The 71178-nt window shown below is 43.1% G+C and overlaps 5 protein-coding genes across 5 annotated transcripts in view; 2 read left to right on the top strand and 3 right to left on the bottom strand.

Annotated features, from left to right (window-relative positions):
* The window catches only part of LOC117966464 (gastrokine-2-like), a 6335-nt gene extending 4953 nt beyond the window's left edge, over positions 1–1382 (bottom strand). Inside the window, exon 1 of the mRNA XM_034912490.2 lies at positions 1342–1382. Coding sequence (XP_034768381.2) covers positions 1342–1350 — 9 coding nt within the window. The 5' untranslated portion in view covers positions 1351–1382. The remainder of the gene's footprint in view (positions 1–1341) is intronic.
* A 14782-nt stretch (positions 1383–16164) lies between these two features.
* On the top strand, positions 16165–21502 carry LOC117966093 (gastrokine-1-like). The gene is made up of 5 exons (XM_059013803.1): positions 16165–16266; positions 17079–17216; positions 17474–17584; positions 20269–20407; positions 21312–21502. Exons 2-5 carry the CDS (start codon positions 17127–17129, stop codon positions 21401–21403), a joined length of 432 nt encoding a protein of 143 aa, XP_058869786.1. The 5' UTR covers positions 16165–16266; positions 17079–17126; the 3' UTR covers positions 21404–21502.
* A 13176-nt stretch (positions 21503–34678) lies between these two features.
* LOC117397725 (prenylcysteine oxidase 1) lies at positions 34679–56346 on the top strand. The gene is made up of 7 exons (XM_059013799.1): positions 34679–35484; positions 47640–47846; positions 49976–50150; positions 50296–50507; positions 54595–54747; positions 55246–55461; positions 55875–56346. Exons 1-7 carry the CDS (start codon positions 35373–35375, stop codon positions 56321–56323), a joined length of 1524 nt encoding a protein of 507 aa, XP_058869782.1. The 5' UTR covers positions 34679–35372; the 3' UTR covers positions 56324–56346.
* A 1955-nt stretch (positions 56347–58301) lies between these two features.
* LOC117397808 (small nuclear ribonucleoprotein G) lies at positions 58302–61087 on the bottom strand. Its single transcript, XM_033996684.3, has 4 exons — positions 60906–61087; positions 60195–60217; positions 59715–59839; positions 58302–58955 (listed from the first exon to the last, which is right to left on the bottom strand). Exons 1-4 carry the CDS (start codon positions 60935–60937, stop codon positions 58905–58907), a joined length of 231 nt encoding a protein of 76 aa, XP_033852575.1. The 5' UTR covers positions 60938–61087; the 3' UTR covers positions 58302–58904.
* A 1437-nt stretch (positions 61088–62524) lies between these two features.
* Positions 62525–66479, bottom strand: LOC131721010 (protein FAM136A-like). The gene is made up of 3 exons (XM_059013804.1): positions 65898–66479; positions 64191–64331; positions 62525–63172 (listed from the first exon to the last, which is right to left on the bottom strand). Exons 1-3 carry the CDS (start codon positions 65982–65984, stop codon positions 62984–62986), a joined length of 417 nt encoding a protein of 138 aa, XP_058869787.1. The 5' UTR covers positions 65985–66479; the 3' UTR covers positions 62525–62983.
* Positions 66480–71178: the final 4699 nt, after the last annotated feature.

Here is a 71178-nt window from a genome sequence, read left to right as displayed (position 1 = left end):
CATGAAGCTGAAGAACTGGGGATCAATTAAACACACAACAAGGTCATGAAGCTGAAGAACTGGGGAGCAATTAAACACACGACAAGGTCATGAAGCTGAAGAACTAAGGATTAATTGAACACACTACAAGGTCATGAAGCTGAAGAACTGGGGATTAATTAAACACACGACAATGTCATGAAGCTGAAGAACTGGGGAGCAATTAAACATACGACAAGGTCATGAAGCTGAAGAACTGGGGATCAATTAAACACACGACAAGGTCATGAAGCTGAAGAACTGGGGAGCAATTAAACACACGACAAGGTCATGAAGCTGAAGAACTAAGGATTAATTGAACACACAACAAGGTCATGAAGCTGAAGAACTGGGGATCAATTAAACACACGACAAGGTCATGAAGCAGAAGAACTGGGGAGCAATTAAACACATGACAAGGTCATGAAGCTGAAGAACTGGGGATCAATTAAACACACGACAAGGTCATGAAGCTGAAGAACTGTGGATTAATTAAACACATGACAAAATCATGAAGCTGAAGAACTGGGGATTAATTAAACACACAACAAGGTCATGAAGCTGAGGAACTGGGGATTAATCAAACACATGACACACAGACACAGCTGAGCTTCAATTAAACACACGACACACAGACACAGCTGAGCTTCAATTAAACACACGACACACAGACACAGCTGAGCTTCAATTAAACACATGACACACAGACACAGCTGAGCTTCAATTAAACACACGACACACAGACACAGCTGAGCTTCAATTAAACACACGACACACAGACAGTGAGTTGCTGTACAGGACCACAGTCTGTGTTGTTCAACAGCTCTTACAAATCCATTGTAAAGCTGCCATTGCTTCAACACTGTGGGTCTGCTAATGGATTTGAATGGGTACCGTCTTCAATAGTGAATGAGGAACAGTAATAAGGGCAGTCATACAGTATACAGTACAGGTCTGGAAATAAAGACTCCCTTTGCATAGCTTCTTCACCCATTAGCCACACTGTTCAGGTAACAAGATCAGGTGAGTCTTATTAAACTCATAGTAAAACCAGGACTGGATCAAACTGCTCTGCAGTGGGAGTCTTATTTCCATCCCTGCAGTGCATAATATATAGCAGACTATTCTATTGATAACATCACAGATGTCTTTGAATCAAACAGTTTGTATCAGATAAACATTAGTTGTACTATTCTAATTATTCTTACTAAACACACTTATAATACAATGGCAGAAAGCCCATTCGTAATATATCAGGTAGATATCAGCATGCATCCCTATATGATATTCTTTATGTATTTTCAATAAGTTGTCGGCTCTTACCTTAGCCATGGTTCCAGTGGAGTCGAGTGTAGACTGGTACCCCCTGCCTGCCCGCTATATAGCAGCCTGACACCCACAGTGTGCTGAACACAAGCCAAACGCAAACAGGCACAACAAAGACGAGGAATTCTGTATTGATACAAGTTCACATATTGACTGAGGTGGGAACATCTGATAACTGAGCCAGTTCCCAAACAGCTAATCAAAACGAAGATAAGAGGCTGAAGGGAATTCCAGCATTCTGAGCACCCTCTCACCCCCTGAGAGAAAGGGTGCTCCCTCCAATCCAGGGCAGACTTGAGGCATGGAGACTGAACTGCTCCCTCCCTCCCTCACCCCTTAAGAGAAAGGGCACTCCCTCCAATCCAGAGCAGGCTTGAGGCATGGAGACTGAACTGCTCCCTCTCTCTCACCCCCATGAGAGAATTGGTGCTCCCTCCAATCCAGGACAGGCTTGAGGTATGAATTTCACTAAATCACCGCTTGTCTCATCCTTGCACACATTTTGCCTGATCTAATGGAATATCAAGGCAGTTTGATGTTTTTTTTTAATATTCCTAGGATGACTTCTAAAAACCCTAATGTTGCTAGCATGTTTGGTTTTTAGATGTTCCTATAAGTGAATGTGTTGTATGTAGGGGGTGTCTGTTATTGTATGTTGTATATTATTCTATATCACCAGTCCTGTCCCCATTGGAACCTGTTAGCAGCACCTCCACTTCTAATGGAACTGAGAGTGTAGATCTCACCTCACAATGTCAACCACAAAGCATTCTAAACGTTTCAACCACAACAATATGTTACAATATATCAGTCTGTATTATAACTACTTATAATATGTTTCCAAGTGTTCGATGGCTGCCTCTAATAATAATAATCATAATAATAATAATAATAATAATAATAATAATATCTTTATTTTTATATAGCGCCTTTCATAGTGGACCACCATCACAAAGCACTTTACAGAGGAAGGCTGAGTCACTTACAATAGGACATTGATTTAACATCTCATCCGCAGGACGGAGCACAAGGAGGTGAAGCGACTGGCTCAGGGTCACACACAGTGAGTCAGTCAGTGGCAGGGGTGGGATTTGAACCGGTGACCTTCTGGTTACAAGCTGAGACTGTACTTTCTCTTTCACTCTTAGGGTGACAGACCTGACTTGATTAGAGGCAGCCACTGAACACCTAGAAACATACAGGGGATGCCATGTGGAGCAGTGTGCTGTTCTCTGGCTGCTCAGACTGTGTGTGTAGAAAGAGACACGCACACCCGACAGACACACTTTAGAAATCACAAGCATAGATACTAGAACCTAAAAGAAAGTCTTCTGTTGTTTTTACTTTCAGACTGTGCCATGCGTTCAATCCACGGGATGACATCTGCTCACATGACAATGACATGTTCCGGAATTCAGACAAGTCCTTAGCAGTGATTGGTTGATTTTGCATATGTGGTTTTTCTACACTACTTCCATGTATTTCCTGCCTTCTGGTCTGAACTTTAAAGTACAATACAATACAATACAATACACATTTATTTTTATACAGTGCCCTTTACACCATGGCATCCCAGAGTTCAAAACAAAACAAGAGTGCTCATGTGTACAATACACCCCAGATACAACCGATTGTGTAAAAGCACATTCAAAAAGTACGATTTCAATGTCGACTTCAATCCAGTGTTTAAACCTGCGTAACGATGTCACCCGGAATAGAGTTCCACAGACGAGGAGCACAACAGCAGAAAGTTCAGACTCCAGCTGATTTAAGACAATTTTGTGGAACAATTAAAAGTTTCGCATTTTCAGATCTCAAGAACGAATAGGAATAGACAGAGTTAGTAGTTATTGGGGATAGGGTGGCCCTAATCCATATAGTACAATATACAGTAAGTGATAGTGTGTGTGTATAGTGATAGTGTGTCTATAGTTATAGTGTGTGTGTATAGTGATAGTGTGTGTATATAGTTATAGTGTGTGTCTATAGTGATAGTGTGTGTATATAGTTATAGTGTGTGTCTATAGTGATAGTGTGTGTATATAGTTATAGTGTGTGTCTATAGTGATAGTGTGTGTGTGTGTATAGTTATTTGTATGTATTTATTCATTCATTTTTTAACCAGGAATAAACCCACTAAGACTGATGAAAGGGTTTTTTTTTTTTTTTTTTTTTTTTTTTAAATGTAGTCGTCGCCAGTTCTTTTATTTTTTTTTAACCCAGTTTTCGCCCCAATTTAGCATGCCCAATTATTATCTGTATCCCCGTCTCACCGCTCGCAACCCCCCCCCCCGCCGACTCGGGAAAAGGAGGCTGGAACACGCGTCCTCCGACTCATTAAAATCAGTGTAATCTCATTATTCTTCATTTAGCAGCTGATACATTTGGGTTATTTATCTAATGCTTGATCATATCCCGGATGCTCTTGTCCAGACTATTCCATGCCATAGGGGACGTTGTAGCTAAATGCTGGTCGGCTAACCCAGGACCTTCTCCAAAGCACTTGATAAATAAGTGCAAGACTAGATCGTAAGCTATGTTTACCTGTAGCAACAAACCTAGGTAATGGGCAAAAAACCTATTACAGTTTTACACACAAAAAGTACCCAGTGCAATCGCCTTCTACAATGATGTGATATCCAATTTAAAGAAGCCAGTAACTGTCAGTGATGGGTTGAAAGTGGCATTCTAATACAATCTGGTTGTTTTGTTCATTAGTCCATCCAATTTTTTTTTTTAATTGCTCACAGAGGCATGTAAAAATAAAGTACCACCATAATCAAACAAAGGAAACATACAGCTCTTTATAGCACGATTTCTATTTGAAGTGTATAGCGATAGTGTACGCTGTGTGTTGTGATGTCTCTACACAGTGAATATGGAGCAATCCCACACTCTGTATGGATACTAGTGGTTGATAACATGGGAAAGGCTGACTGCCTATAAAGCAAATATAGGCGGAGAGGGGAGTGATGTGAAACTGATTCCTTATCTGATCCAAGGCTGCTCACACTTATCTGATCCAAGGCTGCTCACGCCATACACTCAGTCTCACCTTGAGAAGCCAGGGTGCAGGCTTGTAGAAGCAGACTTCACACTTGTGGAGCCACAGCATCTGAAACCAATGCACCTGAATGATGGAATCCACTGGCAAAATCAACAAGTTAGCATATTCAAATCACGAATGAATCACTTTTTAGTTTATATGATACTATTGGTTCTATTAATTATAAACTTATTTTTAAGAGCATTGATATTTTATTGTATTGTAACTTTGGTATTTTAATACTGACTGTAATTGTATTTTTTATTCCTATTTCTGACCTGTATTACTAAGTTTATATTTATTTATTGATTGATTGGATAACACTTTGTATTTAATTTAATTTTAATCTGGTATTTTTACTTTCTGTTTAATGGTTGTGTTTAATTCTGTAAAGCACTTTGAGATGTTCGTATGAAAGGTGGTAGAAATATATATATATTTGTAATTATTATCTGCTTTGTGTTTTTTTATATATATGTCACAGGCAAGATCAACCAGAAGTGAGAGCCAGCGCCACCTAGTGCACAGCTGTGTATTGCCAGCAAAACAAAAGGAAACAGGAGTCAAAGGGGCTGACCACTAGATGGCACTGGTGCATACTTCTTTAGTTTTGCCTTTTTAACCTGACTTACAATTATATTTGTTTTCATCTACCAGTAATTTCTTATTTTTGTAATTTCCTGTTTTTTTCAATTGTTTTATGGTTATGGTACACTTACCTCATACATTCAAAAATAGAAAATTCTGCCAATTTTTTTGTTGTTAAGCTTTAATAGATCATTTTTAGAAAAATAAAGTGAGGAAAATAAGAAATTATGAATGTATTCAGAAATATAGGTTAAAATATTACTGCGTATTACTGCAGTTGCCCTTTAGAGCAGGATTTCCCTAGTCCTGGGGACCCCCCTGGGTCTGCTGGCTTTCATCCCAACTGAACTCTCAGTTACTCAACTAGACCCTTCATTGAACTGATCATTTGCTTAATTAGACCGTTTTACTTGTTTTCAGCTCTTTAACAGAACAGATATGAGAAATCCCTAATGTATTGCCAACTTTTGTGAAACTGAACTATTCATAACCTACTGACTACTGCAACTCCCTCCTGGCTGGCCTCCCTGCGTCCGCCACCCGTCCTCTCCAGCTCATCCAGAACTCTGCTGCCCGCCTGGTGTTCTCTCTGCCTCGCTTCGCCCACGCTACTCCACTACTCCGCTCGCTCCACTGGCCCCCGATCACCGCTCGCATCCAGTTCAAGACTCTTGTACTAGCCTACAGATGCCTTGATCAGACTGCACCCAGCTACCTCCAGACCCTCATCTCTCCCTACACCCCCACTCGACCTCTCCGCTCCGCCTGCACTAGAAGACTGGCTCTACCTCCGCTACGCTCCCCTGCCTCCCGAGCCCGCTCCTTCTCCACCCTTGCTCCGCAGTGGTGGAACGACCTTCCTACAGATGTCAGGACTGCCCAGTCCCTGACCACATTCCGGCGCCTCCTTAAGACTCACCTCTTCAAACAGCACCTGTAGAACTCCTCTGTTGTATCCTGGGACACTATCACCCTTCATTTAAATGTGCTTTATTTTGCTCTTATCTGCCCCCTATTTTACTGCATTTAATCCTGTATTTCAGAATATTGTAATCTGCCAAGTGTTTAACCTGTAGTAGTTTGTACTTAATCATATCCTGATGTAAATGTAATGTTGTTGAAACTGACACCCTGGGATCCTTCAAGAAGCTGCTTGATGAGATTCTGGGATCAATAAGCTACTAACAACCAAACGAGCAAGATGGGCTGAATGGCCTCCTCTCGTTTGTAAACTTTCTTATGTTCTTATGTTCTTAACTATCACTATTTAATCATATCCTGATGTAACTATCACTATTATCTGCTGTATTATTGAATTGTGGTTTGTCACACTTGAACAAAAATTATTGTATTTCTTGCTCTTATTGTATTACTTGTATTGTAACACTTGAATGTATTTGTATTTACTTGCGTTTGTAAGTCGCCCTGGATAAGGGCGTCTGCTAAGAAATAAATAATAATAATAATAATAACCAAAAATGTAATAAAATGATTTGAAATCTTCTGAAAAAAAAGTAAAAACATTTGCCCTTATTCAACTTATTCCACATAACATAGGCCTATTTTTATAATAATAATAATAATAATAATAATAATAATAATAATTCCAGTACTCTTTCCAGTGTCTCTGCTTTCAGCACAGGGAAGGCAGCATTCAATCTGCTTAGTGTATTCCATGCCGTTGTGCTCCATTGTATAAATTTGCACACCATGATTGCCTTCGTATTAATGTACTGAGAAATTAAGCTCTTGTCGGCTATACCTGAAATATGTAATTATTTCTGATTCGATTTATACCTTTTATAGTCTGCAATACACCTTTGGTCCTATAACCGAATGCATGTGTTTTGTGTGTGAATTAAATAATGAGGACTAATACAGGTTTTGTTCCTTCTCTCACGCAACTTCATTCATTGTGGTGGTGTTTTAGGAAAATAAGATTATACATGTGAATGTGGTTTAAGAAAATGTTCTTCTGCATTCAGCCTTATACTTTCGTGCATAAATACATTTCATACATAATGTTCTTAAGTTAAAACAATTGTAATTAAAAAAACAATAATGATTAAGATGTTAGGTTTCTTAAAAAAAAAATTCGATCTTGTAACAAAAAATAACACTCAGAGTTTGAGCCCCCTCTCCTTTAGTTCCTGTTGGTAGCACACTACAATAATAGCCTAGGGCCCCCCACCCCTTTTTTAGGAGGTCGTAGCTGTGTCCAATTTTCAATATCAGAGTTTCCCTGAAAACCTAGCTTTGCGTTGGTGCAAGGTTGTGCCAGAACTTTGTGGGCGTTTCAGGGCGTTCCCTGCTTTTCTTGACCCACCTCCCAGTTTACCTGCAATCTTCAATCAGCAGAATGATCACATCCTACGGTGGCCCAAACGTGCAAGTCAGTGTCATCTTAAAAAGTGCAGCGGAATCTACAAAGATGCATGTCGAATTCACAGAGAAGGGTGACGAATACAGAAAAACGTATGACGGAAATAAAAATGGGCAGCATCTTAAAAGGGTGACGAATACAGAAAAGCTTGACAGAAAGGGGGCTCCCGAGTGGTGCATTCGGTAAAGGCGCTCCGCGTGGAGTGCAGGATGCCCCCTATAGCCTGGACATCGCCAGTTTGAGTAAAGGCTATTCCATTTCCGACCGTGGACAGGAGCTCCCAAGGGGCGGCACACAATTGGCCTGTTAGGTCAGCCAGGGTGTCCTTGGCTCACCGCGCACCTGCGACCCCTGTAGTCTGGCCGGGTGCTTGCAGGCTTGCCTGTAAGCTGCCCAGCGCTGCGTTGTCCTCCGACGCTGTAGCTCTGTGTGGCTGCACGATGAGTCTGCAGTGTGTAAAGAAGCGACAGCGTGTGTTCATCTTCGCCCCTCCCGATGGGGTGAGCTGAGCCTAAAAATAATTGGACATTCTAAATTGGAAGAAAAAAATAATTGCCGACTACGGAAAAAAAAAAGCATGATGGAAGTAACATTTTTATTTCTGTCATGCTTTTCTGTATTCACAACCCTTTTATTTATCAGCAGATCATTCACAACTCTGACAAGGGCCGTCTCGGTGCTAAGTGCAGCATGAAAACCAGACTGAAGCTTCTCTAATATACCATTGTGGAAGAGTGTGGGTATTCACTGACACGGGAGACAGAAGAGTGTATTTGACAACACCGCACAGGTGCCCAGTTTTATTTATTACTTTCGAGAAAATAAAACACAGTAATCAAAAACTACAAAGAAAAGGTGCTGCAGTGGGCAGCGTTACCCCGACCGTTGCTATCCGCATGGCCCGGGTCTCCGTCCTACACTTTACCTCTCCCTCAGCCTGCTTCCTATACACTTAAGGGGTTTGCCCAAGGTTTCCCTGCTATCAATATTTTAAACGTTCTTTCTTTGGGTTTCTTTTGGTTTTCTTCCCTGGCTGTTCTCGGTTCTGGAGTAGAGCTTCCGCTAGCTTATTGTTTCGTCGTACCTGGGCAGAGCTGAGGGAACAACAGAACGTTATTTTATAGGGCCAGCAATCCCCCCAAGGACCGCCTCTCAGCCACTCAGAGAGAGGGAAAGCCCGCACACCCTCTCTCCCACCTCTCTGTGTCACTGCCATGACTGACAGGCGGATATTGCAAGGCTGCTGCCCTCTGCCTGCAGCACTATGAATGCACCAGAAGAGTCAGCACAGATCTCCCTTAAGTTATTGAGGACTTTAGGGTCCAAATTATGTTTCTTAAGCATAGGCTTTACCACAGCTACCTTAAGTGCTGAGGGAACTGTACCAGAGGAAAGTGAACTATTTATAATTTTTAAGGGTGTTAATAACACCAAGAACATCTTTTAATAGAGAGCGTGTAGTAGATCTCATATGTTGAACTAGCTCTGTCAGTCCTTGTAAGGTAATCAAAGAAAAAGCTCCCATACTAGCCTTAATAGGTGTAGTTGGTAAAATTGTGCTGGAGTCCTCCTTAATAGAAGGGGTCTGTGGAATCTCATTTCTGATGTCTAGTACTTTATTTTTAAAGATATGCAAGAAGTCATTGCAGCTGTGAGAGAAGCCAATGTCAAGGGTACATAAGAAGAGCATAAGAAAGTTTACAAACGAGAGGAGGCCATTCAGCCCATCTTGCTCGTTTGGTTGTTAGTAGCTTATTGATCCCAGAATCTCATCAAGCAGCTTCTTGAAGGATCCCAGGGTGTCAGCTTCAACAACATTACTGGGGAGTTGGTTCCAGACCCTCACAATTCTCTGTGTAAAAAAGTGCCTCCTATTTTCTGTTCTGAATGCCCCTTTATCTAATCTCCATTTGTGACCCCTGGTTCTTGTTTCTTTTTTCAGGTCAAAAAAGTCCCCTGGGTCGACACTGTCTATACCTTTTAGGATTTTGAATGTTTGAATCAGATCACCGCGTAGTCTTCTTTGTTCAAGACTGAATAGATTATTATCATTATTATTTAGCATACGCCTTTATCCAAGATTAGGGTGTGTGAACTATGCATCAGTTGCAGAGTCACTTACAACTACGTCTCACCTGAAAGACGGAGCACAAGGAGGTTAAGTGACTTGCTGAGGGTCACACAATGAGTCAGTGGCTGAGGAGGGATTTGAACAGGAGACCTCCTGGTTACAAGCCATTTTCTTTAACCACTAGACCACACAGCCTCCAATTCAATTCTTTTAGCCTGTCTGCATACGACATGCCTTTTAAACCCAGGATAATTCTGGTTGCTCTGCACTCTAGAGCAGCAATATCCTTTATGTGTGTATATATATAGAACCTTTTTCCACATGTTTGCTGTGTCTCCCACTTGCCCTTTGGCAAAATCCAAACTGGATTTGATATGGGTTTTTTTCAGCAATGGCTTTCTTCTTGCCACTCTTCCATAAAGCCCAGCTTTGTTCAGCGTCCGGAGCGTTATAGTTGTCCCATGGACGGTTTCTCCCATCTCAGCTGTGGATCTCTCCAGCTCCTTCAGAGTTACCATTGGCCTCTTGGTTGCTTCTCTGACTAATGCCCTCCTTACCTGGTCACTGAGTTTTGGTGGACGGCCTTCTCCAGGCAGAGTCGCAGTTGTGCCATATTCTTTCCATTTTTTAATAATGGATTTAACGGTGCTCCGGGGGATGTTCAAAGTTTGGGATATTTTTTTATAACCCAACCCTGATTGGTGCTTCTCCAGAACTTTATCCTGGACTTGTTTTGATAGCTCCTTAGTCTTCATGATGCTGTTTGTTTAGATATGCTATCTAACAAACTCTGGGGCCTTCCAGAAACAGGTGTATTTAATCTGAGATCATGTGACACTTTAATTGCACACAGGTGGACTCCATTTAACTAATTATGTGACTTCTGAAGGGAATTGGTTGCACCAGAGCTTATTTAGGGGTGTCACAGCAAAGGGGGTGAATACTTTTGCAATCAAGACTTTTCAGTTTTTTTATTTGTAAATCATTTTCAAAAACATGTAGATTTTTTTTCCCCACTTCGACATTATGGACTATTTTGTGTAGATCAGTGACAAAAAATCCTAATTAAATCCATTTTAATTCCAGGTTGTAACACTACACAATGTGGAAAAGTCCAAGGGGGGTGAATACTTATGCAGTGCACTGTATATATATATATATATATATATATATATATATATATATATATATATATATATATATATATATTATAGATAGTATTTAACCATATATAAATATATATATTTTTTAATGTAAAGGTTATGTATTTAATCACACGCAGATCAATGTAATATCAAACGTAATACCAATCCACAAAAATGGAGACAAATTGAACCAGGCAACTACAGACCAATAAGCCTGACTTCTATTTTATTAGTAAACTTATGGAAACTATAATAAGATCCAAAATGGAAAATTACCTGTATGGTAACAATATCCTGGGAGACAGTCAGCATGGTTTTAGGAAAGGGAGATCATGTCTAACTAACCTGCTTGATTTTTTTGAGGATGCAACATCGACAATGGATAATTGCAAAGCATATGAATATGGTTTATTTAGATTTCCAGAAAGCTTTTGAGAAAGTCCTACATAAAAGATTAATTCTCAAACTGAACGCAGTGGGAATTCAAGGCATGCACATGAATTATGGAATGGTTAACATGTACAAAAGAGAAAGTACTGATTAGAGGAAAAGCCTCAAAATGGAGTGAGGTAACCAGTGGAGTACCACAGGGATCAGTATTAGGTCCTCTGCTATTCCTAATCTACATTAGTAAGACCTCATCTAGAATATTGTGTTCAGTTCTGGTCACCTCACTACAAAAAGGATATTGCTGCTCTAGAAAGAGCAAAGAAGAGTGAACATTATTCTGGTTTTAAAAGGCATATGCAGACAGGCTAAAATAATTGAATCTATTCAGTCTGGAACAAAGAAGACTACACAGCGATCTGATTCAAGCATTCAAAATTCTAAAAGGTATTGACAATGTCGACCCAGGGGACTTTTTAGACCTAGAAAAAGAAACAAGGACCAGGGGTCACAAATGGAGATTAGCTAAAGGGGCATTCAGAACAGAAACCAGGAAGCACGTTTTTACACAGAGAATTGTGGGAGTCTGGAACCAACTCCCCAGTAATGTTGTTGAAGCTGACACCCTGGGATCCTCCAGGAAGCTGCTTTATGAGATTCTGGGATCAGTAATAAGCTACTAAGAACCAAATGTGCAAGATGGGCAGAATAGTCTCCTCTTGTTTGTAAACTTTCTTATGTTCTTATGCTCTAATATAAAGTATCCAGAGATGATAACAAACAAAAGCAAGAAAAGTATCAACATTACAATTAAATACCAATAAATAAAGAAAATGACAGAAAATGTAAGGGTGGCAATTTCTGGTAAGGTGGCATATTTTGGCAATATATCTGCCACAAATTACTACCGGTAGTATATTCTGGCAGGGAGGCATGTTGTGACAATACACCGGCTCCAGTGATCCTGGATGCGATACCATATTTCTTCCAATTGACTTCTATACTGACAAGTGATTATACCAAAAATGTATCATGAAATAAAAGTTTTAGTACTCCTGCGATATGAGGGGAACATTTCCACATCAATGAAAAAGTGTAAATTACGCTTCTGGAGTGAGCCGCTCAGCTAGATCTAAACCTTGGATCAGATTGATAAGGAATCAGTTCTACATCACTCCCCTCTCCGCCTATATTTGCTTTATAGGCAGTCAGCCTTTGCCATGTTATCAACCACTAGTATCCATACAGAGTGTGGGATTGCTCCATATTCACTGTGTAGAGACATCACAACACACAGCGTACACTATCGCTATACACTTCAAATAGAAATCGTGCTATAAAGAGCTGTATGTTTCCTTTGTTTGATTATGGTGGTACTTTATTTTTACATGCCTCTGTGAGCAATTAAAAAAAAAAATTGGATGGACTAATGAACAAAACAACCAGATTGTATTAGAATGCCACTTTCAACCCATCACTGACAGTTACTGGCTTCTTTAAATTGGATATCACATCATTGTAGAAGGCGATTGCACTGGGTACTTTTTGTGTGTAAAACTGTAATAGGTTTTTTGCCCATTACCTAGGTTTGTTGCTACAGGTAAACATAGCTTACGATCTAGTCTTGCACTTATTTATCAAGTGCTTTGGAGAAGGTCCTGGGTTAGCCGATCAGCATTTAGCTACAGCGCCCCCTATGGCATGGAATAGTCTGGACAAGAGCATCCGGGATATGATCAAGCATTAGATAAATAACCCAAATGTATCAGCTGCTAAATGAAGAATAATGAGATTACACTGATTTTAATGAGTCGGAGGACGCGTGTTCCAGCCTCCTTTTCCCGAGTCGGCGGGGGGGGGGGTTGCGAGCGGTGAGACGGGGATACAGATAATAATTGGGCATGCTAAATTGGGGCGAAAACTGGGTTAAAAAAAAATAAAAGAACTGGCGACGACTACATTTAAAAAAAAAAACAAAAAAAAAAAAAAACCCTTTCATCAAAAAGAGGCCTCAGTCTTAGTGGGTTTATTCCTGGTTAAAAAATGAATGAATAAATACATACAAATAACTATACACACACACACACTATCACTATAGACACACACTATAACTATATACACACACTATCACTATAGACACACACTATAACTATATACACACACTATCACTATAGACACACACTATAACTATATACACACACTATCACTATACACACACACTATAACTATAGACACACTATCACTATACACACACACTATCACTTACTGTATATTGTACTATATGGATTAGGGCCACCCTATCCCCAATAACTACTAACTCTGTCTATTCCTATTCGTTCTTGAGATCTGAAAATGCGAAACTTTTAATTGTTCCACAAAATTGTCTTAAATCAGCTGGAGTCTGAACTTTCTGCTGTTGTGCTCCTCGTCTGTGGAACTCTATTCCGGGTGACATCGTTACGCAGGTTTAAACACTGGATTGAAGTCGACATTGAAATCGTACTTTTTGAATGTGCTTTTACACAATCGGTTGTATCTGGGGTGTATTGTACACATGAGCACTCTTGTTTTGTTTTGAACTCTGGGATGCCATGGTGTAAAGGGCACTGTATAAAAATAAATGTGTATTGTATTGTATTGTATTGTACTTTAAAGTTCAGACCAGAAGGCAGGAAATACATGGAAGTAGTGTAGAAAAACCACATATGCAAAATCAACCAATCACTGCTAAGGACTTGTCTGAATTCCGGAACATGTCATTGTCATGTGAGCAGATGTCATCCCGTGGATTGAACGCATGGCACAGTCTGAAAGTAAAAACAACAGAAGACTTTCTTTTAGGTTCTAGTATCTATGCTTGTGATTTCTAAAGTGTGTCTGTCGGGTGTGCGTGTCTCTTTCTACACACACAGTCTGAGCAGCCAGAGAACAGCACACTGCTCCACATGGCATCCCCTGTATGTTTCTAGGTGTTCAGTGGCTGCCTCTAATCAAGTCAGGTCTGTCACCCTAAGAGTGAAAGAGAAAGTACAGTCTCAGCTTGTAACCAGAAGGTCACCGGTTCAAATCCCACCCCTGCCACTGACTGACTCACTGTGTGTGACCCTGAGCCAGTCGCTTCACCTCCTTGTGCTCCGTCCTGCGGATGAGATGTTAAATCAATGTCCTATTGTAAGTGACTCAGCCTTCCTCTGTAAAGTGCTTTGTGATGGTGGTCCACTATGAAAGGCGCTATATAAAAATAAAGATATTATTATTATTATTATTATTATTATTATTATGATTATTATTATTAGAGGCAGCCATCGAACACTTGGAAACATATTATAAGTAGTTATAATACAGACTGATATATTGTAACATATTGTTGTGGTTGAAACGTTTAGAATGCTTTGTGGTTGACATTGTGAGGTGAGATCTACACTCTCAGTTCCATTAGAAGTGGAGGTGCTGCTAACAGGTTCCAATGGGGACAGGACTGGTGATATAGAATAATATACAACATACAATAACAGACACCCCCTACATACAACACATTCACTTATAGGAACATCTAAAAACCAAACATGCTAGCAACATTAGGGTTTTTAGAAGTCATCCTAGGAATATTAAAAAAAAACATCAAACTGCCTTGATATTCCATTAGATCAGGCAAAATGTGTGCAAGGATGAGACAAGCGGTGATTTAGTGAAATTCATACCTCAAGCCTGTCCTGGATTGGAGGGAGCACCAATTCTCTCATGGGGGTGAGAGAGAGGGAGCAGTTCAGTCTCCATGCCTCAAGCCTGCTCTGGATTGGAGGGAGTGCCCTTTCTCTTAAGGGGTGAGGGAGGGAGGGAGCAGTTCAGTCTCCATGCCTCAAGTCTGCCCTGGATTGGAGGGAGCACCCTTTCTCTCAGGGGGTGAGAGGGTGCTCAGAATGCTGGAATTCCCTTCAGCCTCTTATCTTCGTTTTGATTAGCTGTTTGGGAACTGGCTCAGTTATCAGATGTTCCCACCTCAGTCAATATGTGAACTTGTATCAATACAGAATTCCTCGTCTTTGTTGTGCCTGTTTGCGTTTGGCTCGTGTCCAGCACACTGTGGGTGTCAGGCTGCTATATAGCGGGCAGGCAGGGGGTACCAGTCTACACCCGACTCCACTGGAACCATGGCTAAGGTAAGAGCCGACAACTTATTGAAAATACATAAAGAATATCATATAGGGATGCATGCTGATATCTACCTGATATATTACGAATGGGCTTTCTGCCATTGTATTATAAGTGTGTTTAGTAAGAATAATTAGAATAGTACAACTAATGTTTATCTGATACAAACTGTTTGATTCAAAGACATCTGTGATGTTATCAATAGAATAGTCTGCTATATATTATGCACTGCAGGGATGGAAATAAGACTCCCACTGCAGAGCAGTTTGATCCAGTCCTGGTTTTACTATGAGTTTAATAAGACTCACCTGATCTTGTTACCTGTACAGTGTGGCTAATGGGTGAAGCTGCTGTGCAAAGGAGTCTTTATTTCCAGACCTGTACTGTATACTGTATGACTGCCCTTATTACTGTTCGTTATTCACTATTGAAGACGGTACCCATTCAAATCCATTAGCAGACCCACAGTGTTGAAGCAATGGCAGCTTTACAATGGATTTGTAAGAGCTGTTGAACAACGCAGACTGTACAGCAGCTCACTGTCTGTGTGTCGTGTGTTTAATTGAAGCTCAGCTGTGTCTGTGTGTCGTGTGTTTAATTGAAGCTCAGCTGTGTCTGTGTGTCATGTGTTTAATTGAAGCTCAGCTGTGTCTGTGTGTCGTGTGTTTAATTGAAGCTCAGCTGTGTCTGTGTGTCATGTGTTTAATTGAAGCTCAGCTGTGTCTGTGTGTCGTGTGTTTAATTGAAGCTCAGCTGTGTCTGTGTGTCATGTGTTTGATTAATCCCCAGTTCTTCAGCTTCATGACCTTGTTGTGTGTTTAATTGATCCCCAGTTCTTCAGCTTCATGACCTTGTCATGTGTTTAATTGATCCCCAGTTCTTCAGCTTCATGACCTTGTTGTGTGTTTAATTGATCCCCAGTTCTTCAGCTTCATGACATTGTCGTGTGTTTAAATGCTCCCCAGTTCTTCAGCTTCATGACCTTGTCGTATGTTTAATTGCTCCCCAGTTCTTCAGCTTCATGACATTGTCGTGTGTTTAATTGATCCCCAGTTCTTCAGCTTCATGACCTTGTTGTGTGTTTTTCCTGCAGCTCCTTGCTCTCACAGTGTTTGTTGCAGCCTTCCTGGCTCAGGCTCTTGCTGAAGAGGTGAGTTTGCAGCCTGTGTGTGATTAGCAGCTTTCTTAGATAGTGGGACCTCAAAGGTCTATCAGTACATGTTATGTAAAAATATCATACAGTTCATCATTTTGCGAACTGTATAAATCTAGTCTATCAGACACAAAGGTAGTGGATCTGGGATCCGGCACAAATGAACCCCTGGCTGTGCCCCTTTCGTTTCTTCACCACTCCTGCTTTCAGTCTCATTGTAACATTCAATCGCTCGGCTGCGTGTCCATTCACTGACACGTGGGGTTCGTTTATTGTACACTAGCAGATGAACTGATCATGTATTGATGTTATTTTGGGAAAACAATAAAATATTATTAAAAACAAAATATTGAAAATAATACAACCTAAAGTAACCTAAAGTAACAGACAGACAGAAATTTGAGGTTGTACTGTAAATAAGCATTTATATTTTATAGAGAGATAGATAGATAAAACTCCAACCCTAACCTGACCTATATATATATATATAAAATGTCATAGCCCAGCTTAAAACAAGTATTTATTTTACTAGCTAGCTTTGGCATTGTGACTTTACCCTCCACTAAAATGTTTTCATCTTGTATTGTGTGTGTGTGTGTATAAATATAAGCAGTGCTTGTGTACTGCAGTGTTTGCTTATAATGCACCATGTGTTTTAAATAGATTTTTATTTTTGTATTTCTTAAATTTCTTATACTCAATAATACAGTCCCCCTCTCACCTCTCCCTTTTCTCCTCTCTCTCCCTCCTCCACCCCCTCTCCACCTCCTGTCCCCTCTCTCTCCCCCCTCTCCCCTCTCTGTATTCAGGCAGTGTCCGTCTCTAAGACTCGGAAGGACGGGGGTCTGTCTCGCTACATGCTGCTCATCAACAAGGAGGAGCAGCTGGCGACAGAGCATGTGTGGGCCGGGCGAGACTCAGCCACTGTCCTCTTCGACTACAAGAACGTGAGTGCCGGGGAGAGGGGGAGAGAGGGGAACTAGATAAATAGAGAGAGGAGAAGAGATGAAGGCAGGGAGAGAAGTTGGGAGGGGAGGAATACAGGAAAAGGGAGAGATGAATGGTGTTCTAATAGGAGGAGTTGAATGGGTTGGAGAGGGGAGAGAAGAGGTGCTAAGGGGAGGGGAAGAGGGGAGGGTGTTTTGAAGCCCCCTGGGTTGGATCTACTATGCGTGACGCTGGGTGGATGTGCGCTTTGTTTCAGGGGATCATTGCGTACAGGGTGTTCGACGGCCGGGCATGTTATGCAGCCAAAATGAACCGGAACACCTTCCCTGCCCTGGATAAGCTCAGAGAGACTCTGGACAACGAGAAGGTGAGGGTCACTGCAGCCAGAGCAAAACACAGCAAGCTAAACACAGCACACACAACACAGCACACACAACACAGCACACACACAACACAGCACACACAACACAACACTGTGAGCAAAACACAGCGCACACAACACAGCGCACACAACACAGCGCACACAACACAGCACACACAACACAGCACACACAACACAACACAGTGAGCAAAACACAGCACACAACACAGCACACACAACACAGCACACACAACACAGCACACACACACAACACAGCACACACAACACTGTGCACAAAACACAGCACACACAACACAACACAGTGAGCAAAACACAGCACACAACACAGCACACACAACACAGCACACACAACACAGCACACACAACACAGCACACACAACACAGTGAGCAAAACACAGCACACACAACACAGCACACACAACACAGCACACACAACACAGTGCACACAACACAGTGCACACAACACAGCGAGCAAAACACAGCACACACAACACAGCACACACAACACAGCACACACAACACAGCACACACAACACTGTGCACACAACACAACACAGCGAGCAAAACACAGCACACACAACACAGCACACACAACACAGCACACACAACACAGTGCACACAACACTGTGCACACAACACAACACAGCACACACAACACAGCACACACAACACAGCACACACAACACAGCACACACAACACTGTGCACACAACACAACACAGCACACACAACACAGCACACACAACACAGCACACACAACACAGCACACACAACACAACACAGCGAGCAAAACACAGCACACACAACACAGCACACACAACACAGTGCACACAACACAGCACACACAACACAGCACACACAACACAGTGAGCAAAACACAGCACACACAACACAGCACACACAACACAGCATGCAAAACACAGCACACACAACACAGCACACACAACACAGCATGCAAAACACTGCGAGCAAAACACAGCACACAACACAGCACACACAACACAGCACACACAACACAGTGCACACAACACAGTGCACACAACACAGCGAGCAAAACACAGCACACACAACACAGCACACACAACACAGCACACACAACACAGCACACACAACACAACACAGCGCACACAACACAACACAGCGAGCAAAACACAGCACACACAACACAACACACACAACACAGCACACACAACACAGCACACACAACACAGCACACACAACACTGTGCACACAACACAACACAGCGAGCAAAACACAGCACACACAACACAGCACACACAACACAGCACACACAACACAGTGCACACAACACAGCACACACAACACAGCACACACAACACAGCATGCACAACACAGCATGCACAACACAGCACACACAACACAGCATGCACAACACAGCATGCACAACCCTGTGAGCAAAACACAGCACACAAAACACAGAACACACAACACTGTGAGCAAAACACAACACACAAAACACAGCACACACACAACACAGCGCACAAAACACAGCAAGCATAACACAGCACACACACACGACATACAAAACACAGCACACACAACACAGCACACACACACAACACACACATAACACAGCACAAAACAAAATCAATGCAAAATGAGCCATTAATGAGCAAAAAGCACGACTGGGACAGCCTAGGATCCGATACACATGGAAAAAACAAGAATGAGGCAATAGCCAAGTTCATTTCTGCAAATGTAATCTATGGCAGTTCCATTAAAGTAAAATGAACCATGCCTGATATTATGCATATTGTATATGATAGTGTGGCAATGTGCCCCGCCCCTGTGTGTATTTTTGTCTTTTATGTTGTATGTTGCGTGTGTTAATGTTGGTGTATTGTAGTTGGTACACAGGATATAATGTGGGTAATGAGTGCGAGTGTTTAAAATGTATAATTGTATTTAGGCTGTGGATTGCACTTCACTTCACGTGCATTTAAAGTATTTAATATGTGAGCACGAGGTTGCACAGAATTAATTCTCGTGCTGGGATTCAAGTGAATAATTAATTAGTAATTGAATCCCGGCACAACAGTATATATAGATGCACGTTTCACTCACTCGGGGTTGTGTGTTCGGTGAGTGGAGAACGGGTATGGAGAGGAGAGAATTTAAAAGAGGAAATATAAGTTTATTTTTTACTCGCCGTGTTTGTTTGTCTGTTCGTCCACTGTTTAAGTGTTAGTCCGTTTTGTTTGTCTATTTATTTTGGTGTAAAGTGCCGTGTCCTGTGTTTTGTTCAATCGTTTATTTTTGTTTGTTTAATAAACATACTGAGCGCCGCAGCGACTCAGTTTCAACTCCAGTCTGTGTGATTCTTTCTGGCCTGACGTCATCCCTGCAGCTAGCCTGTCACAGATAGTAACAGAGAATTTCAAGACAGCAAACAGCTCGCTATCCAAGGAGCATCCGGATCCAACAGGATACTCATCAATCACTAGAAATACTTCATGTTTCAACAAATGCAATACATGCATACAGATTTACAGGCGCATCAAATGCAGTGTGAACAGAAAGTGCAGCAGTGTCTCTAAAGCGTGTCTCTCAGACTGTGACAGGATAGCTACACATTGCAACAGCAAATTCTGCTGTTTACTCCACCCCTCCCAATGATATTCCTGATGCCATTCTCTCTCTCTCTCTCAGAATCACAAGCAGAGCCCCCCTCCCCCAGGCAAGAAGTACAACGTGAACCCCGTCCCGATGAAGGATCAGGGGAAGCTGGGGGCCCCCGTGCAGGCGCTGTGCCAGGGACTTCCGGCCTACTGGGCACAGGAGCAGATCGGTGAGGCCCAGACGGGATCACAGGGGGGGCCAAAGCTGGCCCTTCCACTCCTGGTCTTTGTTCCAACCCTGTTCTAAATTGTTTAATTGAACCAACTGAACCTCCATCCAGACCCTGAAGTAGTTCCTTATCTAATTCTACCTTTTAAACCCTGGAGTGGAATGGCCCTCCAGGACCGGGATTGGACCCCCCTGCTGTATGAGTTAATATAGTTAATCAGCCCTGTCTCATATCAGTTAATACGTCCAGTCGACCCTGTCTCTCAAGGTATAATGAAACACTGTTTTCGGTTGTTAGTCTACTGATACAACGGAAAACTCAAACTGGACTGTTTTGAAATGTGACTTTTGATCTTCCGAGAGTGACTTTGTGATTTATATATTTATATTCATATTCAGTAAAGAGAGACAGTCAGAACAAGGCTTAGAAAAGTTTTTAAGAGGCATATGGGTCGATTAATCAGCCTATACTGTGCTGAATTGTATTAGAGTATTTTACACATTATATTAGAGTATCTTACAGCTGGAATACATTGAAGCATTTCACAGCACCGGGGAATGGATTGCATCAACCACCTTTCTTGGTTTTCCTGGGATCACCCCTGAAATAAGTGGTTGGTTCACGCCAGGGGGGATTCCCCAGTGCTGTAAAATGCTCTAAAAAAAACCTTAAATATAAAACATGCAATGGTGCTATATTTAATAATACTAAAATAATCTAAATTAAACAACAAATGTTTTGACTGTGAACCCATTGATGAGAAAGACTTCCAGTGGAAAACGCTTATTATTGAATGTACTGGCTGATCAAATCGACCCCTAAGTGAAGAGACTCCTGAGGATCACAGTATTGCTGCTCTCACAAGCACGGCTTTATTGCTTTGTTTGCTCTGTGTGTGTTTCAGGTGAGATGTTCTTCATCGACGCCGGTGCCTGCCTCGGGGTCGATCTGCTCATCTTGGACGTGTCTCTCTGCGGGCATGTCGGACTTTGGTAAAGAAACTCGACTCAGCAGTTCCGTGCCCTGCCGTCGTCTCTCTGCCTCTCATATAGATCTGCAGTTCTGTATCTAAACAAAGTAGAAACCCAATAAAAAGTCGTTTACATTCAGCATCTGATTCATTGTATATTATTTTATTAAGTTCTTGATCTTTCTTTTTAATTACCGGTGTATGGCCAGAAAGTGGTACATCTACAAACCTCAATGACACATTACAGAATCTGTGTCAGAGCTTCTTGTTTTTAATAGGGCAAAACACAGTTACACGTATTCAATTTACAAAATGATGTAAATAGTGAAATGGGAAAACTGTTATAAAGGGAGTCTGTGGCTTTAACACTTTTCTGTTTACTTTGAGAATATTGTTATTATTATTATTAAAGATTTAAATAATAATAATAATAATAATAATAATAATAATAATAATAATAATAATAATAATAATAATAATAATAATAATAATAATACCTCCTTCACTTGCTAGTTATTGAAATGAGCATAAGGACTCATCAGTCGAGATTCATTAGAAAGGGAAAATGTGTTTTTAACAAAACCACTGATTTAAAAAAAATATCATCATCATTATTATTTTCGGTTGCACTCAAATCTATCTAAGGCATCTTTCCCTGACTCACCAATATGATTGAAGCTGCTGTGAGGAATATCTGCAGTGATTTACTAAAAAAAATAAAATTTAAAAAAAAGGAAAGTTGTTGAAACATTTTGTTTATTATTTAGCAGACGCCTTTATCCAAGGCGACTTACAGAGACTCGGGTGTGTGAACTATGCATCAGCTGCAGAGTCACTTACAATTACGTCTCACCCGAAAGACGGAGCACAAGGAGGTTAAGTGACTTGCTCCGGGTCACGCAATGAGTCAGTGGCTGAGGTGGGATTTGAACTGGGGACCTCCTGGTTACAAGCCCTTTGCTTTAACCACTGGACCACACAGCCTCCTATATATTTTATATAAAGTTACAATTCCAGAAGCGTTTGAAAGCGCCACTGTACAGCTGAGGGAAACCAAATATGAGTTATGCTAAGAAGGATTTTAAAAAATCAAAACTGAACCAATTACATGAACATATTAATAAAGCAAAAACTAATAAGGCATGTTACTTCTGACAGACCTTACCCAGGGTCGGATTAACCCATCACAGGGCCATAGGCAAACATGCAATTCTGGGCCCCTATCTTTTTCTATGAATAACAACAAATATACGATTATATATATGTAAGGTATAAAACCACGACGGGCCGTGCGGGTCCCATGATATATACCACGCCTGGGGTGGTGATAAGGCGTCAGCCGAGGGCTTTTAATCACCCCAGAAGTGGTATATATCATCGGAACCACACGACCCAAAGTGGTTTATAACACCTTTAACACGACTACCTGTCATTTGTGGGAAGAAAAATAATTAAAATAATTAAAACACATTTAAATTAAGACAAAACCAGAAACTTTTACTGTGTATACATCCGCAGTGTAATATAGTCCCAAATTTAATTTAATTTAATTCATTGTTTGCTTATCAAAAATAAATTGCACATGTTCGTTTATTGTGAATTTCTGAATCAAAAGTGCCAACTCACTAGAAACTAGACGCTGAAGCTGGATCTTAAAGTGAGTTTGTGAACTCCTTATATGCAAGTGTGGAAGGGTGCTGGGCAATTCACTGACACAGAGACAAAACTTTAGTTGAAACGCCGCTCCGGCGCACTGATTTATTTTGGCCTGCAGAGGGCGCTGTTGTCTGTGGCCTGAATACTGGCAACAGTAATCAGGACCACAGGTTACCAACACTGGTATAGGCAGGCGGACTCACAGGTGCTCAAAAATAACAATGAAAACCAAAGGCAAAATGAAAAGGGAAAATAAAACACAGTAATAAAACTACAAAACAAAAGTGCTGCATACACTGTGCCCCCACTGCCGCTATGCCAGTCAGCTCAGGTCTCTGTCCTATGCTTCGCTGTGCACTATACACTAGGGTGGCCAAGGTTCCCCTATCAATCAATACACACGTCCCCCCGGGTACATAATTATTTCTTTTACTTTTTAGTTTCTTTTAAGGCAGGCTGTCTCACTCAGTCATGCTTGCCTGCTCTTTGTTTACACTGACGTCTTCCGCCAGCGTCACTGGGTATCCTCTCTCCGGCCCCCCGAATGCACAACCAAGCACAGTTCTTATGGGCCGAGCAATCCCCCAAGGCCCGCCTCTCAGCCACTCAGAGAGAGGGAAATCCAACACACCCTCTTCCCCACCTCTCTGTGTCATTGCCATGACTGACAGGCGAATCTTACAGGCTGCTGCCCTCTTCCTGCAGAACCACGCATGCACCAGATAGTCAGCACAGATCTCCCCTGTTACAGCAAGGCGCACATATTCAAGTACATTTTCATCCTTTTGGATTCAAAAGATGTTTTTGTTGGACACCCTTGCGTCCAAGTCGTGCCAGATTAAGTTGACGATCAAACCAGACTTTCCGCACCAATCCGACCGCGGTGTCAGGGGACAGTACCTCAGTTTCCCGCAGACACTTCAAACCCAGGCTGGTAATTCGGGGGGTGGTGTCTGGCCTTGTCTTTATCTGCTTTTCTAAGAGTTTTCCTGACTGACAGGAATATATTATTGCTGGTTTTAAACTCGCTGTCAGCAGAGTTAAAATATTGTTAAAATATATATTTAGTGTAGCTCAGCGTTTTAAAACTGGAGACTGAATACTGAATAAATGGCCATATTTTTTTTCTTTAAGTATATTAACAGCCCATGCTGTAATTTTTTTCAATTATTTTGTTTTCTTCTGTTTCATTTAGCTGTTCCTCATCTACTGTTATGTGTCTACTCTTGTTGGTGCACTTATTTTATTTTTTTTTCAGATGGACTGCTCTCTTCACTTAAAGTTGGTGTTGTACCAGTTATGTGGAGTTTCATCCACAAATATATTAAAGGAAATGGGTGAAATGCCACTCATTTTTGGCTGTGGTTTTGTAATTAATAACAAATAAAATGGCAGTTTGTCATGGAATTTAGAATGTAGTGGTGTGTAGTGGTTTATTCAGTGTGAAGCGGCACATTAGTGTGCAAGCCGTGCTATACGCTATATATACTGTGATAGAGAGAGAAAGGGTCAGTGCTGTAAATCTCCCTCCCAACTAGAAAGGGCGCTGTGTAAGGGGGAAGGTGAGCTGCCTCCTAGATCTGCCACCTCGGTCGTAGGTGGAAACCGGAAGGTGACCATATTAGGAGGGGCGCGTAGATGCAAGTACTCCGGACGATTCCATTGCAGTCAGCTGCGGGGCAGCCCTCTATTGGAGAAACCATGGCGACGCGTTGATTGCAGGGAGGAGTTTTCTGGGTATAAAGGGGAAGCAGCTACGTCAGTACCTCCCCTTGCGCTGAGAAACTAAAGCGACCAGCCGGAGCTGATATATGTCTTTGTTTTGTTACGTGTTTGTTTGTGTTTTCGCAGAGGAGCAGGAGGATGGGAGGCTGTAGCCACTGAGCCAGCACTAACCCCAGAGCACACCCCTCATTGCACAGCACAACACAGCACAGCACAGCACAGCACAGCACAGCACAACACAGCACAGCACAGCACAGCACAGCACAGTGCACGCATCACGATCCCCAGAGAAGAAGAGCACATTTTCGTGCACGGAGGATTGTGGTTGTGGAGTGTTTTATTATTTATTTTTGGAGACTGAGTTTGTTCCTGTTTTACCCCGATTATATCATTGATAGCAGGGTGGATTAGTGTTTTTCATTTGGATTATTTTTGGTATTTTTGTTTGTAAAAATAAAAGAACATTTCTTTGAGAGAAACAGTCTGGACATTATATATCTACCGCACCGCACCACTCATCCTGTCACAATATGCATGTGTTGCTGCGTATATATAGCGTATATATACTCAGAGGTTGTTATTTTTCCAAGCCATGTTATATATATATATATATATATATATATATATATATATATATATATACACAGTGCCTATAGAAAGTCTACACCCCCTTGAACTTTTTTCACATTGTGTTGTGTCAGTGCTTCAGAGTTTCATGCATTTAAATGAGGATTTTTTTCCACTTATCTACACACCATACTCCACACTGTTACGGGGGAAAAAGTTTTTATTGAGAAAAAAATTACATATTAAAAATATAAAACTGAAAGATCATAATTGGATAAGTCTCCACCTCCCTGAGTTAATACTTGGTGGAAGCACCTTTGGCAGCAATTACAGCTGTGAGTCTGTTGGGATAGGTCTTTGCACACCTAGATTTGGCAATATTTGACAATTCTTCTTTACAAAACTGTTCAAGCTCTGTCAAGTTCCTTGGGGAGTGTTGATAGACAGCAATCTTCAAGTCATGCCACAAATTTTCGATTGGATTTAGGTCGGGGCTCTGACTGGGCCACTCAAGGACATTTGCCTTTTTGTTCCTTAGCCACGCCAGTGTAGCTCTGGCTGTGTGCTTTGGGTCATTGTCATGCTGAAAGGTGAACTTCCGTCCCAGTTTTAGCTTTCTTGCAGAGGGCAGCAGGTTTTCCTCAAGGACTTCTTTGTATTTTGCTCCATTCATTTTCCCTTCTATCCTGACAAGTGCCCCAGTCCCTGCCGATGAGAAACTTCCTCATAACATGATGCTGCCACCACCATGCTTCACAGTAAGAACATAAGAACATAAGAAAGTTTACAAACGAGAGGAGGCCATTCAGCCCATCTTGCTCATTTGGTTGTTAGTATCTTATTGATCCCAGAATCTCATCAAGCAGCTTCTTGAAGGATCCCAGGATGTCAGCTTCAACAACATTACTGGGGAGTTGGTTCCAGACCCTAACAATTCTCTGTGTAAGGAAATGCCTCCTATTTTCTGTTCTGAATGCCCCTGGTCCTTTTTTTTCAGTCCCCTGGGTCGACATTGTCTATACCTTTTAGAATTTTGAATGCTTGAATCACCACGTAGTCTACTTTGTTCAAGACTGAATAGATTCAGTTATTTTAGCCTGTCTGCATACGACATGCCTTTTAACCCTTTGAGTAGTACGAACATACCGATACATTCGCTGCTCTCTGGTCCCCAGGGAGTACGAACGTACCGGTCAATTCTGCAATTTTAAACTTGAATTACTGAGCCTACAAAACCCTTTTATTTGTCTCTTGCGCCATCTGCCAGATATTGACTGAATTGCATATAATTATCACAGTTTCAAAAATGTCAACAGTGTTTGTAAACCGGCGTAAATCGCTCAGTGAGAAAGAAGTATTAGTAATAATACTGAATTCAGATTCTGATTTAAATTCAAATACATAGAATTCTTCCACTGAATCGGATGTCAGCGAGTGTGTCAGTGAAGGCGTAAGTGAAGAATATTTCCCATCAACATCAAGTGACAGCAAAGAGGCGGGGCCAAGCTCTGTGCATTGCTCCATGCTTCAGGAGTATCATACGCTGAAGCATTAGACACTCTCACTCCCTCCACCCCCACCACCTGTTTACCCGGATATGATTCATTCGTGTCTCTCTCTCGCTCTCTCCCTCTAGTTCAGCCCTTTTATTTATTTTTTGTTTGGACGTGTTGTTTTGGTTGTTGCACCACGTTGTTTATTGCCTATCTGTTATTTTTTTAGTCAAAACCTTTCCCTATAGGGGCTCCCAAGAGACGCATCCAGTAAAGGTGCTCCGCGTGGAGTGCAGGATGTGCCCTATAGTCTGGACGTTGCGAGTTTGAGTCCAGGCTATTCCACAGCCGACCAAGGACGGGAGCTCCCAGGGGGCGGCACTCAATTGGTCGAGCGCCACCCGGGGGGAGGGGGGGTTAGGTCGGCCAGGGTGTCCTCGGCTCACTGCGCACCAGCTCCCCCTGTAGTCTGGCCGGGCGCCTACGGGCTTGCCTGTAAGCTGCCCGAGAGCTGCGTTGTCCTCCGACGCTGTAGCTCTTGGGTGGCTGCATGGTGAGTCCGCAGTGTGAAAAAAAGTGGTCGGCTGACGGCACACGCTTCGGAGAACAATGTGTGTTCATCTTCACCCCTCCCGAGTCAGCGCAGAGGTGGTAGCGGTGAGCTGACCCTTAAAAAATAATTGGCCATTCCAAATTGGGAGAAAATAATAAAAAATAATTGGCAACGACTAAATAAAACAAAAAACTTTCCCTATGACTAAATTAAATATATTTATTTGTTTTATTTATTTACGGTAAAAATGACTTGTCTGTATTTCGTCCGTGTTCATTACATACATACAAACATACATACAGCTTGTTTGTACGCTGTACTGATAATAATCAAGCGCATGCCGTAGACAGAAAAAAACGTTTTACAACTCACTACTCAAAGGGTTAAACCCGGGTGTGGCAGGATAGCGGCAGAGGGAAGACTCAGAGACAGAAAGTGCAGTGAAACCAAAATATTTTAATTAACAAAACACAAATAAAAAGGCACGATGGCCAACAAAAAAGACGAACACAAAAACAGGCTTTAAACATAAACTATACAGAAAGAATCACTCACTCTCTCACACACGTCTTTTCACTGTTCCAAACACTCACCTCCTAACAAACACTCCCCTCCTAACATACCCAACCACTCCCTTTTATACAGGTGCCTGGGCTAATTGGGCAATTCGCACCTCATTAGCCCAGGCACATTCCACACATTCCTCACACATACTCACTGAACCACACCCCAAACTCACTCACATCCACTCTAAACAATACAAAAAAACACAGAACCACCACAAAATAGGCTGCACCCCATCACACCGGGATAATTCTGGTTGCTCTTCTTTGCGCTCTTTCTAGAGCAGCAATATCCTTTTTGTAATGAAGTGACCAGAACTGATCACAATATTCTAGATGAGGTCTTACTAATTCATTGTAAAGTTTTAACATTACTTCCCTTGATTTAACCCTTAGCGGTCCATTTATTCAGCTTGTCAAGTCCAATTAATTTTCACACGCGCAATTTATTTTAGACGTGCTGTTTAAAAGTATTTTTTTTCACAGTAAACCAGGTTATCTGCATATCAACAGGACACTCAGTACTGCATCTCCAGCCCCACCCCTTGTTCGCTGTATTTTCCAAATACCTCTTAAATAATAGTACATACCGATAAATCATCACTTGATCACTCATTTTATCACCAAACTCCTCAATAATGCGATCCCAGTCGTTATTTTATTACTATATCTAAAAAAAATTCTGCAAATGAGCACTGGATGCGGAAGCAGCTATCTTGTTTGTTTATGTCTGTGTTATCTATGTGGTGTCGGGGCTATCAGTATTCATGAGATACACCCTTTTCTTTCGGCTTCTCTCGGTTCCCATCGGTCTCACTCGGCCATTGAATGGTTTTCTCAGCATTTTCCGGAGAAAAAACGACTGCAGACCTGTTTTTTGCATCTTTTTGATGATGTCGGACAGGGTCCGAATTTGGACCGGAAAGGGAAAATTGTGATGTCGGACCAGATCCGACATAGGACCGCAAAGGGTTAAAATCAACACTTTTCACAATATATCCGAGCATCTTGTTGGCCTTTTTTATAGCTTCCCCACATTATCTAGATGAAGACATTTCTGAGTCAACATAAACTCCTAGGTCTTTTTCATAGATTCCTTCTTTATGATATTTATAATGCAAATTTTTTTGGCCTGCGTGCAGTACCTTACACTTTTCTCGATTAAATGTCATTTGCCATGTGTCTGCCTAGTTCTGAATGCTGTCTAGATCATTTTGAAAGACCATTTCTGCATACTTCTTTAGTTTTGCCTTTTTAACCTGACTTACAATTATATTTGTTTTCTACCGGTATTTGCTTATTTTTGTAATTTCCTGTTTTTTTCAATTGTTTTATGGTTATGGTACACTTAAGAACATTAGAACATAAGAAAGTTTACAAACGAGAGGAGGCCATTCAGCCCATCTTGCTTGTTTGGTTGTTAGTAGCTTATTGATCCCAGAATCTCATCAAGCAGCTTCTTGAAGGATCCCAGGGTGTCAGCTTCAACAACATTATTGGGGAGTTGGTTCCAGACCCTCACAATTCTCTGTGTAAAAAAGTGCCTCCTATTTTCTGTTCTGAATGTCCCTTTATCTAATCTCCATTTGTGACTCCTGGTCCTTGTTTCTTTTTTCAGGTCAAAAAAGTCCCCTGGGTCGAGATTGTCTATACCTTTTAGGATTTTGAATGTTTGAATCAGATCGCCGCGTAGTCTTCTTTGTTCAAGACTGAATAGCACTCTTTCTAGAGCAGCAATATTCTTTTTGTAATGAGGTGACGAGAACTGAACACAATATTCTAGGTGAGGTCTTACTAATGCATTGTAAAGTTTTAACATTACTTCCCTTCATTTAAATTCAACACTTCTCACAATATATCCAAGCATCTTGTTGGCCTTTTTTATAGCTTTCCCACATTGTCTAGATGAAGACATTTCTGAGTCAACATAAAAATTTCATTTGCCATGTGTCTGCCCAGTTCTGAATGCTGTCTAGATCCTTTTGAATTACCTTTGCTGCTGCAACTGTGTTTGCCACTCCTCCTATTTTTGTGTCGTCTGCAAATTTAACAAGTTTGCTTATTATACCAGAATCTAAATCATTAAATGTAGATTAGGAACAGCAGAGGACCTAATACTGATCCCTGTGGTACACCACTGGTTACCTCACTCCATTTTGAGGTTTCTCCTCTCATCAGTACTTTCTGTTTTCTACATGTTAACCACTCCCTAATCCATTTGCATGCATTTCCTTGAATTGCGTTCAGAAGCAGTCATTTGTCATTTCCACCATTTCAATTTCGTCCATCGTGCTCCCCACCGGGTTTTCCCATTTTATATGGGGGAAGTTGAAATCCCCCTGTGACAGGAATGGCTGGTGGTCTGACGTCAGGCAGAAGCAGGAACAAAAATACTGACACCGGGTACGTACTGCAGTTCAAAAAAAAAGGCTTGCGCCGTTTTTATTTAGCAAGCAAAAATAAACTTTGCGCTCACAGAGCAAAATAAAAGGTTAAACAAAAACAAATCACGAACACTAAATCAACAATAAATAATAAATAGACCATACAGGTCAGGCTGGGCAGTCGCTGTCACTGTTCCTGTATGCTATAAATTTAGTTTCGTTTTCACGCTCGCCCTCCTACAACACCCACCCGCTCTCTCCTCTTTAACACCCACCCCGAGCTAGAGAGCTGCAGGCTTTTTATAACAGGTGACCATCTCCTGATTAGCAACAAATTAAATCACCTAATTAATTCGGGAGATGGCCACCTTCTGCACGAGTTTTAATTATTCCTCCTGGCAGAGGACGAGCACCGATCTCGCCTCTGCCAGGACACGTTTTAAAAATAAACAAAACAATAACACGGCGCTACGCCGTCATAAATATAATACAATAAAAATAATACAAAATAAATACACTGCACAGGGGCGGAGGGGGAGACCCTGATCTAAAAATAAACAAAACAATGTACAGGGGTGCTCGCCCTGTTACACCCCCATTAATCTGTTATACAATGTCATTGTATAACAGATTATTTTGCTCGGTGTCTGAGTCTGGCGGTCTATAGCATGCTCCTATTATTATGCCCTTTGAATTTCTGTCCATTATTCTGACCCATATTGATTCTGCATTGTTTTCTTCATCCAGATTTAACACCTGGGCTTCAAGACTATTTCTTATGTATAGTGCTACCCCTCCGCCTCTTCTGTCCTGCCTGTCTTTCCTATACAGTGTGTACCCACTAATATTATATTCGTCTCCATCACTCTCAGACAACCAAGTTTCTGTAACACCTATCACATCGTAGTTACTTGTTAATGCAGTAGCTTCAAGTTCTAACATTTTGTTTCTGAGACTTCTAGCATTAAGATAAATACATTTAATAGTTGTCTTACCTGAGTTGTTGCCCTTGTTTTGATGTAGTCTCCCTTCTGTTTTTTTGTTTTCTCCCCCCTTCCTTTCTAGTTTAAATGCTTCTGGACCTCCTCAAGAATCCTTTCTCCGAGTAGATTGGTTCCCTTTCTGTTTAAGTGCAGTCCGTCCTGCCTATATATATATATATATAGAGTGTCCTTGTTGTAGAATGTGCTCCAATGTTCAAGAAAGGTGAAGCCTTCCTGTGTGCACCACGATTTTAGCCATGGATTTTGATTTTGTATTTCCAGCTGTCCATATGGTCCTTTGCAAGGTGCCGGCAGTATCCCAGAAAATACCACAGTTTTGGCCTTGTCTTTTAATTTACTTCCTAGCTCTCTGAATTTGTTTTGCAGGGATCTTGGCCTGTCTCTTCCAATGTTGTTTGTACCAATGTGGACGACTACTACCGGGTCGTCTCCTGTTTATTCTAGGAGCCTGTCCACATTCTCAGTGATGTGCTTGACAGAGGCTCCTAGAAGGCAGCACACTGTTGTAGTAAGGGGGTCCAAACTGCGAACTGAACTTGCTGTGTTTCTCAATATGGAGTCCCCAACAATCATGACCTCCCTTCTTTTTGCTGCCTGGCCAGCACTGTTTATAGGGTCCTGGATGTTGTTCCTTTCATTCTCTTGATGTTGGTTTTGATCATCTAAATTTTGAAGTGGCTCAAATTTGTTGGATGTTTGGATTTCTGGTGGTTGTGTTTGATGAAGTTTATTTTTTTCCCTGCTTCTGCCTATCTGAACCCAGCTGTTTTGACTCTCTTCTGTCTCCATGGTGGCTGTCAGTCTGCTAGGGGTGCAGACTTCCATGAATTGTAGGTGTGCCAGCTCCTCAAGCTCCTTGTCACCTGGATATCCATCCACGTGACAAAGGCTAACTCGAGATAAACTAATATTAATACTTGTTTTTTATTATTAGTACACAGACGTGTTTGTAATGTGTAAAGTAAAATGGTAGCCCTACGTTTGTTTATTATTGATTGATGGCACTCTGGTGAGTTTGTGGAACTTCCTTCGAATTTGAAAGTGTACAAATTAATGCTTCCTGTAAAAACTAACTGCTATTCAATGGTACTGTTTGCGTATCTTATAATGTGACGTGGGGGGTGCTCAATTTTAGCCTTTTATTTTAATTGCAGAATAACTCTGATATAAATCATACGAATCAATCAATCATTCATTTTTTTTAATCAAGTAAAACCCTTGAAAACAAATTCTCATTTGCAATAAAGCCTGTTACCAGACTGTGCCTTTTAGAAAGTGCTACGTTTGTAGCCCAAAGTAATAATGAAATGTACGTCATATGACAGATATTGATGCGTGTTATTGTTACAATGTTTAGCAACAGTGATGTAAACACTAAGGGTTGTGTATCATATAGTTTAGTATTTTGCTTAAAAATATCGTAACCTTAGAAGGTGAAATTGGAAGTCACCTTGGATAAGGGTGTCTGCTAAGAAATAAATGATAACTAGAGTTGCTAGCAAGTATAAAGGCTTCCATCCAAACAGTTATCGTGAAATTTAAGCGCATTGTTTATTATAGATGAAACGTTATTATCACAACTGTGTTAACTGTCAATTTTGGCACAAATATGAGAAGACTTTTAAAAATTGCCCCAAATTTTCATTAAATCCAAGATGGCTGCCACACCATGTGACCAAAGGCCGCCATATTGACCATGGCACAACATCCCATAGTCCACTACATCCGTGTCAAGTTTCGTGCATTTTGGTGCAGCCAATAAGAAGTTATAGGCAGTTTTATAGCCAGTTGCGTATGTTGATGATGTCATGCATCACCGTTTGACCTTTAGGAGAGGACAGAGGTACATATGACTTCCTACACGTGTTCCATTATAACTATGACCCTGGTGGCACGCCCTAGGAGTTAAAATTTCAACCTAAATTCCAATATGGCCGCCGCGCCGTGTGAGCAATCTGTTTCAATCTTCAGCAGTTATTACTTTCCAATGGTCTGTGCAATCGTGTTGACATTGAAGAGCATAAGTGCAATGGTGTTCTTGTTATGGGTTGCAAAAGTTTTTTTTACAATTATCAATATAGCCGCCAAACCATGTGATCAACAGTACTTCACGTGAGTCTCTGTGGTCGTATAAAGTTTCATGACTGTAGTGTATTGCACCTTGGATTTATGCAGGAATGTATGAAAATAGAGCCGTCGTGAAACGGTTATTCGCGCGCAGCGGCCATGTTTTGTAATGAAAAAGCGTGGATTTACAAACAGTAGAATGGACCTGGTCATGAACATGCGTGCCAATTTAGGTGTCGATTGACGATGCGGTTTAAGACAAGAAGATTGTTGAATATTTGGCGCCAATCCAGCGTAGCGGGCAAAGTAATTGTTCAATCGACCTTGATTGAACATATGTTTTTATACACCATTGCTGCACTATCTGCTGCCATTGTCACAGTTCCACCTTAAGTTGTTTTTAACAGCAAGAGTTTTGAAAAATTCCCAAAATTTCCACGAGATCCAAGATGGCGGTCGAACCATGTGACTTTTTCATTCGGGGACGCCAGTCTGGTTGTCCAGCCATAGGCATCTACTTACGTATGAGTTTACATAACTCTGCGATGATGTTTGGGAATAATAATAATAATAATAATAATAATAATAATAAACACAGCAATAACAATAGGCTTCCCCAGCCTTTGGCTTGGAAGCCTAATAATAATGTTACTTCCATTTTCCTTTCCCATAGCCAGAGGTGGTCTATTACCATAGAAAATGTGTTCTAATTTAAATGAACCACCATTTAAGAAAAAAAAAAACGCGCTAATACACAACATCACCACACAGAGGACATTTAAAAAAAAAAGAAAAAATTGGCCCCCATATTTAGACATGTTATTATTATTATTATTATTATTATTGTTATTACATGTTTGGTACTGACATGTAAAGTGTTTTGAGATACTGTGGTATGAAAGGCGCTATATAAACTAAAATATATAAAATACATTGGAAAGTAATTAGACTGTCTAACCTTTTCATGCATGGTAACAGATATAAAATAAAACTCTTCCAGTCTTTATATGGGGACAGATGGGAGACTAGCAAGCAAATGCATGATGAGCTCATATGCATGATGACCTCGTAATTTTAGTGAAGTAATGTCTGAATGGCTTACGCTGTTATTACACGGTGTGTAACCCTAGCATAACCACCATGGAGGTCTGGCTATCCCAGAGTGCATTTCTATCTGGAGCATGCCCATGTGGAAGTCTATAGAACAGATCGTGAAACAGGAGCCATGTTGGCTCTAATGCGGAGTCAACGCCCGCACGGTCCCCTAGAGCAACTAGAGCCAACATGGTGAATACAGGGACATAGCTGCAGAATGTTCAAGGCGTACAACTTTGAATCGTCTGCTTATTATTATTTTATATCTACGCACTGAACCGAGTCAAAGCTCAAGTAAAAGTTTTGTTGTAAGCTAGTAATAGCCTGATTTGTTAAGAATTTTCAGAGATACGGTGACAGGCACACGGTCGACCGTATCGTATTGAAGTTTTTGTCTTGTAGCAACAAATCAAGCTGCTAACAAACAGTTTCTTAACGTGCACAGGCTATAGGAGTGTAGCCACAGACTGTAGAGACCTTAGTGTTTCAAGTTAAAGTACACAGACATTTTTTCTTTGTACTTAAAAAGTCAAGGACGACATTCAGCTCAATAAAAGTAATATATTTCAACTAAACTGACACAGGCGAAGAGGGGAGAGATACGGGGAGTACTGCACAGTGTACTTTGTATCTAATCTAGACTAGATTAGTTTGACTCGGGTAGATTTAAGAACTCAAAGGTTAGTCTTGGGGGAGAGGCGACTGGATTAGTTTAGTTTTAAACGTATTCCTGTCCTAACGTACGAAACTCTACAACGAGTACAGAACGAGGAAGTGTACACAAGCCGAGTCATTCAACACGGAGCTGTCTGTTTGTTATTGTGCGCGTTATTGATATTATCATCGTTATTGTTGAAACATTTCTGATATCATTGAAGATCGGCAGCCATGAGACTGCGGCGCTTCCCCGCCGGTTCGTTGCTGCTCCTCGGCTTGTGTCTGAGTGGTCGTCGGGGGCTCGCTTCTGCACCGGAGCTCCGAGATCCGCCCAAGAAAATAGGTAACGACTGTTTACTTTTTATAATAATAATAATAATAATAATAATAATAATAATAATAATATTAAAAGAACATATTCTTTTAAGTCTTTAAAAATATTTGAAGTCAGTTAAGTACACACACACATTAAACAGGCGTGGTCGGGTTTAAATTACCCGACACGGGTCTCTTTTGTACCCTGGTATCGATTGTTATTTTGAGAATTTAAAGAAAATACGACAATACACTTGTAAGCGCGGGTCTCTGGCCAGTGTAATAAAGACAACGTTAAAACAAACTTCTGCATGAAGCCCTTTCTTAACAGACAGGATATCAAGGTTTACAGAAAACAGTAACACAGCGAGCGGCAGGTACACTCAATAATAACTGCGACGACTATTCTTCTCAGGAACTAAATCAGAAACTAAATCGAGAAGAAAACAAGATAACATCCTTGAGTCAGGGGTAACTCTGTGAGCCATTAATAATAATAATAATAATAATATTACCGTGTGGCTTCCAATACGGAATGCTTTATCTAAAATTATTGCGCAGATACAGTTTTTTACCCAAAAGATCAAATAAGTAGCCTTTATTTTAAAGTAAATAAAGTATTATGAGCTGTGTACTCCAGAAAACAGACTGAAACTATAAACATTTTATAAATTTTGTAAATTTATAAATAAAAAGCACAAAGCACAGCACTCCAAAATGCTAAGGTGCAAAGACACAGTTACTCAAACTCGCACATTTACGAAATGCGTATCTATTTAGTTATATAAAAACTATATATATATATATATATATATATATATATATATATATATATATATATATATATATATATAGTAAAACGACTTGCACCACTCGGGTTCGTTGCCCCTTTAAGAATGCGACCCAGACACGAGAAATTGATTTTTTTCAGCGCTCACGCGCTAATTTTTAATAAACACAAAATAAAACAAAGTACACAAAATAAACACCTAGCTCTTCTGAGCATTAACTACACACGCAGGAACCTAACTATCACAGGACGGCTAAGCCGTTTCCCTGTTCCACAAAACTTAACCATACAGGTTTGCACTGTACCTTTCTCTCGGGACTGCCGGGAAGCAGAGCACTCCTTTCTGCCTCCTTCCATTCAGCAGCCCCGAGCAGACTGCTTGCTCTCCTTTTAAACCCCGCACCTGGGCCTAATTTCCAATAACGCCCAGGTGCGGATGATAATTAACAATAAAACAATTAAACAAACAATTAAATTAAACAATAACACAATTAGCAAATTAAATGAAACAATCAAGCAAACAACCAAACAAAAGTACATTCTCTCGCAGGGAGGTTTTAACCCCCTCCCTGCTGTTTCTCATAACCCGCTATTTTACAATATATATATATATATATATATATATATATATATATATATATATATATATATATATATATATATATATATATATATATATATATATATATATTTGTGGAGCACATTTAAGTAAGTGTGCTAGTGCTTCCTCCTTTGAGAAATATTTCCTTGGTAGAGTTTGCAGATTCCGTTTTCTGCTGCTTGGTACAGAAATCCACACAACGCTCTTCGGTGTTTTTAAACAACAACAACAACAGCGGAATGTGGCCAGTAGGTGTCGCAAAAAACCCCGCAGCGTGAAGCGCATTTAAAGAGGAACTGTACTCAAAATATCAAGGCTCTCTACGTGCTCTGTATTGATAACATGCGCCTCGCTGCGCCAGTTCTGTTAAAAAGTCCAGCGTTTGGTCAGTAATTCAGTTTTTTTGTCAGCTTTCTGGGTCAGCTGGAAATGCAGGCCGCCGCCATATTGGAACCTTTCTGGCGCCGCTGTTCCGTCAGATCGCTGACACCCCCCGCACCAGTGAACGCCGGCAGGGTGAATTATGTCGCAATACAAAGCGATCAGGTGGAAAAATAACAAAAGGAAAAACAGAAACAAAAAGTATTTTTGTGTGCCTGAGCCAACAAAGGGCGGCCATAACAAAACAATGACTACATAATATAGGAACAGGACATCCGCTCAATAGAATACTGTGTGCGACTATAGAGCGAGTCACCGACAGGATGTCACACAAAGCACCACGGAAGAGAGCTCCAATACATTCGATGTTAATTTGTTTTAATGGTTTATATACGATATACTGCTCAAGGAGAGGCTGAAAATGGGTCAAAAACTTTAGTTAACATGTTTTCTATTGAAATGGTTATATGTTAATTTCCATTACAGTTCCCCTTTAACATTAATAACTGAGATGATGATGATGATTATTGTTATTATTGTTATTATTATTATTATTATTATTATTATTATTATTATTATTATTTTTATTATTATTATTATTTTGATGTTTCCACTACTTAAAAAGGTTACACAAGACTACTGATCTGAAGGGACTAAATGTATGTATACAATATAGAATTCAAATATATTGTAGCGTTTTTGTCAGGTTTATGAAGCAGGACTCAGGGAGACAGTGTGGAATTCTCCATCTTGAAAGTTTATTGTTAATAAACAGAGAATTCCTGTCAGGGGCCGGAATTCACGCCACCAAAATGACAAACCCTTTTATTGTTATCTTTTTTGCTTTCGCTCAAGTCGCTTCTCTCTGCCACTCTCTCTGTCACTCTCTCTGCCAGTCTCTCTCTCACTCTCTCTGCCACTCTCTCTGCCACTCTGTCACTCTCTCTGCCACTTTGTCACTCTCTCTCACTCTCTCTGCCACTCTCTGCCACTCTCTCTGCCACTCTGTCACTCTCTCTGCCACTTTGTCACTCTCTCTGCCACTTTGTCACTCTCTCTGCCACTTTGTCACTCTCTCTCACTCTCTGCCACTCTCTCTCACTCTCTCTGCCACTCTCTGCCACTCTCTCTGCCACTCTGTCACTCTCTCTGCCACTTTGTCACTCTCTCTGCCACTTTGTCACTCTCTCTCCCACTCTCTCTCTCACTCTCTCTGCCATTCTCTGTCACTCTCTCTGCCACTTTGTCACTCTCTCTCTCACTCTCTCTCTCACTCTCTCTGCCACTCTCTCTGCCACTCTGTCACTCTCTCTGCCACTTTGTCACTCTCTCTCTCACTTTCTCTGCCACTCTCTCTGTCAGTCTCTCTGTCACTCTCTCACTCTGTCACTCGCTCCCCTTCCTGTCACTCATGCACCCCCTTATATATCCGCTCCTCATCTCCCGCTGCTGTCCGGCTCAACCAATCGACCCATGGTCTGCAGTCCCCCTCTTCCCGCTGCTAACTAACGATGTGACCCGTTCCCCTTACAATACACATAACATAAAAGATAGACAAGACAAACAGGACAGACAACAAGTCCTGCAACGATGCACTTAAAACATTAATATTTGTCATTTTTTAAAAATTATTTTATTATTGCCTGGCGGGTACCCAGTTTCGGATTTTCTACCCGTGCCGACCTGCGCAACAGGTATTGAGGCCCCACCTGAAACAACACACTCAGTTTACTGGGCATAGAACTCTAAAGTGGTTACAAGTCTGGGGGGACACTAATACCTGCGGAACAGGAAGTGGTTCAAGTGTTGTGGCAGGACAATAATAAGGATTCAATTCAACAAGATGTGAAAGTTTTAGTCTCTTGAAAACTAAATAAATCTATAAGAGAATGAGTAGGAACTTGCATCTGTGCCTTTTTTGAGACAAGCCGTTAATAAAGCCCAGTGAAAGTGTGGTAAAGCATAGGGAAGCATTGTAAAGCACAGAGAGGTCTGGTAAAGCATAGGGAAGCATTGTAAAGCACAGAGAGGTCTGGTAAAGCACAGTGAAGCATTGTAAAGCACAGAGAAGTATGGTAAAGCACAGGGAAGCATTGTAAAGCACAGAGAGGTCTGGTAAAGCATAAGGAAGCATTGTAAAGCACAGATAGTTCTGGTAAAGCATAGGGAAGCATTGTAAAGCACAGAGAGGTATGATAAAGCATAAGGAGGCATTGTAAAGCACAGAGAGGTCTGGTAAAGCATAGGGAAGCATTGTAAAACACAGAGAGGTCTGGTAAAGCATAGGGAAGCATTGTAAAACACAGAGAGGTCTGGTAAAGCATAGGGAAGCATTGTAAAGCACAGAGAGGTCTGGTAAAGCATAGGGAAGCATTGTAAAACACAGAGAGGTCTGGTAAAGCATAGGGAGGCATTGTAAAGCACAGAGAGGTCTGGTAAAGCATACTGAAAAAACAAGGCATGTTGTGGTGAAAATATAGATAAAATTTAAAGTGGTGTTTCACCGTCAATGAATGTAAGCAGAATTCACTGTTATGGAATCTACTAGCGTACAGGGAGACGTCTCCCACCAGCGAGCAGCAGCCAAATGAACATAAAAAATAATGGGAAGATCTGTTTAGTGTATCATTTCAAATTGTGCATTTTGTCATGCAGAATGTACGTTTATTTAGAACACTTCACATTAAAATGCTGATTTATGATTATCTGACATGTGGGTAAAAATCGGATGGCAGGGATTTAAAAAAAAAAAAAAAAACTTAAACCCCTCTAGTTATTTACGTTCTTTCGGGGGGATATTTTGACACAGCTTGCTATATACAACTCTTTCAATGTGCATTTCACAATCTTTTTTTGGTTAAAAAGAAAGAAAATACCGTAAGCCATCTATGTATATTGGTTGGAATTTATTTTCTTATGTTGACTTCTACTTGTGTCTGTGTTTTAGTCTGTACGATTGCAGGCTATTAATAAATACATTTGAAGAGCCATTGGTGTTTGCAGTTGTTAGTTATTATACATGTATATCATGCATGTAACACTTCATTATATATTTATGAAGCTTTTAAAATGACGATAGAACTCCCTAACCCAATACACAATTTGTTTATAGTTAATTGTTCGGTGAATTCCTCTAATCATGCATTTGCTCTGGTACTCTTTGCTCGCTTCCTCGATAGTCTGATAACATCACAAATACATTTAGGCAAAATCCATGTCAATGATCTCGATCACATTCCTAGTGGATCTGTGTGTCCTTGTACGCCTGTTCTTCATTCTTGTGTGGATTAGACACAGGTGTTAAAAGCCAAGGATGCATTGCAAATCCACAATCACCGAAGGATACTTTATTGTAATATCTAATATGCCATTTCCTATAACAAGATTTCAGTTGTATAATTCAAATATAATCTACAGTAGAGGTCAGCTGTCATAATGTACGTATGCAGAATTCAGATAGACTACAGTTGCATTGATCATTTCTTGGTAGTAACATTACACTTTGTGCAAATTACGTGGTTTAGCAAGACAACAAACGTTCTGTAAGGTTACAAATGGTTAAAACAAGTGAATAAATCTCCTTCATAACGACAAGTGTAGAAAAGACTAAAATATTTTCATAACTACAAATATTGAATTATCTAGGTTGTCTGTAAGAAATTAACTCTGGTCCCGTACACTCTCTCTCTCTCTCTGTATCGTCAGCCACAGTCTGTTAAATTTCTGTTTCAAGGTGAGTTACTGTTTTATTAATTAAAACCCTCCTTTTCCAAGTGCAAATTAACTACTGATAAATGATGACAATTTAACACGGATTTGCTTTTAAATTCCCACGCAAACAAAAGAAATGCTTGTTAAGATATTAACATTATTTTGTAAAGCAGCATAATTTCAGAAATCACATTAGCACAATTATTTAATAACGAAATAGGCATAACGACTGCTTGAAAATGCTAAAGTCAATGCTACACACCGATCTGTGGATTAACACTGGAGTTCTCATTTACAACCTTATGAAAATCCTGCCCACCGAGGCTAATCAAGTCTGTGGTAAAACCTGGAATGGGTGAAGCTGCTATGCAATAGGAGTCTTATTTTCCTACCTGTTGTTATTAGAGGTGTCCTCATGTGCAGTTTAGGGGGCACACCTGGAGCCCGTTCCAGTTGTAATTGTGTAATTTCTAATTCACTGCAGTTACAATGGCATTGAACCGTGGCATGCCTGCATAATTATAATCGTGATTATACCATTTCATTGCTCTAGTGCATCACACATCCATTTGTCAGGTTTATTTTTCCAGAACTTCATAATTTGTTAAACGTGTGATCCACTCCATATCAACATTACTTTGTTGAATGACAAAAATCTAAGTTGCACAGTCTGTTTCTGTATTTGGAGCTGTGATTATTGCTGGGTTATTTAGAACAAATAGAGTAAACATGTTAATGTGTGGAGTTGTTTATGTTAGTTTTTTGTGTAATTGTAATTATAATTGTAATTATTGCAGCAATATTGTAACTAATTGTAATTGAACAAAATAGCATTGGAATTGGAATTGGAATTGGAATTGGAATTTCAGCAAACGATGCTCTTGTCATTGAAATTGTATTATAGTTATAATTGAGCCCAGGTCTGATGGGGGACACCCTCACGCAACGCATAACTTCATTAGAAATCACAAAACACGTCCTTTACCACTGCTGTGCTGTTCAGCAGTGTAAACTCTGCCCTGTGCTCTCTCTGTTTCAGCAGTGTAATCTCTGCCCTGTGCTCTCTCTGTTCAGCAGTGTAATCTCTGCCCTGTGCTCTCTCTGTTCAGCAGTGTAATCTCTGCCCTGTGCTCTCTCTGTTTCAGCAGTGTAATCTCTGCCCTGTGCTCTCTCTGTTCAGCAGTGTAATCTCTGCCCTGTGCTCTCTCTGTTCAGCAGTGTAATCTCTGCCCTGTGCTCTCTCTGTTCAGCAGTGTAATCTCTGCCCTGTGCTCTCTCTGTTTCAGCAGTGTAATCTCTGCCCTGTGCTCTCTCTGTTCAGCAGTGTAATCTCTGCCCTGTGCTCTCTCTGTTCAGCAGTGTAATCTCTGCCCTGTGCTCTCTCTGTTCAGCAGTGTAATCTCTGCCCTGTGCTCTCTCTGTTCAGCAGTGTAATCTCTGCCCTGTGCTCTCTCTGTTCAGCAGTGTAATCTCTGCCCTGTGCTCTCTCTGTTCAGCAGTGTAATCTCTACCCTGTGCTCTCTCTGTTCAGCAGTGTAATCTCTGCCCTGTGCTCTGTTTCAGCAGTGTAATCTCTGCCCTGTGCTCTCTCTGTTTCAGCAGTGTAATCTCTACCCTGTGCTCTCTCTGTTCAGCAGTGTAATCTCTGCCCTGTGCTCTCTCTGTTCAGCAGTGTAATCTCTGCCCTGTGCTCTCTCTGTTTCAGCAGTGTAATCTCTGCCCTGTGCTCTCTCTGTTCAGCAGTGTAATCTCTGCCCTGTGCTCTCTCTGTTCAGCAGTGTAATCTCTGCCCTGTGCTCTCTCTGTTTCAGCAGTGTAATCTCTGCCCTGTGCTCTCTCTGTTCAGCAGTGTAATCTCTGCCCTGTGCTCTCTCTGTTCAGCAGTGTAATCTCTGCCCTGTGCTCTCTCTGTTCAGCAGTGTAATCTCTGCCCTGTGCTCTCTCTGTTCAGCAGTGTAATCTCTGCCCTGTGCTCTCTCTGTTCAGCAGTGTAATCTCTGCCCTGTGCTCTCTCTGTTTCAGCAGTGTAATCTCTGCCCTGTGCTCTCTCTGTTCAGCAGTGTAATCTCTGCCCTGTGCTCTCTCTGTTTCAGCAGTGTAATCTCTGCCCTGTGCTCTCTCTGTTCAGCAGTGTAATCTCTGCCCTGTGCTCTCTCTGTTCAGCAGTGTAATCTCTGCCCTGTGCTCTCTCTGTTCAGCAGTGTAATCTCTGCCCTGTGCTCTCTCTGTTCAGCAGTGTAATCTCTACCCTGTGCTCTCTCTGTTCAGCAGTGTAATCTCTGCCCTGTGCTCTGTTTCAGCAGTGTAATCTCTGCCCTGTGCTCTCTCTGTTTCAGCAGTGTAATCTCTACCCTGTGCTCTCTCTGTTCAGCAGTGTAATCTCTGCCCTGTGCTCTGTTTCAGCAGTGTAATCTCTGCCCTGTGCTCTCTCTGTTTCAGCAGTGTAATCTCTGCCCTGTGCTCTCTCTGTTCAGCAGTGTAATCTCTGCCCTGTGCTCTCTCTGTTCAGCAGTGTAATCTCTGCCCTGTGTTCTCTCTGTTTCAGCAGTGTAATCTCTGCCCTGTGCTCTCTCTGTTTCAGCAGTGTAATCTCTGCCCTGTGCTCTCTCTGTTCAGCAGTGTAATCTCTGCCCTGTGCTCTCTCTGTTCAGCAGTGTAATCTCTGCCCTGTGCTCTCTCTGTTCAGCAGTGTAATCTCTGCCCTGTGCTCTCTCTGTTCAGCAGTGTAATCTCTGCCCTGTGCTCTCCCTGTTCAGCAGTGTAATCTCTACCCTGTGCTCTCTCTGTTCAGCAGTGTAATCTCTACCCTGTGCTCTCTCTGTTCAGCAGTGTAATCTCTGCCCTGTGCTCTCTCTGTTTCAGCAGTGTAACCTCTGCCCTGTGCTCTCTCTGTTTCAGCAGTGTAATCTCTGCCCTGTGCTCTCTCTGTTCAGCAGTGTAATCTCTGCCCTGTGCTCTCTGTTCAGCAGTGTAATCTCTACCCTGTGCTCTCTCTGTTTTAGCAGTGTAATCTCTGCCCTGTGCTCTCTCTGTTCAGCAGTGTAATCTCTACCCTGTGCTCTCTCTGTTCAGCAGTGTAATCTCTGCCCTGTGCTCTCTCTGTTCAGCAGTGTAATCTCTGCCCTGTGCTCTCTCTGTTTCAGCAGTGTAATCTCTGCCCTGTGCTCTCTCTGTTTCAGCAGTGTAATCTCTGCCCTGTGCTCTCTCTGTTCAGCAGTGTAATCTCTGCCCTGTGCTCTCTCTGTTTCAGCAGTGTAATCTCTACCCTGTGCTCTCTCTGTTTTAGCAGTGTAATCTCTGCCCTGTGCTCTCTCTGTTCAGCAGTGTAATCTCTGCCCTGTGCTCTCTCTGTTCAGCAGTGTAATCTCTGCCCTGTGCTCTCTCTGTTCAGCAGTGTAATCTCTGCCCTGTGCTCTCTCTGTTTCAGCAGTGTAATCTCTGCCCTGTGCTCTCTCTGTTTCAGCAGTGTAATCTATACCCTGTGCTCTCTCTGTTTCAGCAGTGTAACCTCTGCCCTGTGCTCTCTCTGTTTCAGCAGTGTAATCTCTGCCCTGTGCTCTCTGTTCAGCAGTGTAATCTCTGCCCTGTGCTCTCTCTGTTCAGCAGTGTAATCTCTGCCCTGTGCTCTCTCTGTTCAGCAGTGTAATCTCTGCCCTGTGCTCTCTCTGTTCAGCAGTGTAATCTCTGCCCTGTGCTCTCTCTGTTCAGCAGTGTAATCTCTGCCCTGTGCTCTCTCTGTTTCAGCAGTGTAATCTCTGCCCTGTGCTCTCTCTGTTCAGCAGTGTAATCTCTGCCCTGTGCTCTCTCTGTTCAGCAGTGTAATCTCTGCCCTGTGCTCTCTCTGTTTCAGCAGTGTAACCTCTGCTCTGTGCTCTCTCTGTTCAGCAGTGTAATCTCTGCCCTGTGCTCTCTCTGTTCAGCAGTGTAATCTCTGCCCTGTGCTCTCTCTGTTCAGCAGTGTAATCTCTGCCCTGTGCTCTCTCTGTTTCAGCAGTGTAATCTCTGCCCTGTGCTCTCTCTGTTCAGCAGTGTAATCTCTGCCCTGTGCTCTCTCTGTTCAGCAGTGTAATCTCTGCCCTGTGCTCTCTCTGTTCAGCAGTGTAATCTCTGCCCTGTGCTCTCTCTGTTCAGCAGTGTAATCTCTGCCCTGTGCTCTCTCTGTTCAGCAGTGTAATCTCTGCCCTGTGCTCTCTCTGTTCAGCAGTGTAATCTCTGCCCTGTGCTCTCTCTGTTCAGCAGTGTAATCTCTGCCCTGTGCTCTCTCTGTTTCAGCAGTGTAATCTCTGCCCTGTGCTCTCTCTGTTTCAGCAGTGTAATCTCTGCCCTGTGCTCTGTTTCAGCAGTGTAATCTCTGCCCTGTGCTCTCTCTGTTCAGCAGTGTAATCTCTGCCCTGTGCTCTCTCTGTTTCAGCAGTGTAATCTCTGCCCTGTGCTCTCTCTGTTCAGCAGTGTATTCTCTGCCCTGTGCTCTCTCTGTTCAGCAGTGTAATCTCTGCCCTGTGCTCTCTCTGTTCAGCAGTGTAATCTCTGCCCTGTGCTCTCTCTGTTTCAGCAGTGTAATCTCTGCCCTGTGCTCTCTCTGTTCAGCAGTGTAATCTCTGCCCTGTGCTCTCTCTGTTCAGCAGTGTAATCTCTGCCCTGTGCTCTCTCTGTTTCAGCAGTGTAATCTCTGCCCTGTGTTCTCTCTGTTCAGCAGTGTAATCTCTGCCCTGTGCTCTCTCTGTTCAGCAGTGTAATCTCTGCCCTGTGCTCTCTCTGTTCAGCAGTGTAATCTCTGCCCTGTGCTCTCTCTGTTCAGCAGTGTAATCTCTGCCCTGTGCTCTCTCTGTTTCAGCAGTGTAATCTCTGCCCTGTGCTCTCTCTGTTCAGCAGTGTAATCTCTGCCCTGTGCTCTCTCTGTTCAGCAGTGTAATCTCTGCCCTGTGCTCTCTCTGTTTCAGCAGTGTAATCTCTGCCCTGTGCTCTCTCTGTTCAGCAGTGTAATCTCTGCCCTGTGCTCTCTCTGTTCAGCAGTGTAATCTCTGCCCTGTGCTCTCTCTGTTCAGCAGTGTAATCTCTGCCCTGTGCTCTCTCTGTTCAGCAGTGTAATCTCTACCCTGTGCTCTCTCTGTTTTAGCAGTGTAATCTCTGCCCTGTGCTCTCTCTGTTCAGCAGTGTAATCTCTACCCTGTGCTCTCTCTGTTCAGCAGTGTAATCTCTGCCCTGTGCTCTCTCTGTTTCAGCAGTGTAATCTCTACCCTGTGCTCTCTCTGTTCAGCAGTGTAATCTCTGCCCTGTGCTCTCTCTGTTTCAGCAGTGTAATCTCTGCCCTGTGCTCTCTCTGTTTCAGCAGTGTAATCTCTGCCCTGTGCTCTCTCTGTTTCAGCAGTGTAATCTCTGCCCTGTGCTCTCTCTGTTCAGCAGTGTAATCTCTGCCCTGTGCTCTCTCTGTTCAGCAGTGTAATCTCTGCCCTGTGCTCTCTCTGTTTCAGCAGTGTAATCTCTGCCCTGTGCTCTCTCTGTTCAGCAGTGTAATCTCTGCCCTGTGCTCTCTCTGTTCAGCAGTGTAATCTCTGCCCTGTGCTCTCTCTGTTTCAGCAGTGTAATCTCTGCCCTGTGCTCTCTCTGTTCAGCAGTGTAATCTCTGCCCTGTGCTCTCTCTGTTTCAGCAGTGTAATCTCTGCCCTGTGCTCTCTCTGTTCAGCAGTGTAATCTCTGCCCTGTGCTCTCTCTGTTCAGCAGTGTAATCTCTGCCCTGTGCTCTCTCTGTTCAGCAGTGTAATCTCTGCCCTGTGCTCTCTCTGTTCAGCAGTGTAATCTCTGCCCTGTGCTCTCTCTGTTTCAGCAGTGTAATCTCTGCCCTGTGTTCTCTCTGTTCAGCAGTGTAATCTCTGCCCTGTGCTCTCTCTGTTCAGCAGTGTAATCTCTGCCCTGTGCTCTCTCTGTTTCAGCAGTGTAATCTCTGCCCTGTGCTCTCCCTGTTCAGCAGTGTAATCTCTGCCCTGTGCTCTCTCTGTTCAGCAGTGTAATCTCTGCCCTGTGCTCTCTCTGTTCAGCAGTGTAATCTCTGCCCTGTGCTCTCTCTGTTCAGCAGTGTAATCTCTGCCCTGTGCTCTCTCTGTTCAGCAGTGTAATCTCTGCCCTGTGCTCTGTTTCAGCAGTGTAATCTCTGCCCTGTGCTCTCTCTGTTCAGCAGTGTAATCTCTGCCCTGTGCTCTCTCTGTTTCAGCAGTGTAATCTCTGCCCTGTGCTCTCTCTGTTCAGCAGTGTAATCTCTGCCCTGTTCTCTCTGTTCAGGAGTGTAATCTCTGCCCTGTGCTCTCCCTGTTCAGCAGTGTAATCTCTGCCCTGTGCTCTCTCTGTTCAGCAGTGTAATCTCTGCCCTGTGCTCTCTCTGTTCAGCAGTGTAATCTCTGCCCTGTGCTCTCTCTGTTCAGCAGTGTAATCTCTGCCCTGTGCTCTCTCTGTTTCAGCAGTGTAATCTCTGCCCTGTGCTCTCTCTGTTCAGCAGTGTAATCTCTGCCCTGTGCTCTCTCTGTTCAGCAGTGTAATCTCTGCCCTGTGCTCTCTCTGTTTCAGCAGTGTAATCTCTGCCCTGTGCGCTCTCTGTTCAGCAGTGTAATCTCTACCCTGTGCTCTCTCTGTTCAGCAGTGTAATCTCTGCCCTGTGCTCTCTCTGTTTCAGCAGTGTAATCTCTGCCCTGTGCTCTCTCTGTTTCAGCCGTGGTGGGGGCCGGGATCGGGGGTACCGCGGCCGCCTATTTCTTGCGGAAGGAGTTTGGCGCGGGGGTGCAGGTGGACGTGCTGGAGCCTGGGACGGTGGGGGGGCGGCTGGGCACGGCTCAGATTGGAGGGGATGAGTACGAGACGGGGGGCTCCGTGCTGCACCCCCTCAACCTGCACATGAAGCACTTTGTGGAGCAGCTGGGTGAGCAGCAAGCTTCTCTGACGAGTCGCTCTCTATAATGGGTTCTCAGGGTCTTCAGGAAAGTCAAACTTCCCTTAGAAAAGCATAGCACTGTGATAAAGCACAGTGAAAGCATGGTTAAGCATAGGCAAGCATTGTAAAGCATATTAAAAACCATGACAATCCAGGGTAAACTATAGTGAATGTATGGTATAATCATGGGAAAAGCCTGGTAAAACTGCAAAGAGACCGTGGTAAACTTATAGAAGGGTTCTACTTGTATGCATTTTTTTGTATTAAGTGGGTAGACACAAAAGACGCACAATGACACACACAGCACTGATCTCAGGAACGTTAAGCTAGTTCAGATCAGTGTTAGTCTGGGTCCCTGCTCAGCTGTGCGCTCTCTTGAGTAGCAGTGAGGGAGTGTTTGAGCCGTGGCTGGTGAGTGTTTGAGCTGTGGCTGGTGGGAGTGTTTGAGCCATGGCTGGTGGGAGTGTTTGAGCCATGGCTGGTGGGAGTGTTTGACCTATGGTTGGTGAGGGAGTGTTTGTCGTGGCTGGTGGGAGTGTTTGAGCTGTGGCTGGTGGGAGTGTTTTAGCTGTGGTTGGTGGGAGTGTTTGACCTGTGGTTGGTGAGGGAGTGTTTGTCGTGGCTGGTGGGAGTGTTTGAGCCATGGCTGGTGGGAGTGTTTGACCTGTGGTTGGTGAGGGAGTGTTTGACCTATGGTTGTTTGTCGTGGCTGGTGGGAGTGTTTGAGCTGTGGCTGGTGAGAGTGTTTGAGCCATGGCTGGTGGGAGTGTTTGAGCTGTGGTTGGTAAGGGAGTGTTTGTCGTGGCTGGTGGGAGTGTTTGAGCTGTGGCTGGTGGGAGTGTTTTAGCTGTGGTTGGTGGGAGTGTTTGACCTGTGGTTGGTGAGGGAGTGTTTGTCGTGGCTGGTGGGAGTGTTTGAGCTGTGGCTGGTGGGAGTGTTTGAGCTGTGGTTGGTGGGAGTGTTTGACCTGTGGTTGGTGAGGGAGTGTTTGTCGTGGCTGGTGGGAGTGTTTGAGCTGTGGCTGGTGAGAGTGTTTGACCTGTGGTTGGTGAGGGAGTGTTTGTCGTGGCTGGTGGGAGTGTTTGAGCTGTGGCTGGTGGGAGTGTTTGAGCCGTGGCTGGTGAGTGTTTGAGCTGTGGTTGGTGGGAGTGTTTGAGCTGTGGCTGGTGAGAGTGTTTGAGCCGTGGCTGGTGAGAGTGTTTGAGCTGTGGTTGGTGAGAGTGTTTGAGCCATGGTTGGTGAGAGTGTTTGAGCCGTGGCTAGTGGGAATGTTTGAGCTGTGGCTAGTGAGAGTGTTTGAGCCTTGGCTGTTGGGAGTGTTTGAGCCTTGGCTGTTGGGAGTGTTTGAGCCTTGGCTGGTGGGAGTGTTTGACCTGTGGTTGGTGAGGGAGTGTTTGAGCCGTGGCTGGTGGGAGTGTTTGAGCCGTGGTTGGTGAGAGTGTTTGAGCTGTGGCTAGTGAGAGTGTTTGAGCTGTGGCTGGTGAGAGTGTTTGACCTGTGGTTGGTGAGGGAGTGTTTGTCGTGGCTGGTGGGAGTGTTTGAGCTGTGGCTGGTGGGAGTGTTTGAGCCGTGGCTGGTGAGTGTTTGAGCTGTGGTTGGTGAGAGTGTTTGAGCTGTGGCTGGTGAGAGTGTTTGAGCCGTGGCTGGTGAGAGTGTTTGAGCTGTGGTTGGTGAGAGTGTTTGAGCCATGGTTGGTGAGAGTGTTTGAGCCGTGGCTAGTGGGAATGTTTGAGCTGTGGCTAGTGAGAGTGTTTGAGCCTTGGCTGTTGGGAGTGTTTGAGCCTTGGCTGTTGGGAGTGTTTGAGCCTTGGCTGGTGGGAGTGTTTGACCTGTGGTTGGTGAGGGAGTGTTTGAGCCGTGGCTGGTGGGAGTGTTTGAGCCGTGGCTGGTGGGAGTGTTTGAGCCTTGGCTGTTGGGAGTGTTTGAGCCTTGGCTGGTGGGAGTGTTTGACCTGTGGTTGGTGAGGGAGTGTTTGAGTCGTGGCTTGTGAGTGTTTGAGCAGTGGCTGGTGGGAGTGTTTGAGCCTTGGCTGTTCGGAGTGTTTGAGCCGTGGCTGGTGAGAGTGTTTGAGCCGTGGCTGGTGAGGGAGTGTTTAAACCATGGCTGGTCTCCCCCAGGCCTGTCCCAGAGGCGCACGGTCCCGTCCCACATGGCGATATTCAACGGAGAGCAAATCGTCTTTGAGGAGAGCGACTGGTTCATCATTAACTTCCTGCGGCTGCTGTGGCACTACGGACTCAACTTCCTGCGCATGCAGATCTGGGTAGAGGGCGTCCTGGACAAGTTCATGAGGTGCCTCACTCCCTCCCACTCTACCTCCATATCACTCCCCCGCTCTCTTTGCGTTCACTTATTATTAGTTCAAATCCTGCTACTCCTTATACCCCATCTCTCTCTCCTCTCCTCGTACCCTCTCCCTCTCCCTCTCCTCTCTCAGGATTTATCAGTTCCAGTCGTTTGGTTACTCCTTTTCTTCTGTGGAGCGGCTCCTGCACGCATTGGGTGGGGACGAGTTCCTGTGGATGACCAATCACACGCTGGACCAGGCTATGCAGGGGGCAGGCTTCTCACAGCACTTCCTGAACGAGGTCGTCACGCCCATCATGAGGGTCAACTATGGGCAAAGCGTCAAGATCAACGCTTTTGTGGGTGAGGAGAGAGAGGAGAGAGGGAAGAGGAGAGGAGAGAGAGTAAGAAGGGAAAAACTGAATACAGTTTGATGTTTCTTAACCTTTTCAATCCTGTTGTTGTCTTCTATAACAATCACCCATACCTGTTAAACAGCATAACAGAGACTTCAATTAAATTCAATGGTAGACATTTCAACTAGAATTCTATTTGAGCATCTTCTTCTATTACAAAGAGTCCAAAACAGTTTTACAAATACCAAAGTTAGATTCCATAAACTAAGATACACACATCAATAAAATAAAAAATAAATCAATTCAAACAGACATGAATCCACAGGTAAAGCACAGGTGTGTCCCACGCCTGCTCCTCTTACACCGGTGTCGTAGGAAATAAGTTGACCTGGAAATAAGTGGATCGCGCAAGCGCAGTAAGACAAAAGTAAGGCGGGGCTACAGTTTGATTAAAGGGGAGGTTCACTGCATGACTTTTTATTTTTATCTGGTCGTTTTATTTACTAGACTGTGTGTGTTGGTGCGTGTTCGTGCCACTGTCTTTTCGTATGAACTTTAAAATGTGTAATCGATGGCTCTTTATACGGTAAACTGTTTCAAACCTCTGACTTTTTAAGTTTTCCTCTGACATCGATGTCAATCTGATGTAGTTTATGTGTGATCGCAGAGATTTATTTATATATTAAATGATTTTACACATCAAAATGTTGTCAATCTTTAATTGAAATTAAAATGCTTATGCTTATATAATGAGGAAGAGAGATACCGTATATATGTGTATACATGATTTTAAATCGTGATAATTCACTTTAATTCAATATACTGTGTCTCTTTCTCGTTGTATGTCTTATTGGTTGTTGCACTACAAGGATTTACCATTTTAAAATGATGCTGATATAGAGTAGCCTGTATGATCTCTCTCACAACACAAAATCTTTATTGGTATTGAACTACAGGTATTTACCACGGTTTAGCAAAGACTTTAACTCTTTCGTTTTTAATTAATTAATGTATTGTTTCTTTCCAAACTGGTAATTTAAATACACAAACAGAAATACACAATCAGAAATGTACAATCATACAATTCATTTTAAATTATTTATTTGCTGCTAATATATATTACAGTGATATTCACATTCCCTTATCTAGCGTAATACTGTCGAATATATCCGATCTACATGTTAATGTAAATTATACGTACAAAAGTCATTTTAAATTATGCATTTTTGTTAGGCTAATATATCGGATCTGAAGCGATATTCACATCATCTTATCTAGCAGCATACTGCCGAATAAATCCGATCTACTAATTGATATAAATTATACTTACAACATTAATTTTAAATTATTTATTGTTCATTAGTATATCCGATCAACTTATTTCCTGGGCTTGACAAACTTTTTTCCTGACTCGATCGACTTATTTCCTAGCCTAGGCTCGTTTACATTAGAAACAATGGAACCTCCCCTTTAAATTCTAGAGCTTGATCAACTTATTTCCAGATCAACTTATTTCCTGGGACACCGGCCCTGTCTCTGTGTTAACCCCTCGTGTGCCCTGTCTCTGTGTTAACCCCTCGTGTGCCCTGTCTCTGTGTTAACCCCTCATGTGCTGTCCCTGTGTTAACCCCTCGTGTGCCCTGTCTCTGTGTTAACCCCTCGTGTGCCCTGTCTCTGTGTTAACCCCTCGTGTGCCCTGTCTCTGTGTTAACCCCTTGTGTGCCCTGTCTCTGTGTTAACCCCTCGTGTGCTGTCCCTGTGTTAACCCCTCGTGTGCCCTGTCTCTGTGTTAACCCCTCGTGTGCCCTGTCTCTGTGTTAACCCCTCATGTGCTGTCCCTGTGTTAACCCCTCGTGTGCCCTGTCTCTGTGTTAACCCCTCGTGTGCCCTGTCTCTGTGTTATCCCCTTGTGTGCCCTGTCTCTGTGTTAACCCCTCGTGTGCTGTCTCTGTGTTAACCCCTCGTGTGCCCTGTCTCTGTGTTAACCCCTCGTGTGCCCTGTCTCTGTGTTAACCCCTCGTGTGCCCTGTCTCTGTGTTAACCCCTCGTGTGCTGTCTCTGTGTTAACCCCTCGTGTGCCCTGTCTCTGTGTTAACCCCTCGTGTGCCCTGTCTCTGTGTTAACCCCTCGTGTGCCCTGTCTCTGTGTTAACCCCTCGTGTGCCCTGTCTCTGTGTTAACCCCTTGTGTGCCCTGTCTCTGTGTTAACCCCTCGTGTGCTGTCCCTGTGTTAACCCCTCGTGTGCCCTGTCTCTGTGTTAACCCCTCGTGTGCCCTGTCTCTGTGTTAACCCCTCGTGTGCCCTGTCTCTGTGTTAACCCCTTGTGTGCCCTGTCTCTGTGTTAACCCCTCGTGTGCTGTCCCTGTGTTAACCCCTCGTGTGCCCTGTCTCTGTGTTAACCCCTCGTGTGCCCTGTCTCTGTGTTAACCCCTCATGTGCTGTCCCTGTGTTAACCCCTCGTGTGCCCTGTCTCTGTGTTAACCCCTCGTGTGCCCTGTCTCTGTGTTAACCCCTCGTGTGCCCTGTCTCTGTGTTAACCCCTTGTGTGCCCTGTCTCTGTGTTAACCCCTCGTGTGCTGTCTCTGTGTTAACCCCTTGTGTGCCCTGTCTCTGTGTTAACCCCTCGTGTGCCCTGTCTCTGGGTTAACCCCTCGTGTGCCCTGTCTGTGTTAACCCCTCATGTGCCCTGTCTCTGTGTTAACCCCTCTTGTGCCCTGTCTGTGTTAACCCCTCGTGTGCCCTGTCTCTGTGTTAACCCCTCGTGTGCCCTGTCTCTGTGTTAACCCCTCGTGTGCCCTGTCTCTGTGTTAACCCCTCGTGTGCCCTGTCTCTGTGTTAACCCCTCGTGTGCCCTGTCTCTGTGTTAACCCCTCGTGTGCCCTGTCTCTGTGTTAACCCCTCGTGTGCCCTGTCTCTGTGTTATCCCCTTGTGTGCCCTGTCTCTGTGTTAACCCCTCGTGTGCTGTCTCTGTGTTAACCCCTCGTGTGCCCTGTCTCTGTGTTAACCCCTCGTGTGCCCTGTCTCTGTGTTAACCCCTCGTGTGCCCTGTCTCTGTGTTAACCCCTCGTGTGCTGTCTCTGTGTTAACCCCTCGTGAGCCCTGTCTCTGTGTTAACCCCTCGTGTGCCCTGTCTCTGTGTTAACCCCTCGTGTGCCCTGTCTCTGTGTTAACCCCTCGTGTGCCCTGTCTCTGTGTTAACCCCTTGTGTGCCCTGTCTCTGTGTTAACCCCTCGTGTGCCCTGTCTCTGTGTTAACCCCTTGTGTGCCCTGTCTCTGTGTTAACCCCTCATGTGCTGTCCCTGTGTTAACCCCTCGTGTGCCCTGTCTCTGTTTTAACCCCTCGTGTGCTGTCTCTGTGTTAAGCCCTCATGTGCCCTGTCTCTGTGTTAACCCCTTGTGTGCCCTGTCTCTGTGTTAACCCCTCATGTGCTGTCCCTGTGTTAACCCCTCGTGTGCCCTGTCTCTGTTTTAACCCCTCGTGTGCTGTCTCTGTGTTAACCCCTCATGTGCCCTGTCTCTGTGTTAACCCCTCTTGTGCCCTGTCTCTGTGTTAACCCCTCGTGTGCCCTGTCTCTGTGTTAACCCCTTGTGTGCCCTGTCTCTGTGTTAACCCCTCATGTGCTGTCCCTGTGTTAACCCCTCGTGTGCCCTGTCTCTGTGTTAACCCCTCGTGTGCCCTGTCTCTGTGTTATCCCCTTGTGTGCCCTGTCTCTGTGTTAACCCCTCGTGTGCTGTCTCTGTGTTAACCCCTCGTGTGCCCTGTCTCTGTGTTAACCCCTCGTGTGCTGTCCCTGTGTTAACCCCTCGTGTGCCCTGTCTCTGTGTTAACCCCTCGTGTGCCCTGTCTCTGTGTTAACCCCTTGTGTGCCCTGTCTCTGTGTTAACCCCTCATGTGCTGTCCCTGTGTTAACCCCTCGTGTGCCCTGTCTCTGTTTTAACCCCTCGTGTGCTGTCTCTGTGTTAACCCCTCGTGTGCCCTGTCTCTGTTTTAACCCCTCGTGTGCTGTCTCTGTGTTAACCCCTCATGTGCCTTGACTCTGTGTTAACCCCTCGTGTGCCCTGTCTCTGTGTTAACCCCTCATGTGTCTTGCAGGTGCAGTGTCCCTGGCTGGCGCAGACTCTGGGCTGTGGGCGGTGGAGGGGGGAAACAAGCTGGTGTGCTCAGGGCTGCTCTACCACAGCAAGGCCACGCTGATACCTGGCAAGGTCACCTCCATCACTGTCAAGCCACGGCCGAGCAAGACTGGTGAGTTACAAGTGATGCCTCCTCACATTGAACCTCACTACCACAGCCACAGTCACAGCCACACACTCCACAGTCACACACTCCACAGCAACACAGCCACACACTCCACAGCAACACACTCCACAGCCAGTCACACACTCCACAGCCACACACTCCACAGACAAATAAATACTTAATTGAACTGTAATTGATCAATTATTTGGTATAATTACAATTACAATTAAACAGGTGTTCCAAGGTTCATCTATAATTACAATTACAGTGTGATTCTGATTTGCCATTGCGATCAACTCATTTGCATCTCCAATTTAGGCCGATGTCAAATCCAGTCAAGTAGACAGTTTCATCCATTCCTGGTTTTACTCTGAGTTTAATAAGACTCACCTGAGCATGTTACCTATACAGTGTGGCTAATCACGCTGGAATGGGTGAAACATCCCTATATTGTGGTGTCAGTGGATCCCGCTTCTCTGACGTGTGTGTGTTTGTGTGTTGCAGGGGGCACGGTCTCCATGTATGAAGTCAGCTACACAGGGCAGTCTGGAGCAGCCCACAGCCTGTATGACATCGTCTTCATCGCCACCCCCTTGCACCCGGGCATATCGGACATCTCCTTCCCCAACTTCAGCCCTCCGATCCCCAGCCACTTCTCGGGACGCTACCACCAAACTGTGGCCACGCTGGTTCAGGGCCGCCTCAACACCTCCTACTTTGGTCTGTAATGAAACTAATGCAGGACTTAATAGAAATGAGCACAACACCAGTTAGGAATGAATGCTTCGATATCGATGCCCGTACTCAAGAGTTACACACATGTTGCTGAAACATTATCATCAGACACAATACTGTAGCACCTGGTTAGAAACAGAAATGAAGCAGTGATCAGTAACCAGGGCACGGCGCTGGTCATGTAGTCAGCAGGATTCAGGGCTGCCTGTATATCTTACCAGCTGAACTTTGTTAGCACTCTTGTTTCTTGCAACGTTTCAATGGTTGAATATTCTTTTTGCACAAGGTCAGGTTATCCCACATTATCAGTTCCTTGTTCCTCTCTAAACTGCAGCTCACTCTCCAACTGTGCACAGTGTGCTTATAATCCTCTCATGAACCGTTTGCTGTTCTCGCAGGTCTTCATTTCTCTGGTGACTCCCGCGTGTCTGAAGTGCTGATGATGGAGCGTGAGGGGCTGGCGGTGCACAGCGTCAGCTCTCTGGACCCCGTGACAGTACCCCAGGGGTACAGCAGACCCCCTGCCAGCCAGCCCAAGGTGTGGAAGGTGTTTTCTCCCGCGCCTCTCAGCGAGGCCCAGCTGGGGACGCTGTTCCTGTCACGGGATGCTGTTTTGGAGACACGCTGGCTGGCGTACCCCACCTACACCCTGCCCCGGGGCCTGCCCCCCGTGGTGCTGCATGACCGGCTGTACTATCTCAGCGGGATCGAGTGGGCCGCCAGCGCCATGGAAATGAGCGCCATCGCCGCCCGCAACGCCGTGCTGCTGGCACACCACCGCTGGCACGGCACAGAGGACAGGACAGACCAGGAGGATCTGCACAGCCGGCTGAAGAACGAGCTGTGAGCGCTGGGGAGAGGGGAGATTGAAGAGGGGGGGTCGGGGGTCGGGGGTCAGGGGGTTAGCAGGGCTGTGGCGCTGCACAGAAGTGCCTTTAACTACCACAGAATAAAGTCAAGCACAGATTACGTCACTAATGAGATGGTCTATAATCATACCAAACAGTAACTGAATAGCAATGGGACAAATATTTGAGTATGTGAATGAAAGGCGCTATATAAAATAAAGGTTGATTGATTGATTGAAAGCTGTTTGAAACACATTCAGAAATGCCCCTTTACATATTCGTTCATATGATAGAATTAGATGCATGAAGGACTCGTAGTCTTTCTCTCCTCTATTTTAACTTTTTTTTACTGTAAGAATTAATTTTTTTTTAAGCTAATTCACTAATTGCTATTTATGAAAGAATGTTAATATTGAAACGTAAAAACGCCACGCTTGTCCCAGCACTAAAACAATCCGTGACCAACACGCCTACACCATGTGATTGCCAGTCAAGTTTTCAACACGTGATGCCTGCGGATTATATACAGTAAGTAATGTGGACAGGGTATAAGAGGGGCTAGGATGGAAATCAGTTCTGTATCATAGCTCCAGAAAGCACTTTGTCATTTTTCACAATAAAAGCCTTACTGTACCGTCAGGGTATGGGTCAGATTGGCTGCTGCCTTTTACAACGAACTGCCTTAATAAGAAAGACTTATTTTTATATAAAGCAGGTAGCGGCTGGTTTCACATTATTATTCTTTAAGCCTGCTGCTGGTTGTAAAATATAATTTAATGTAATCTTTCCTGATCTTATTAACACTGAGGTCAGCATCAGGTACAATGCTGATCTACTCCATTGAGATTCTACCAGCTGTACCTCTAAACCTGCTTGTAGGGAGTGTGTTAATACGTGGTGTGGGTGTCTCTTACTGTAGAGTCTCGTGCAGTTTGGGTGAGAGGACTGCCAGCTGAAGCTGATATGTGATACGATGTTGCATTTAAGCAAGGAGCTGATCAAATTGCCTTGCAGGTGCAGCAGTAAAGACAGAGGCACACATATGGGCAGTTGTGTGTTCAGAACATTTAAAAGCATAGCAGGTCATTCGAACTCAAGTGGTCCAATATAAACGAGCACACATCGTAATAAACCACAAACTGACCCAATCACTGCCCAGGATTGAGTCCATTCGCCTGGAATAGGCCTGTGCGAATGCGCCACTCACTCTGTCTGAAAGTGCTTATTAATCTAACGGTAACACTTTAAAATCAGGGACTCCGGCTGACTCTCACAGGAGTAGCACCTGAACATCTTCTGCACTGAATTCAGCCCCTTAATTCATGTGGGTTTAATCACCCGTATTCGTTTCATGCTCCTTTATAACAAATGATGTGGTTCAACCTAAAGGTTTTGAATCCTGATGAATTCATGCCCCCTTACTCGCCCACCAGGGAATTGAGACATGTTCATTCAGGCCGGATACATGTGATCCACATCGTTTGAGACGTGTTCATTCACGCCGGATACATGTGATCCACATCGTTTGTGAGACGTGTTCATTCAGGCCGGGTACATGTGATCCACATCGTTTGCAAACCTTGTCAAAGCATTTGTCTAAATCAGAGATGCACAACACCAATTCTGGAGGGCCATGACAAACCAGTTACCTCATTATATTACCTGAATAGAGGTTTCTTTGGTGCAGTTGAGTTATTAAGGGAATGGTTGTAATAAATCTGTGTTACAACGGGTCTCGCTGTGCACCTCGCATCACCAAGTTTCTCTTTTGTACCACTGTTAAGAAGTGCGACTGAGGCTTTGGGATTCATATCTATTGATTTGTACTATCACAGCACCAATAACATTATCACAGACCTCCCTTCTCTTGATAATGACTTTTTAAACCTTTGTAATAAAATAATTAACAGAAATCAGAGTGCTTCTCAATTTACTGTTTGATGTTCATTAAGGTAGTAATAAAAGACACATGCAGTGTTTCATAAAAAAACAACATTTTTATTATGAAAACAAACAATATCTCCAGCTCAAAAATCAAGCTATGGAACTGATAAAGCAACAAAACAAAAACATTTGCATCACTTTAGACAACTAGCCCCTCCCCTCCCCCAAAGATTCACAGATGAAGAGATACAGTGGATACAGTGGACTAGCAGAGCATTCACACCCCACTGTCGCTAACGGAGACACGAGTCTTCATTCCATTAGGGTATTTTAGACTAACTTGCTTGGCGGTCAGACACAATGCATTCTGACCACTATATATTCTACTGTATACTGGACCCCTTACTCTCCACTGGACCCCACATCTTATGTTGGATTGGAGTCCTCAGTTCTTCTAACATCATCCGCCTGCTTGTTCCACAGGTTTTCAAACCCCTACACCATTACATACTACATCTGAAAAGGACTCCTGAACACTACTTGAATTCACACATTTGTTTTGCTATCCTTAACAGCCAATAAGGGACTAGACTGCCCTTGGAATCAGAGTCTGCTAGTTGTAAAAGTGATGCTCCTCCCCTTCTCTGTAGACCCCTCCTCCTGATGGGTGGGGCCTTCACATATGGCCACACCTCCTCATACCCGCTCCAGAGCTTCCAACATGATGATGCTGTTTCCTCTGATTACCTGTTCGGAGATACAAGAGGAAACGTATGGGGGTTAAATAAAATCAATTACTGCACTGATAATACAGGTATGGAAACAAAATTCCCATTGCATAGCAGTTTGATCCATTCCTGGTTTTACTATGAGTTTAATAAGACACACCTGAGCTTGTTACCTATACACTGTGGCTGATCAAGCTTGTAGTAAAAGCTGGAATGGGTGACACTGCTGTGCAATGGGAGTCATGAACATCCCTGCAAAACTGTGTGTACTCCTTTTATTCACAGACTTGGTTAATTCACGGTTAGCTCACGCTGACAGTAAATCACTTTACATTATTTACATTATTATCACTCAGGCCCAGCGAGAACTTCTCCGGCCTCCAGACCACCTTGATTTACTGTCAGTGTGATCAAACCGAATCTAACCCTTTGCAGTCCTATGTCGGACCAAGTCTGACATTACAATTATCCCTCTCCGGTCCCTGTCCAACATCAAAAAGACATCAAGCACAGGTCTCTAGTCGTTTTTTCTCCAGAAAAAGCAGAGAAAACCTTTCAATGGCCGCGTGAGACTGGTAGAACACGAAAAAAAAAAGGCGGTGGATCTGAGCAAGACACACAATCCCTCCACCACAAACAAACAAGATAGCTGCTTCCACATCCAGCGCTCAAAGAATATCACAGACATTTGCCAAGCTTTACAGTAATAAAATAATGACTTGGATCTCATTATTGAGGAGTTTAGTGATTTAAATCAGTATGCACGACTATCACTCACCACCATGCCGATAGTGTTCTGCTGACCTCCTGCAGCCATCTCCAAACACTCATCCATCACAAGGTTCATGAAGGGGTCAAACCCACGCAGGATCCCCTGGACCTGACGCCCGCCGTTCAGCTTCACTGGAGAGGAAGAGAGAGAAGGGGGGAGTAAGTGAGAGGAGAGGATGAGTGAGAGGAGGAGGGAGAGAGAGAAAAGAACAGAGGGATGAGTGGAGAAGAGATTGGGGAGAGGAGTGTGTGAGGAGACAGGAGAGGTGGGTAGGAGGGAGATAGAATACAAGGAGAGAAGAGAACGAGGAAAGGAGGGAGTGAAAAAGGAAGGGAGAGGAGAACTGTAGTAAGAAGTGAAGAGGGAGTGTGAGTCTGACGAGAGCAAGGAGGAGGGTGAGGGTCACAGACAGGGGAGGAACAGAAGGGTCATTCATCTAACTGAGCGACAGAGAGAGGGTGAAAGATGAGACACAGCCATACTCACAAGACAGCTTCTTGTCCATGAACCTAGAAGACAAGCAACAAAAACAGAACGCAATGGGTTAGTCAATCAGGTCTTACTCAACAAGTCTGGCCTCTAGAACTACAGCAGAACACATCCCAGTATGGGCACGTGGAAGCACTGCAACCAGGCAACACAGACTGAGTTCGTGTTCGAGGTACACTAGCGGTTTACAACACCTCAATTCACGTACCAATTGCGCAAGAAAAAATACGTTGCCTTTTTCAATAACCACACAAACTTGAATTTAAGAATTAATAATTCGTGTCGAGAACCCTTATAAAACGCAGTATGCGACCCTACCCCGAACTTGTCAAGAATGGACTATTTTATATATTTAAACACACAAGCACACACGATTCATTAGCATCTTAATTTTAACGACACAACTCATATCCTTTTTGTCAAATACACGTACACTGCACGCATTGCAACAAGCGGCGAGGCCTACACGCCAACACCACCTATCAATTACAAAACGACAAAAACAATGACCGTGCACAGGCCTAACATCATTCAAGTCGATAGTATTATTACGCTGTCGTAGATAAAATAGTCATCTTAATAGCCTAGTTTGTTGGTTCTCTGTATATTTTCAGTGTTAAGCGAGAACTCGCGACCAGGTGCGAACGCAATACTGCCTCAATCCGGGCATTTTATTAACTATTTTCCCTCCCCAAACAAAATACTCACTTTTTCAACTCTGGGGGGTGCGCCTTGCTCATGATTCCAACAACTAAGTAAAGATCAACTGTACGCACAGGGCAGCTAGTAACCCGATGTCCTGCAGCCCGCTAAATGTCTCCCCGGGATTCAAAGCGCCTCTCCACGCAGCACCGACCGAAGAAGAGGCGGAGTCTGACGTCATACCCCGTCATCTACTAGCGTTCGAACAGTGTTGAGAAATCGAGCCAGGCGGAACGGATCAGCGAGGACTGGGAATCGAGCACCAATTAGTCGAACGAGGTCACCCAGAGACACGCCACCTGCCGACGGGGCGGGTTCTGCTAAATTGTTTTAAATGCTAAGAAAAGCGGGTTTAATGATACTGTACACAGCTGTGTTGTTCTGCTATATGACATGTTTTTTTAAAGACGTTATTAATACATGTTTTAATAAATACAGTTGGGCTCTTTTTGTGTTATAATTAAAGCTATATGTGTGATTGCTGTAACCCATTCTAGCCACCATTGCAACCGCGACCCACACAGTTAGCACTCTTATATGTCGTGTTTGCTCAAAACAGAAGCTTCCTAACGTTTTGGTGTGTTTAACACGCCTTTGTCAAGAATGTGTGTTTGTAAACAAACAGTGGAGGTACTTCTAGGATTTTGGTGACATGGTAACTACACGCATTTATTTCTATTTAAATGTATGCTTGTGATGTCATTTACTACATAGTGCAGTTAACGATGCAATGATCTGCTATTCCTTTCTATTGAAACCTCTCGCGGGAATGAGTCTATTAACTTTTCTTTATTCTTCTATATTATAGATTAACTCAATTGATTTCTTCTAAAACTAAAAATGATAGGTCATTCCCTTGTTTATTTTTTATAAAGTGTTGACCTATTCATTACTAAGAATGTGTTTGGTTTTAATCTTGGTTATCATTCATTTAAGGTTCTATAATATACTGTTATAAAGAATTGTGTTCAAAAACATTTCAGTCACAAGCAAAATTAAATACAGAGACGGCAATAAGACCTCCCCCCCCATTGCATAGCAGTGTGATCCATTCCAGGTTTTACTGTGAGTCACACCTGAACTTGTTACCTATACACACTGTGGCTAATCAAGCTCATAGTAAAACCTGGAAGCTGCTATGCAATAGGAGTCTTATTTCCATCCCTGCGATCCTAACTGCGCAGCACTGTATGCAAGCATTCCAGTGATGGAAATATGACTCCCATTGCATAGCAGTTTGATCCATTCCTGGTTTTACTAGGGGTTTAATAAGACACACCTGCACTTGTTACTTATACACACTGTGGCTAATCAAGTCTTATTGCCATCCATGTACATACTATTCAGTGACGAAGTGAAGAGCTTTGGGGTTGAATTGATCACGCAGTACCCCACTCGAAAAAACCATCGCTAGATTCTTTAAGAGAATTTTACAGCACCGGGGAATCCACATGGATTGTTCATCAGGGTAAACCTGGGATAATCACAGAGAGGTGCTTGATGCAATCCAGGGTGATTCGCTGTCTTGTAAAATGCTGTACAATCCAGCTGTGGTTTACTTTCTTCATTCAGAGCATTACTTGTTATGTTGTATCTTATGGGCAGATAAACGACAGGCACTCAAGTTTCAGTTTCACAGATATTGATTTTATTTTATTACAAAACTCATTGAATTCCATAAATGAGAAAAAACCGCATCGCTGACAAGACGAACGCACTCACAGTGTAAAAAACACCTGCCACATGCAACACACACTCATATTACTGTTATAACTAACGTCAGAAAGTTTGACAGATCCTGATCGAGGGGGTGCTAGCAGGCACTCAGTCGGCAGGTGCTTCCGTTTCCCCAGACTGTAACAGCACTGAGGTACAGAGTCTGGAGAGGAGGCAGAGGCAGCAAAACCATCAGGAACCATTAAACCCCTAACAGAGCCGTGATGACTGCCTGCCCGCAGCAGCCCTGCCCTCATTGCACAGCGCTGCTGCAGCTGTCTCTAGTCCCTCAGTTTGTGGTTTTGTTAGAGGAGTCCGGCGGGCCCTGGTGCTCAGTGCGGTCCTGCTGATCGGTTCTGGTTCTGGCTCTACTTGCCGATGGAGTCCAGCGTGTCTCTCAGTTTGCGGGTCATGCTGGGCAGCAGGTTGAGGTGCTCGTCCACGCAGGCAGAGACACAGCGCTCCAGCTGAGCTCTCACCACCGGCTCCTTCGAACCCGAGTCAAACGAGTCCTTCGCCTTGTCGTTGCAGTGCATGGTGCAGCGAGCCAGCCGGTCCTGAGGGGTAAAATCATCTCAAATCACCTTTTAACACTTTCATGCGTGAAACATTGAAATCAGCTGCAAAAAAGTAGTTAACATGTTTTCCATTACATTATCTGGGGATAAAACGGCATCCTCATTTGAGGTTATCATGAATTTACATCTTACATTTGTCCCCATATAAAGACTAGAACAGAGTTTTTATATCTGTCTCCATGATGTTGCCGTGCATGAAAGGGTTAACTCGCAGGAAGTGTCTCTTTCTCCCTAGTCCGCAGTCCTTTCTCTCTCACACCAGGGACGGAAATGAGTCTCCCATTGCATAGCAGTTTGATCCACTCCGGGGAGTAAAGTCTGGAATGGATGAAGCTGCTGTGCATCCCTCTTTTTCTGTCTGCTTCTCACTTGCTGGCTTTTTTATTGGAAAACAGAGCTGCACAAACGATGACTATGCGGATCAAGCTCTCCGCAGGTGAGGGTCGCTGCTGTCGATCGGGCTGATTTGCCATTCCGAGTGAAAAGAAAAGCAGCGATCGTCACAAACCCCAGCAGCTGCTTCTTCACTCGTTTCACTCTGAGCGGTGAATCAGCCCGATGGACAGCAGAGACCCTCCCGAGTGTCAGCCCCTGCTTTCTGTGGAGAGCTCCATCCCAGTAATCCAACAACTGGTTCATGCAGCTCTAATCACCATAATCTATTATAGTTCCAACCCAGACCTGGGCTCCATTACAACTTCTGAACTCCTTGCGATTACAATGTAATAGTAATTGTAGTTTAACATTGGCACAGCTGCGTTACTGTAATCGTACCATGTCATCAATCCTGGTTATTTAATACAAGCAGAGAAAGCATGTCAATGTGTGCACCTGTTTAGGTTACTTTTCAGTGTAATCATAATTGTAATTATTGCAGCATAATTGCAACGGAACACAACAGCACTGTAATTGTAACTGTGATTTCAGCAGTGTGATTGGAATTGGATTTGACCCCGGGTCTGACTCCCATCATTCATTACTGTTCAGCCCCTCTGACCTGGTAGCGCTCCAGCTCCCCCGTCACCACGCCCTGGGCCTGTGCTAGCGGGGTGTGGCAGCGCTCCATGCACTGGTGCACCTGCTGCATGGAGGCTCCCGGCCGCTCGCAGCAATCAGCGCTGCAGTGGAACATGCGCGCCTGCAGAACACAGAGACAGAGACGGAGGTTAGGGTAACTGCAGTGTAGTCCTAGTGGTTAGAGCAATGCATTGTCAGGGATGTGAAGAAGACTCCTATTGCACAGCACTGTCACCCATTCTGAGTTTTACTATGAGCTTGATTAGCCACAGTGTACAGCCACTGTGTTTTATTAAAATTATAGTAAAACCAGGAATGGATCCCACTGCTATGCAATGGGAGTCTTATAACCCATACCACATCCCTGAGGTGACAGTAAAACACAGGCTAGCACTGAGTCTATATTTACAAGCCTGCAACAAACAGGTTGCAAAGCTAATGGGAGGATGTTACAATTGAACTCCAGTTAGTACAGTGTACAATCCTATCGTGCTGCACACAGAAACACACTGCAAAACAATACAGTGCAATACACACAGAAACACACTGCAAACAATACAGTGCAATACACACAGAAACACACTGCAAACAATACAGTGCAATACACACAGAAACACACTGCAAACAATACAGTGCAATACACACAGAAACACACTGCAAAACAATACAGTGCAATACACACAGAAACACACTGCAAAACAATACAGTGCAATACACACAGAAACACACTGCAAAACAATGCAGTGCAATACACACAGAAACACACTGCAAAACAATACAGTGCAATACACACAGAAAAACAATACAGTGCAATACACACAGAAACACACTGCAAACCAATACAGTGCAACACACACAGAAACACACTGCAAAACAATACAGTGCAACACACACTGCAAAACAATGCAGTGCAGTGCAATACACACAGAAACACACTGCAAAACAATGCAGTGCAATACATACAAACACTGCAAAACAATGCAGTGCAATACATACAAACACTGCAAAACAATACAGTGTAATACACACAGAAACACACTGCAAACAATACAGTATCTGGCAATTAACAAAACAGCATTCTGAAAACGGCCCTCACTGTGCTCTCACAATGTAACACACGCTTTCTTTGGACAGTAAGTGCGTTTTGAAGAATGTTGTTTCAGATTTTTAAGGGTACAGTGATTATATATTATTATTATTTATTTCTTAGCAGACACCCTTATCCAGGGCGACTCACAATTTTTACAGGATATCACATTATTTTCACATACAATTACCCATTTAAACAGTTGGGTTTTTACTGGAGCAATCTAGGTAAAGTACCTTGCTAAAGGGTACAGCAGCAGTGTCCCCTACCAGGGATTGAACCCACGACCCTCCGGTCAAGAGTCCAGAGCCCTAACCACTACTCCACACTGCTGCCCCATATATAAGCATGGTTAAACTGGGCTGTGGCTTTTTGTAAAAAGTACATTCTTTTCTTTTTTGTTATATGCAAAGCAGTCCTTCTATCCTGCTAAGAGCTGACTTTACTGTTTTAGACCCTTAATAAAATGTGCACTGATCAGTTTCCACCAGCACCGTTCAGTAGCAGCCAGAGGTCCTTCGGTTAATAGCGGGGATCGCATCTTACAGGATCGGATATGATGGTTCTACTGTATTACACACCACGCGCTGTTGGGCTCACCTGCATCTTGCGGATGTGGTTCAGTTCCAAATCCTGAACCATGCTTTCCACGGCAGACTGGACCCGAGCCTGCTGCGCCTCTGCCATGCTGAAGAGAATTCTGCCGAACCGGGCCAGAGAACAGAACAGAACAGGACTGGACAGCAGCAGAGCAGAGTTGCGTGGAACAGCGACCGAACCTTACTGTACACTACTGAACCGAACCGCCACGCTCCTCAGGAACGAGAATTAATCGAATCAGAATTTCCGAACTTATATAAAGTTACGAATGCACAAATGCAATTTAAATGTTGCTTTTTAACATTATTTAATCTGTTATGTGTGCATTTATTTTTTTCGAAGCGGTGAAATTTGAATACTGTGAGCTGGCTTGCGGTTTCAGAGTTCGGGCCCGGTTTCTTCTGTATAAAGTTCCGACTGTTTATCACAACAGCAATGACACGTTCTGTCACTCCTGTAACTCGTAGCGAGGACAGTCTCGTTTAAAGGTGACCCTCTCTGCTTCTTAATCTCGACCCTCCCTCTGTCCCGGCGTGGACTCGCACGGTACACTACTTCCGTCTCCCCGGGACCATAGAGTGCCGTTCATTGATTTAGGAGAGTAGATTGGCAGCCCGCGGGAATTGAATATAAAATTCCACAGCGCCACACCAAGGGCAGAGGAAACACTACATCATAAAATACTGTGCTATATTGTACGCTTCACAAAGATAATGAAACTGCAAGACTGTCACCAAAACACCCTTATTTTATATACCAAAGCTGGTAGAACTGGTTGTATGACTGATAATACACGGGGTTGAGATTGAGTGTGTAATAGCTAAAGTGGCTAAATTATAGGGCAGGGTAACATTCATTAACAGCAGTGGCATATAATGAGTTCGACAGGAACTCAAACAAATCCTACCTCAGCACATCGATAGCCTTACCAGCACAGTATTTGTGCGCGCCTATTATAGTTCCCTTCAGCCCTCTGCTCCGATGTTCCATGTAGTTCCATCCGGACTGAACTCTGCTGCACAGCGCATCTCCAGTTGTTACCCCCAGATTTGAAGGGGTAATCCCTGCTAAAAAGACCCCTGTATTTCCAATTGGGTTCTCCTCAATCCACACAGCGGATTGCAGGTAAGTAACCCAAACAGGGTTTATCGTAATGCATAAGAACATAAGAAAGTTTACAAACGAGAGGAGGCCATTCAGCCCATCTTGCTCGTTTGGTTGTTAGTAGCTTATTGATCCCAGAATCTCATCAAGCAGCTTCTTGAAGGATCCCAGGGTGTCAGCTTCAACAACATTACTGGGGAGTTGGTTCCAGACCCTCACAATTCTCAGTGTAAAAAAGTGCCTCCTATTTTCTGTTCTGAATGCCCCTTTATCTAATCTCCATTTGTGACCCCTGGTCCTTGTTTCTAATTTCAGGTCAAAAAAGTCCCCTGGGTCGACATTGTCGATACCTTTTAGGAATTGGATTGCTTGAATCAGATTGCAGCGTAGTCTTCTTTGTTCAAGACTGAATAGATTCAATTCTTTTAGCCTGTCTGCATACGACACGCCTTTTAAACCCGGGATAATTCTGGTTGCTCTTCTTTGCACTCTTTCTAGAGCAGCAATATCCTTTTTGTAACGAGGTGACCAGAACTGAACACAATATTCTAGGTGAGGTCTTACTAATGCATTGTAAAGTTTTAACATTACTTCCCTTGATTTAAATTCAACACTTCTCACAATATATCCACGCATCTTGTTGGCCTTTTTTTTTTATAGCTTCCCCACATTGTCTAGATGAAGACATTTCTGAGTCAACATCAATTCCTAGGTCTTTTTCATAGATTCCTTCTTCAATTTCAGTATCTCCCATTACCCGTTTTGAACAATCTCCCGTTTTGAACTATTGGTTCATTGATTTATTTTCTTGTTCTTCTGTTTGAGAGGCGATTCTGTATTCTTATAACACTCTACCTGTCTCTGCTGTATTTTTTATTGTGTTTACATTGTTTTATATATGCTGCGTCACAGTAACGTGCGGTGAGGTCAGTGGTTGGGTAGACACTGGCCAGTCTCACTCCCCAATTTACATAGATTTGCTTGGCAGGCTTATAGAGAGCAGGATTATAATTATAATTACCAAAAAAAAAAAAAAAAATCCACTATGCAGAAATGCGTTGTGACAACGAAAGGTAATAAACAGTCATACACAATTTAATATGTTTTTTCTTTTTGCTGGATTCTCACTAGGTAGGCAGTTGCCTTGCCTACCCTGACCGCACGTCACTGCCACGTCAAACACTACAACCTGGAGAATAAACTTTGTGACAAAAAAAAAAAAGTCATTTCAAAACACACAAAAAAAGTTATTTCAAAACACAAGCCCTCTCTTTTATTTTAACCCATGACCAGGTTGATATTATTATTATTATTATTATTATTATTATTATTATTATTATTATCATTTACTTAAAAAAAAAAAAAAAAAACTCTGAGGAAATGCACAGGCAGCAGTTGCCAGGACGACTGAAAGAGCCGTTCCATTACCCCGTCGAATCAGCCCCCAAATGTAGTCTCCCATCATGTTCTCGTTATACTGTCCTTGGTAGCGGCGTTCAAAGTCCAGTATATCCTGGTGGAAGCGCTCGCCTTGCTCCTCCGTGTACGCTCCCATGTTCTCCTTGAATTTATCAAGATGAGCATCAAGGATATGGACTTTGAGGGACATCCTACATCCTACAGATAAGGGCGTCTGCTAAGAAATGAATAATAATAATAATAATTGTGCTGTAGTTCTTCACCAGAGTCTCAACCAGCTCCACATAGTTTTCGGCCTTGTGATTGCCCAGGAAGCCCCGAACCACTGCGACAAAGCTGTTCCAAGCCGCTTTCTCCTTACTACTGAGCTTCTTGGGGAATTCATTGCACTCCAGGATCTTCTTTATCTGTGGTCCGACGAAGACACCGGCTTTGACCTTTGCCTCAGACAGCTTAGGGAAGAAGTCTTGAAGGTACTTGAAGACTGCCGACTCCTTATCTAGAGCTCTGACAAATTGTTTCATAAGGCCCAATTTGATGTGCAGTGGTGGCATCAGCACCTTCCGGGGGTCCACCAGTGGCTCCCACTTGACGTTGTTCCTTCCCACAGAGAACTCGGTCCGCTGTGGCCAGTCCCGCCTGTGGTAGTGTGCCTTGGTGTCCCTGCTGTCCCAAAGGCAAAGATAGCAGGGAAACTTGGTAAAACCGCCTTGGAGACCCATCAAGAATGCCACCATTTTGAAGTCTCCTATGACCTTGATGCCATCTCAGAAAAATTATTATTATTATTATTATTATTATTATTTATTTCTTAGCAGACGCCCTTATCCAGGGCGACTTACAATCGTAAGCAAATACATTTCAAGTGTTACAATACAAGTAATACAATAAGAGCAAGAAATACAATAACTTTTGTTCAAGTGTGAAAATGCAGCTATGTATCCACTTAGGCAGCTGGAACTAAACTGAACTGATGGGCTTAAGGCCCCTGTATTTATACTACTATTTATATTACTGGAAAGTTCTAGAAAGTTCTAGAAGTTACTCCAAGTTTAGTCAGCACTGAATCTATCTGGAATGTTCTGGAAAACAGGTAAATTTCAAAATATCACTGTCCTGGTCACAAAAGCAAAGTTTGTGGGGAATAATAGCCAATTTCTATACTTTTGAGGCATAAGCAATTAGGAAATAACACTTACTACCCAGGAACCAAAAAAAAAAAAATTGTTACACGGTGTAATCATTCGACACAATTCACGCAACGTGAATTGTGCCGCTTCAGGTAATTGTAAAGAAGTGACCGCGTTACGCGGCTTTATGGCATTGATAATACGAGACCCGCGCTGTACAGTGGCATGACAGCAATGCTGTACACGTTGAGAAATAAAAACTCTTACACGTTTGATGCACTTGTGATCTGATGAAAAGTAAGAAATGACATTTGAAAAAAAGGCAACACATTTTCCAAAGCAAATCAATATATAACCCTGCTTCTTTAGCTTCGAGGCGTGGTTTGCCTCGAAGGTACTCTTGCATTGCTGTGCATGGTCAGGATTGGGTAAGCTGAGGTTCTAACTCCGCCCCAAGTAACCTCCAGTGACCTGTAAACTCTAACTGTGTTGGATAAGGAGTGATACTGTGCATCATTTTCCAGTTCAAATTCCCAATTCCCTTTTGATCAGTTCCAACACATCATTGATCAAAATTGCAAATCCGCAGTATTCTGAGCTCCTCACAACAGCAAAGTCGCTGTTTGTTAATCAGTTAAAACTGGCTTCAGATGAAAGCAGTGTAAAAGAATGACAGTGATTATTTTTGTATCGTATGCCCTCTGAGTGCAGGCGTCCTATTTGTCCCTGTTTGATCTGCTTATTCACTGTGCCGGCGACCACTGCAGCAGCTTACTGTTCTTCACAACTCTGCCCCGAGATCTTAATGATGTCAACACAACAGCATCGCAATTATTATTATTATTATTATTATTTATTTCTTAGCAGACGCCCTTACCCAGGGGGACTTACAATTGTTACAAGATATCACATTATTTTTACATACAATTACCCATTTATTAACCAGAAGAAAGAACAACGGTACGCTACTTAACAATTCAACGTCGACTTTAAATAATAAAAAATAAGTGTTTTTTCTTTTTTTTAATGTTTATTTGTGTAACACACACGTAAAAATGAGAGCAAGTCATTTAACATTTTTCCCCCCTCTTGGCTTCATCTTGTTTTTTTTAATTTTTCTGTTTTGTCTTTTCTAGTGCGGGGTCCAAACAAGACAAGAGTCGTATTGAAGCTTCAATATCACAAGACAATCGGTCTTATATTGTCCTCAACACTCTGTTAACGGAGAGCAATGTAAAAACAATGTAAGAAGTACCTGCTTGTATTGAAAGGCTCGTTGCTCCGCCCGGCCCCGTTCTGAACCCCAGGACTCCCTCTGTCAGGCTGACACGGGGAACACTGTGTTGACTTGAGCCCCAGTCTGTATGCTTTCTCTTCTCCTTATTTTTTGTTTTTTCCTCTGCTTTCCTTTCTTTTTTCTTTTCTTTTTCTCTATTTTCCTTTCCTTTATCTCTTATTTTTCTTTATTTCCTTTGCTTTATCTCCTTTTTCTCTATTTTCCTTACTTTATTTGTTCTTTTTCTATATTTTCCTTTGCTTATTCTCTATTCTTTTTTCTATATTTTCCTTTGCATTATCTTTCTTTTCTTTTTCTATATTTTTCGTTGCTTTGTCTCTCTTTTTCTCTA

This window comes from Acipenser ruthenus, chromosome 46 (assembly GCF_902713425.1).
Source record: "Acipenser ruthenus chromosome 46, fAciRut3.2 maternal haplotype, whole genome shotgun sequence".
Lineage (NCBI taxonomy): Eukaryota > Metazoa > Chordata > Actinopteri > Acipenseriformes > Acipenseridae > Acipenser > Acipenser ruthenus.
The sequence above is the reverse complement of the archived record's forward strand: the minus strand, read 5'-3'. Positions and strand labels throughout refer to the sequence as shown.

Coding starts and splice junctions, on each gene's coding strand:
- LOC131721010 (XM_059013804.1), bottom strand. CDS start 65,984: ATGGCAGAGGCGCAGCAGGCTCGGGTCCAGTCTGCCGTGGAAAGCATG. Junction 64,332..65,897: donor ACCACATCCGCAAGATGCAG/GTGAGCCCAACA, acceptor TGTGTTCTGCAG/GCGCGCATGTTCCACTGCAG. Junction 63,173..64,190: donor GGGAGCTGGAGCGCTACCAG/GTCAGAGGGGCT, acceptor TTTACCCCTCAG/GACCGGCTGGCTCGCTGCAC.
- LOC117397808 (XM_033996684.3), bottom strand. CDS start 60,937: ATGAGCAAGGCGCACCCCCCAGAGTTGAAAAA. Junction 59,840..60,194: donor CATGGACAAGAAGCTGTCTT/GTGAGTATGGCT, acceptor CTTCCTCTCCAG/TGAAGCTGAACGGCGGGCGT. Junction 58,956..59,714: donor AGAACACTATCGGCATGGTG/GTGAGTGATAGT, acceptor ATCTCCGAACAG/GTAATCAGAGGAAACAGCAT.
- LOC117397725 (XM_059013799.1), top strand. CDS start 35,373: ATGAGACTGCGGCGCTTCCCCGCCGGTTCGTTGCTGCTCCTCGGCTTG. Junction 54,748..55,245: donor GCCACGGCCGAGCAAGACTG/GTGAGTTACAAG, acceptor TGTGTGTTGCAG/GGGGCACGGTCTCCATGTAT. Junction 55,462..55,874: donor CCTCAACACCTCCTACTTTG/GTCTGTAATGAA, acceptor CTGTTCTCGCAG/GTCTTCATTTCTCTGGTGAC.
- LOC117966093 (XM_059013803.1), top strand. CDS start 17,127: ATGCTGCTCATCAACAAGGAGGAGCAGCTGGCGACAGAGCATGTGTGG. Junction 17,585..20,268: donor AGACTCTGGACAACGAGAAG/GTGAGGGTCACT, acceptor TCTCTCTCTCAG/AATCACAAGCAGAGCCCCCC. Junction 20,408..21,311: donor CTGGGCACAGGAGCAGATCG/GTGAGGCCCAGA, acceptor TGTGTGTTTCAG/GTGAGATGTTCTTCATCGAC.